This window comes from Camellia sinensis, unplaced genomic scaffold, assembly GCF_055761805.1.
Source record: "Camellia sinensis isolate YWXY unplaced genomic scaffold, ASM5576180v1 Unanchor12, whole genome shotgun sequence".
NCBI lineage: Eukaryota > Viridiplantae > Streptophyta > Magnoliopsida > Ericales > Theaceae > Camellia > Camellia sinensis.
Window position 1 is genome coordinate 4,362,551 of NW_028128998.1, and position 72,089 is coordinate 4,434,639.

Sequence of the window (72,089 nt, forward strand, 5' to 3'; positions counted from 1 at the left end):
TGATCTTACTTTTCAAGTTTTATGCATGTAATAAAAAGCAACTTTGATGTGTATCGAGAGTTGAAGAACTTTGTATTGAAATCAATGAAATTAAAGTTGTAGGCACTGAATTTTTTTCTTTTGGTCAAAAAGTGATCTAAGTTGTAAAAAGATTAATTTGGACAAAATCAACTTTTATTAAAACTTTTCAAAGCCATTTTCGATAAGGATCACCACTTGACACACATAGAATCTATCCCCGAGATGTACGAACCAGAATCCAGAAATGGAAAATTGCCTCTTGACTGAATAGCACTACTCAACACTGTAATTAGTTCTTCTCTTAGGGTAAGGATCACAACCGAACTTTCAGATGACGAAAAGACAAGGATGCCTTGATCAAACACATGGACATAGTTGATTTGGAGGTGTTTACGGCCGGACTTCAGTATGAAGTTAACTGGTATGTACTTTATAGTGAAATTGTACAGGAATATGCATATCAGTTGCGAGTTTGGTATCTGTTTTGGGGCAGAATTCAGTAGAGAGTGCAGTCATTCAGCTATGCTCATATCTGTTCTAGTGAAATCAAGCTGAGATGCTGTTTGTTTTCTCTTTTGCAAGGTGGTCTTGGAACCATTGCTTTAGAAGGCTCCAATATTTCTTGGGTGCATAGGACTTTTGTTGATGGACTTGTGTTGATAGCCTTTGTCAGGTTAGAGATTGAGTTCAAGGGCAATCAGTGTTTTCTTTGCCAGTGGCGAGGCAAAAGAGGGCCAAACAAGGCTCACCAGTTCAACTGATCCGACAGTCACCAGTTAGATCACCTTTGCCAACTCAGTAGATCCGTGATGGCACAGAGTTTGAAAGAAGTTGCGGCCATGATAGCGGCATTAAACTAGGGAACTGCTGTAGACACCCCATTTTTGACCGCCCTTAAGACTTAGGCACTATTGATGGTTTACTTGGTGGAGAAAGGTGTGCAGGGCAAAGGTTTAGTTTCTTCGGCAATGAGAGAGTCAAATGTCAACTTCATACCTCTTTTGGACCAAAATAATCTTGATCAAAAGATTTTAGACCTTAAAACCCTCTCTTTCAAAATGTTTTGAAAATAAAGTTCCTACAATGTTCCGACGCTCGCATTTCGTTAAATGTTGCGCTTTTCGGTAAACCAAGAAAGGACAAAGTGGAATTGGATGAAAGAGAGATGAAATCTTTCAAAAATCTTTCAAAACACTATGTTTAGGGGTTTGGAGTTGAATAAAAGAGGAGAAAAGGGAAGAAATCCAGTTGTGGGGAGAAAATGGGCATGAACCATCAAGAGAGAGTCGAGCAGCCCTTGCTGAATCGGGCCTATTCATTTGCATACTTGGATTTCAGCTATGAGGCCACCACCGTTGGAAAGCTTACTTCCAGGGCTTCATTTTGTACTCAAGAATCTCCTATAACCAAGTCCGGACGGGGGAGAAATGGTTGGTTGAAGCAGGGCATCAATCCGGTTAGACCGAATCTACGCAGCTTCATCAAAACAGGCATAACTTTTTGCACAGTTGGAATTTTAATGCAAGGCTGACGCCATTGGAAAGCTAACTTCTGGGGCTTCATCATAGGGGATGGACGACCACCTTGGACCTTTTGACCTGGTCGGCCGACCAGGTTAAGTGGTCGGCTGACCACCTGAACTGGTCGGCTAGCTGTCTGCAGAGTTGCTTCCAGCTGTGCCAGCTGGAAGGCATTTGCTGCATCCTCCATACACGTGTATGGAGGATATTTATTCTTGGTTTTTTTAGCTTCCAAGAGAAGCTTTGGCCTCTCTTCTCTATAAAGGAAGGGTCTTCCTTCCTTTGCAAGGGTTTAGAAGTTGCTGGAGCATACATACACATATCTCCTTCTATATCTCTCTCTTTTAGGGTCAATAGAGCCTTGTTCTTGGCCCTTCACACACCATCTCACAACCACACACTTTCACCATTGCTTGGAGGTCCTTGGAGCTTGTTTGCAGAGCTTGAGGAGCTGGTTTCTTGGTCCAGAGCTTGCTGTCTTGCTGTGCTACAAGGGTAACACACTAGTTCCCTCTTTTGGTCCTTATTTTGTTTCATATCTTAGCTCTATTTGCAAGCATATTTGGGCTTTTCATAAACTGAAAAAAGTCTTATTTTGAGCTCCTCTTGAAGTTTGTTTAAGGTCATTTTTCTGTTGGGGGTCATCTACCCCCTTTCATGCTTGTTTTCACCTTGTTTTGAGCCATGCATCTAGGCCTTTGAAGTGAGCTTTGTTTGGCCCTCTAGCCATTGAAATCCAGTGGATTTTCAGTGGCTGGCATACTGTTTTGAGTCCCAAAATCAGAGAGGGGTGACCCTCTCACCCCTTGTCTTGTTTACTAGCATTGTTGGCCTAACAAAAGGGCCTATATTTACACACTTCTTGAGCATGTTTCAGGCCATTTTTGGTGGGTTTTAGGACCTGCATAACCTCTGTCCAAAGGTGGTTTTTCCATATTAGGTGTCCCTCTTACATGTGTAGAGTAACCCTCTTCATGGCCTTTCAAAGGAGCCTATCATTCTTGCATGCACAGACCATGTTTCAATGGGTTTTTAGGGTTTATTTGGCATGTCATACCTCTAAATTTTTCTGGTTTGATAGCCTCTTTATTGCCTCACATACTTGTAGTGCAAATCCTCTTTACTAGCTTCTGTTGCATGTTATTTTGGTCCTTGATTCTAGCACTTTTTGGCCATGCCTTAAACTGATTTTGTACATGTTTTGGACTACCTTAGCTCTATTTTTATGCCTCATGGTCAAAAAATGCTTGCCATGCATACTTGTTGTGTAATAGCTTCGACTAGCTTTGAGTTTTGAGCACTCTTGCATGCCTAACTTGAAGTATCTGCATGTATTGGCATCATTGAGTATGACATTTCAGAGCTTATAGGGTTGCTATAATTCCATATTTTCCATGCTTTGAGTGCCCTTGAGAGTTGTGCTCGTATGCCCTATTCATGAGCCATTGCATGAGCTTCATCTTTGTGCATTCTGAGCCATCATTTTAGGCCATTTTACTACTGTCTTGGACCTGCCTAGGGTCTGTTTGAGGCTGGTTTTGCCATTTGTGCATTGCTTTGTGTACCTCTAGTGTAACGCACTTCACTAGTTTCGGTATTCGGGCCATCTAGCATGCATTGTGCGACATATTTGCATGATTCGGGACCATCTTGCATATCATTTCTGTCATGACCCGAACCCGCCCCTATGGGTTAAGGACATAACCGCCCAGTAATCCTGAGATTACCTATGGCCTTAAACCAAAACAGGCATAACTCATCAGAGTAAAGGGGCCAAACGGAAGCAATAATTAAAAACTTTGTCCATAGAGTCGTGCTTATATGCACTTTAAAACAAACCATACGCATATACATTAATAACCCTTAACAAAATACAGTATCATAAAATCCTTTACAGACAGGATCATCCAAGCTGAGTCAACCGATAACAAAACTATGTATAGATAGACACAAAGTCCTTGCCAACAAGACAAAATATAAATACATAACAAAATGGCAAGGATGGGTCTCGTGCGTGAGACGCAAGGCTAATTCTCCAAAACTCATGTTGTTCCTGGCAGACATCACTGGGGCTGGGTTTGGACTTCTCTTGGCTCACCTACAAACACATGAATGAGCATGAGCGATAGCCCAGTGAATAATATCAAATCAAATACAGAAGTTACATGACAATGTAGAACAATATGTTCCAAACGGCCTTGGGCCCAATTCATACTCCTATTTAACAGATATAACTATACGAAATTCAAATTAAGTGGCTGTAGTTCCAAACATTCTGGCCTTTGGCCCATTCAGGCTTTTATTCATGTCAAAACGGCCTTCGGCCCATTCATTTATGTCGAAATGGCCTTCGGCCCATTCATTTCTGTCAAAATGGCCTTCGGCCCATTCGTTTACGTCAAACGGCCTTCGGCCCATACATTCGTGTCAAAACGACCTTAGGTCCATTCATATACGTCAAAACGACCTTCGGTCCATTCATTTCTGTCAAAACGACCTTCGGTCCATTCGTTTACATCAAAACGGCCTTCGGCCCACTCATTCATGTCAAAACGACCTTAGGTCTATTTATTTCTATCAAAACGACCTTAGGTCCATTTATTCATATCGAAACGACCTTCGGTCCATTCACTCGTTCATGTCAGACTTTTGTCCATAATCCCAATTAGCAAATCGTAAAGCTTATAAGGGAATAAACAGTTAGACATTGTTAAGCTTTCAAATATCGATATTACTCACAGTGATCGGCTTGTGGATTCGCCCTGGAGCTTGACCCTACATATTTCATGAACACAAATGAGTCATTAACAATTCAACCCGTTCCTTAATTCACATATTCCTCTTTAGGCTTTATTCTTATCTCATTAACTCATTTACAATGCTTAACATATGCCTAAGAGTGCTTACAAGTGAAAGAGAATGGAAAACGAAACACAGAACGCATGAACAAAATTTCAGAAGACAGGGTCCCCGCTCGAGCGGACCCAAGAGACCTGCAAAAGTACTGGTTACCTCAAAATTACGCTCGAGCATGAATTAAGGAGCTCGAGCAGAAGGCCTGTCTACAAAAGCTCCCCGCTCGAGCGTGAAACATCCCGCTTGAGCGAACATCCAACTGCTGGGAGCACGATTTTCACGCTCGAGCAGCACTTCACCCGCTCGAGTGGACATCAAAAATCTGGGTTTTCCAGATTGAGTTCTTGAGCTCCAATTCGATTAGTCGAGTCAAGAGGTCCTGAGGCAAGGCGAGTAGCCGAGACCTTCGGGAACTCAAGACGAACACAAACAAGGATGATCACCGGGTGTTCAAGCGGTGACGTCCAAGTCTTGAGGACGGTCAAAAAATGGGGTGCCTACAACAGTGCGAATGCACAAGATAGTGCGATGCGCTAGACAGCGCAATGCGTTAGACAACGCGAGTGGACAAGACAGTGTGATTGCATAAGATAGTGCCATGCGCTAGACAGCGTGATGCGTTAGACAGCGTGAGTGCACAAGACAGTGTGATTGCTATGAAATGTGAAAATGCACAAGACAGTGCGAGAGAGATACAATGCACCAGAAAGTGCGAGGAAGGTGCACAAAAGAAGTGCGATAAAATGCATCTTCTGTGCAAGTAAGGGGGCATTTTTTATGCAACATGGAAAGCATATTCTATGCAATATTGAAAGCAAAGCATATTCTATGCGGAATCGAAAGCAAGCATATTCTATGCATGAATCATAACGATGCGTGGCACACATGCAACAGAAGTGTATATAAAAGTGCACATTCTATGCAATAGAGGGGCATTAAACATGTACTCTAGTGCCTCCGATTTATCTCTCAAAGGGCTTTGCAACACACTCAGCTCGAAAAGAGTACACCCTGTTTATATTGGCAAGAGATAACATCTGCATGTTAAAACCACATGTGCTGCTTGGCCTGCCATTCTAGCTTGAAGCAGGCTTAAACTTGGGGCCAAGATACACTCATACTCCAGAGAAAGGCGAGGCCTGACAAGATGCACCTGGAATGCAGTCTCGGAATTTGCTGATGTTGAAACATGCTAAGATGCTCCAAATTTTCCCTCTTTTCTCTTGCTTTATAGCCCGGAACCTATATAGCTTCAGATGGCTCCTTGTTCTACTATTCTCTCATGACCTGGGTTGAACCCTTGTGGTTTATGAAAGAAAGAAACTTGTTTTGCACAAATGTGGAGAATGGCACGGTACTCGGAGCACAAAACGATTTTTTTGAAATTAAGAAATGAGTTCTCAACCAGGTATTGAGCCGACAACTGAACACAGCGCATAACGACTCAACAAAGAAAAACAAGAGGTAAACAACCTAAACACATCGAGAAACACTTGAAACGACTCAAAACAAGAATCGAGATAAAACAAAAGACACGACACTCAGACGTGCACAGGGAGCCTGTTTCTCCGGGTATTGTTTCCCATCCTTTCTCATTTGTGATCCTCACATCACTTGGCTCTCAAGCTCTGTTTTTCTGAAAAAGCCCTTTTCTTTACTTTTTCTCTCAGTGCACATCTCTCTATTCTTCAATCTCTCATTTTTTATCCCTCCCCTGGGTGGTTGATGGATAAACAAGAAATTGCGGGCTCTTGCCCCTAGCATGATGTTAGAATCTCTTTCTTTCGCTAACAGCCAGTGAGTTCCTCCCACAGAGGGGTTGCACTAAGATGGGGTGTGTGGCAAATTTGCAGCTGACATCGGTTGATGATGCTTTGCTGGGGAGTTTAGACATGATCAGATCTGTCCAGATAAGGAAGTGGAATATCTTGATCCATTCTAGTTCGTGCTTCATACTTGGCTTGATACCTCATTGCTTTGAGGATGTGAGAGCTTTTTGCCCTTTTGCAGTCAGCTTCAATGGTGCCCTTTTCTGGCAAATACTGTAGCAACCCACATTTCATGTCCTAGTCATGTTGCATGCATTTATATGTTTTGCCATGTTAAGTTGCTGCAACAATCCATATTCGTGTTGTAGTCATGATCATGTTCACTTACACAACTTTGTCTTGCTAAGTTTGCATCCATGAATCTTGTCTTGCCTTGTTTTGATGCCTTTGTGAAGTGTCTAAGTGTTGCTCGCATGAATTGCTCTTTCCTTGATGTGAAGCCTAGGTCACGCCTTGCCTAAGTTATGTTAGCCGATGTTATGCCAAGCCTAGGTTACGTTATGCCTAGATCATTCCAAGCCGAGGTCATCTTCAGTTTAGAAGTATCTTGAAACCCCTTCGTTTGACCTCCACCTTTGCTTTGACATATTGGCCGAGATGTCATTATCTAGGCCGAGGTGTGAATCACCAAGGCCGAGATGTGTATTATCTAGGCCGAGATGTTACCTTTGCACCTGAGCGACCTTGTCCTGGAGTGGTATGACCTAGACCGAGGTGTGGCACATCTAGGCCAAGGTGTGGCACAGCTTAGTCAAGAGTTGTCCTTCCTAGCCGAGGTCATTGTTACCTTAGTTGCCGAAGCCTTGTCCTTAGCCGATGTCACCACTGCCGGAGTGCCGTACCGAGTAGCTTGTTAGATACGCTTTGTTAGAGTCTTGTCTTGTCAATCTATCACCTTTTTTAGGAGAACCAACTAGCCGTTGCCACGTGTCCGAGCTGAGAGTTAAGTCAGCCGATAGAGAGAGAGAACCCATCATTTTGTTGTATACTTGTTTTGAAGAGGAGAGAGAAGCTCTAGGAGAGGAAGAAGAGTTCTTGAGAGAGAGTGGATTTCCAAGCTTGATCCCTAGAGATCGGACCGTTAGATCCGTGTTCTAAGGTTAGATTCTTGATCTGCTCATGTTGTTCTCTATGTTTATGTCATTGCATTCCATGATTGGATAAGATTTGTAAGCCATGCATTGCTTTGAAGTTCGGTTTTAGAAAGAGAAAATGGCATTCATGTGTTCTTCAAGAAAAGATATGTTTTGATCCGAGGGCTCATGCCTAGATCCATGTTTTTGTGTTTGTTCTTGCATGACTTTCAAGTATGGGTACCCAGGTCCATGTTTTCGAACTCATGGCATGAAATCCCAGATTTTTGTAACAAGTTACGATCTTGCATTCATCTTTCTCATGATCATGTTCATCATGTTCTTCATGTTCTTCAAAGGGAAACCCAGGTTTTCCCGACTTTGCTTTTGAATGAGGCCACCGGGACCACACCTCGGCAAGGAGGTGTAGGACCTCGGCTTAGACCTGGTTGGTACCCAGCATGTCTTCCTGGCATGTGAAACAGTGTTGTGACTTCTAGCATGTCTTCCCGAGATCATTTGCATGCATGTAAGATTTGATTTAAGATGTATGTTCAGTATGCTTTGCCATGTGTTTGTAGGACTTGGACCTTTGCCTTGATCCCGACGTCCCAAGAACTAGTGTGAGTGGTATTTTTAATAAAGTTATACTCTTAAGGTTTTGATAAAGCTTTGCCTTGTTTTGATAAAAGTATTTGTTAAGCATGAATGATATCCCTATTTTATGTATCAAGTATAAGCTTTGTTTTGAATGACAAGTAATCAAGTATAAGCTTCGTTTTGATGACCTTCTCGGATAGTCCCTTGTGCTGGAGGACTCTAAACTTTCGCAGTACCAAGTATAAAAGGATACGGTCCTTTCTTGGAGAGACTATCGTGTTAAAGCGGGCTACGGGCCTAAGTAACACGAGCTCCATGGTGTTAAAGCGGGCTACGGGCCTAAGTAACACGAGCTCCATGATGTTAAAGCGGGCTACGGGCCTAAGTAACACGAGCTCCATGATGTTAAAGCGGGCTACGGGCCTAAGTAACACAAGTCCCTCGTGCTGGAAGGTTACGCCAAGGTTATGTTTTAAGATTTGACGCATGTTAAGTATGTAAGTTTTACAAGATCAAGTTTGATGAACAAGATTTATCTCATGTTTTGTACAAGCTATGATACGTATGGTTTTGACAAGATATATTATGTATTGTTTTGACAAGAACCTCGGGAAATCATTCATTTAACCACTTTATTACTTATACCATTCACTGAGTATCCAAGCTCACCCTCCCTATGTATATATGTAGGTAACAAGCAAGAAGTCGGCTACGCCGAGATGTGTGTTTTGTATGCATGTTATGTCGGCTTTGAGGATGTCAGCAACCTGAAGATTATGTATTCTTGATTTGTATTTCATGTGTTATATTTATGTCGGCTTGAGAAGCCTTTTGCCAGATGTAATATGTACTTTTGTATTCAAGTTGTAAAGCTATGTAAAGGTGTATGCCATTCCATTTGACTTATGCACTGCTCTTATGGACCACTTGTATTTTAGATTATTGCTTCCGCACTTGTAAGCCCCGTAAATTATACTCTGTTTGTGTGTAAATTTTGGAAGTTGGCCTTCGGTAATCACGGATTACTGGCCATCACGGCACCAAACTACTAGGGGCGGTTTGGCGTCGTGACAAATACGGTGCCCTTTCCGGCAAGTAGAGTGCCCTTCTGGCAAGTGCGTTGATAAAGGGGAAAAGACAGAACACCTGACTCAACTGTGCCCCTAGTTCATCATTCTGACCATTTCTTGTTTTTGGCTTTCTACTAAAACAATTTTGACCAAAATGAGAGTTAGATTAACATGCTTGTTCAATTTTCTGATTTGAAATCATGGAAGTTAGGCTATAAGCACTGAAAATTTTCCTTTTTTGGGTCCAAGAAATGGTCCAGTTTTGGAAAAATAGGATAATTTTCAAGAGAATCAGTCAACCTCAATAAAAATTCTCAAAAACCGTTTTGGCAAACAGCCACTGCTCAACGAGCACATAACTTACTCTTGAGATGCACAACCTCAGATCGGAAGGAAAATTGCCCCTTGTCTGAAAGACACTGCATGGCAACGGAAAGTTGCCCCTTATTTGAATGGCACCGCAGCGCATTGAATGGCAACGGAAAGTTGCCCCTTGTTTGAATGGCACCACAGTGCATTGTAATCAGTCCTCAGAGTGACAAACACAACCAAACTCTTGGATACAGATAAGGCAAAGATGATCAAAACCATTACATGGACATAATCAATTTGGAAGTGTTTGTGGCTGGACTTCAGGATGAAGTTGCCTACGTATCCCAAACATGGGAATCAAGCCTTACGTAGTTCCGGTTAAGGGACACTCCGGTATTAACCTCTCCTTTTACGCTCTAACTTTTGCCAAGGCCGCCCTTTTGGGTTTTCAACCTTGCGAGCTATCTTTTTCTTCAATTCTTTTCATTTCTTTTCTTTTTCATCTTTTCTTTTCATTTTTCGCATTTTTCTCTTTTTTCTTGCTCTAACTTTTTCCTGGGTCGCCCTTCCGGGTTTTCGGCCCAGCGAGCCTCTCAAGGGTAAAAGTGTAGGTTTGTCCATGTCAAATAGTTTTGAGATCTCGAAGCCGTCTAAATCCAAAAGAATGGCTGCTGTTTACGGATGATGTCGGAGTCCATCCAATGGGGGGCTGAATTTTCCCCTAGTGTTGTGGATAGGAACTCGGTTATCCTTCAACAACAAACTTTTTTCTTTCTTCCCTTCTAGGATTTGGCATTCTTGCCGATCTTCGTTGATTTGCGGAATGATCCATCTTCGGCTCGTCGAGCACAATCTGACATCTTTTTCCCCTAGCTCGAGGGGTGTTCTTGATCTAGCTTCACAAGCTTCTTTTGATGAGATCTGATCTTCTTGATCTTTTCTTGCCCCTAGTTCATGGGCTTCTTTAAATCTGGCCACGCAGGCCTCATATTATGGTTGACCTTTGAACTTTCCGAGTCCGAGTTCGAGGTTTGAAAGCAAGGGGTTGAGTCTCGAGGATGAGAGCGATCCTAAGCTGCACAATCTCAAGAGTGATTCCACACAGGTCTTCGCAAGACAGCGCAAAACATTTTTTGAAATCTTTTCAGAAAGCGACTAATTGCTTGCGCGGAAGACGATGTAGAACCAATCTGGATCAAGCCAGGATCCTTCGCAATACTCACACTAACAAGCATGATCTCATTCATTAATGGCTTAGCACGCCTCTCTTTCTCTCATATGATCAAATTTTGCAAAACTTGAGGAATTCCTTCCTCTTCTTTTTCATCACAATGTTTGAAAAGTTTTGGAAAACTTAGGTCAATACAATGAGTTCGAGGCACAGAAAAGTAGGCAAAAAGTACTGCCGTTTCATTCAAGTTTGCTGGCTCAAAGTAAGAACAAGCACAAAAGCATGAAAACCACAGCTGTTTCAATTAGATCTTCTGGTGTAACTGGCTCCATGGCAGAAACAGACTCAAAAAGAAAGCAAAGAGACAAACACAAAACAAAATAGTGACATCTGAGGTAACATCTCCGGAATCACCCGACTCTAACAAAACTGGACTGACTCGATACAGCAAGACAGACCCAACTGACTCAGTATGAAAAGACTGACTCTATACAACGAGACAGACTCTAAATGACATAATAAAACTGACTCAATACCCGAGTCAGAAAGTACAAAAACCAACATTCACAAATGCTCAAAATAGTGCGTGCCATACGCCACATCTGGAGTAAACTAAGCGCCGCCCGCAAGTGGTTCATCCCCTGATCACATAACGACACAGGTCCAGAGTACCTGAGGGATATTAGACCCTTCTGGAGCTATGGTTCCAAGACTACTTCGCAAGAGAGAAAACAGACGGCACCTCAACCTGATTTCACCAAAACAGATATGAGCAAAGCTGAATGACCGTGCGCTCTACTGAATTCTGCCCAAAATTTTGCCTGTAAACTGATATCCTCAGGTAAAACTGATTCCACCAAGTACTGATGCCCGCGGGCCTGATACTCAGACTTGCAAACTGATATATGCATTCCCTATAGAGACACACTCTAAAAGCACATAGCAAGCAAGTAAGAGCCAAAACACCCCTATGTTGGGGTAGGGTTTTCCTGTCCTATTTTGTCAGGAGCTAGGGTTTCACTACGCACGCAGCGGTTTCAAACAACCTAATCGGGTAAGCAACCTGTCCTAGTTTGGAATAGTCACTATGGATTCCGATATGCACTAGGTCGAATGGTCAAAAAGGGTGCCCCGGTGAAAACCGGGGTTTGTGTTCCCATCGTGGCAGAGCCTGTAACCGGTCGGCCTTATGGCACGCAGCCTTCGGCAAACTGTTCAGGAATAGCAGATGGCAAACACGGTGTCTTAGGCGCACCAATGCAAATGTAATGCAAAGAAACACATAAGTGTAATCAAAACAAGATATCATGAGTTCGAGTCAAGTTCTCTAACTTCCCAGCAGAGTCGCCAGAAACTGTAGACGCACCCATGGGCCTCATGCTACAGTTCGGACTCAAATAGTCACGGTTCTGAATCTAGTCTCGCAAAGTGCAATGCAAGACCGATAAATCACCAAAGAGTCCAAATCCGGTAAATCGTTTTGGAAAACAGATTTTTAAGAAAGAAGTGCCAAACATGGACTACTTTGCCAGATATAGAGTCACCACCTAAATATTTTATTTTTTGGGGAATTTAAGAAACCCTGACTCGTGCCTAAGGCCACGCGTCCATCATCACCAAAGTTGCCTCGGCTCGGGAACTTGGGTACGATTGGGGAAGGTCAGCTATGAGCTCCCCGCTCGCCCAATCAAAGACCGGCCACTACTAAACATGATATCTCGTTTTTGAAAACACATGCGTTCTTATTCCGATTAATTAGCTAGAATTACTATGTGATGCGCGCAGCAAAATAAGTATAGACTAGATCGCCTAATTTAGAACAAAGCATCGCATATCCGTTTGATTGGAAAATGATTTGAAGTTTGCTACTCGTAAGTAGGCTAAAACACGGATTTCAATGAATTATCCCAATTCAAGCAATTCAACCTTCACCCACAGGCATTCGGGCAGTTATATCACCTAAGCAATTAGCCTCATGGCAAGCATGCTGTCATGTTAACATTCACACTCATGCGAGATGCTAAAGCATAAACACTTACAGTTTACCCCGAGTCAAAACAAGAAACTAGTTAGTAATCATGCATGATCCTAGTTCATGTTAAGATGGCTAATGCAACGCATGCAAAATGCAACTAAGATAGGCTCGGCTATCCTAAGAATGGCATATGAGGTGTGACAATCCAATACATGTATTCAATTTGGAATTGAAATACAATGCAGTTAGCATGATGCGCCGAGCCCGGTGCATGCAATACAGATGAATGATGCAAACATGCTATCATAAGTATGCTAATTGAAACATGCCCTAAAACTAACCATCATAAGCGGTTAAGTAAAAAGGAGAAAGAAATGGTGGTTGGAAGACATGCATCACACACACGCACGCTTATTACAAAATTGCCCTTTCTCGGAGGGTCCGAATGAATAATACAAATTAATTAACTGACAAGCTAATTAAATATTACAGACCCTTAATCAATTAAACAAATTAATTAAATTACTGAAAGTAGTAAAACAACCTCGGGAAGAGGGACGAATGCATGCACGCTCGGCTCCGCTCGGAAATCCACCGCCATGTCACATGTTGCCTCTGTTTACACTGCTCTACACCTCTGAAGATTGCACAAGTCCTAAGGCTGCTTCTGGACCACCTTCTGAGCACTGTGGAAGGCCACCGACCAAGAGGAATAGTCACCAGCCATGGAAAAGTGGTCATCGACCAATTGTATAGCTCTCGGCCAGAAATGAATAGCCGGCCGGCATTGAATGTGGTCGGTCGGCAACTATTCCTGCAGAATCCTATTTTACAGCAGCAGAGGGCAAACAGAGCATGGCAATGCATTTTCAAAGCAATGTGTGCACGACCACCCTCCTTACCATGTTATGAACTCAAGGGAGGATGGTCCTTGACCCTCGGGCCACCAATCACGCATTTCCATGCATGATGGCCAAAGAGTCAAGTGTGCAACTCAATATGGAATGAAATGCACCAAACACATAAAGGGCCTCAACCTCTATCATGATTGATCAAGAGGCAAGAGATGCACACACAATGAAATGCAACCTAGGCAAGCAAGCAAGCATGCAAATAATTCAAGTATGCAACAAATCTAATGCAACATGAGCATGTTAACATGCAATATGCAATAGGCATACAACCTAAACATGTGGACATGTATAGCATGCAACAACATGCAAAATGAAACAAGCATGAAACAACATGGTAAGATGGACTTACACTAACATGGGTAGCTCTCAAGCATGCCAAAATCAATGGCCAATAGTGTTGAAATGATGAAATCAAAGCAACAAGACATATACAAGCATGCACAATGCAAAGGCTCCAAGCCAAGGGCACAAGATACAACTCTCCAAGAGCATGGCAAGGATGAAACATGAGGCACAATGGCATACACTCCAGCTCTAAAATAGCATACAAAATGACTCCGAAATGATGCAACAACTCATACAATGCATGTTGATAGGCTCAAGTACTGAAACTAGTGAAGCACATTACACTAGAGGTATGCAAAGCAATGCTCAAATGATGAAACCAACCCCAAGCAAACCTGATGCAGGCCAAAATCAGTGGCAAAATGTGTTGGGATGGTGGCTCGGAATGCATTCAAATGAAGCTCATGCAATGGTCGGTAAATGAGGCATACAAGCACAACTCTCAATAGCACTTAAACCATGGAAAACATGGGAGTATGTCACAAGTATAAGCTCTGAAATATCATACCCAATGATGCCAAAACATGTAAATAGCTCAAGTCAAGCATGCAAGGGACCCCGAAACTCAAAGCTATGCAAGGCTATTACACAACAAGTATGCATGGAAAGCATTTTTCAACCATGAGGCCATAAAATAGAGCTTAGGCAGCCTAAATCATGAACAAAATCAGTTTAAGGCATGGCCAAAAAGTGCTAGAATCATAGGCTAAAAGGGCATGCAATACAAGCTAGTGAAGGGGGTTTACGCTACAAGTATATGAGGCAATCAAGAGGCCACCAAACCAACAAAATTCAGAGGTATGACATGTCAAATAAAGCCTAAAAACCCACTGAAACATGGTCCATGCATGCAAGAATGATAGGCTCCTTTGATAGGCTATAAAGAGGGTTGTTCTACACATGCAAGATGGACACTTAAAATGGAAAAAAAGGCCCTAGAAAGAGCCTATGAAGGTCTTCAAACGCACTAAAAACAAATAGGGGCTCCTTTGTAAGGCCAAAAATGCCAACAAACAAGACAACAAGGAGAGGGGATGGCCCTCTCCTACTTTGGACCTCAAAACACCATCCCCACCACTGAAATCCCTCTAGATTTCTATGGTGAGAAGGCCAATATAAGGTGGTCCCGAAGCTCACAAAAAAGGCACAAAAAAGAGGCCAAACAAGGTGTAAGAGGGGGTAAACAACCCCAAACATAAAAGTGACTTTAAACAAAGATCAAAAGCATGCAAAAATTAGATATTTTATTAGTTATACACTAAGCTCAAAACAGCATGCAAGACAAGCTAAATCTTGTGCAAAAATGGGGAATCAAAGAGAAAAAAGGAGTGTTACCCTTGTAGCCAAGAACTCCAGCAGCTCTAGACCCAAAAACCGGACCCTTAGCCTCTGAAAATGGCCTCTAAGATGCTTAGACCGAAGGTGGAAGGGTTAGGCTAAGAGTTGTAGTGCAATGGGGCCAAGAACCTTACACTTTTGAGCTAAAATGGAGGAGATATAGAGAGAGATATATGTGTATGGAGCCTTGGCCAAAAATCTGAACCTTTGCTAATGAGGAAGTGGGTTTCTCTTATAGAAGAACAAAGGTCCAAGCTTCTCTTAGAAGCTTGAGCAAAAGGGCTAAGCTTCTCTTAGAAGCTAAAGCAAAAAAGGGTCAAGCTTCTTGAGGAAGCTAGAGCAAAGGGGTCAAGCTTCCTCAAGAAGCTAAAAAAATGGTTCAGAAGGTCAAGCTTCCCCAAGAAGCTAAAACAAGGGTTCAAAAGGTCCAATCTTCCTCAAGAAGCTAAAACAAAGGTTCAAAAGGGTCAAGCCTCCCCAAGAAAAGGTCTCGGCCAGAAAAAGTGGCCGATTGATCAAAACAATGGCCGACCGACCAAAAACAATGCCAACCAGCTAACACGTTTGGCCGGTAGGAAGAAAATAGGGCCGGTGGCCTCAGGCCATGGCCAGTGAGCCCTTAGAAGCAATCACACAAGTGTTTGGTCTACAACTAAGCACAAAATAAACAAGTCGAGAGGTCTCGAGACAAGGCGCGCGGCCGAAACCTCTGAGAACTCAAGACGAGCACGAACATGGATAATCATCGAGTGTTCAAATGATGACGTCCAAGTCTTGAGGACGGTCAAAAATGTGTATCCTATTTCCATCTAGCCTTAGCGACCTAGGTCTAACCTAGTTCGAAAGACTGCCAGAAGGCAGTATAGCCTCATGGGCACAGTTGCCAGAAGCGTTCATGACCACGTTCAGAACAAATACCAAGACGCCAGTGGAGATCAACCAGCTACTCTCCATTGACATAGGTGAAAAAGAAAAATTAAGGTCTTACAACAATCGGTATTGTACAGTACAAGCAAGGTCTGCCAGTGGGTCATAGGTTGAGAAATGACAATGACGCCACCTCTTACTATGAAAGCCCTGATGGAAAGAGTGCACCAACACATCTTGGTAGAGGAAGATGGGATTCACACCTAAACGGAGTCTGACATAATAGCGAGGACGGACGAAACACCCTCAGCAAAAGTTAACACAGTCGACAAGAAGGACCAACCAAGTAAAAAATCTTTGCCCAACTGGGGGGCAAAATGGGTTGGTAAGATTGACCAACTCTTTCTAACAAGTCTTTGCCCGACTGGGGGCCAATAAAAAAGGTTGGCAACTTTGACCAACACTTCTTTTATTCTTCAGCCGAGATAAGGATCTGAGCTAAAGAAGATTGACAGGATTAGCCAAGCTTTTAGCTCTCTTCAGCCGAGATAAGGATCTGGGCTGAAGAAGATTGGCAAGATTAGCCAAACTTTTAGCTCTCTTCAGCCGAGATAAGGATCTAGCTGAAGAAGATTGGCTAGATTAGCCAAACTTTTAGCTGTCTTTAGCTGAGATATGGATCTGGCTGAAGAAGATTGGCTGGATTAGCCAAACTTTTAACTCTCTTTAGCCGAGATAAGGATCTGGGCTGAAGAAGATTGGCTAGATTAGCCAAGCTCTTTTCAGCCGAGATAAGGATCTAGGCTGAAGATGATTGGCAGGATTAGCCAAACTTTTAGCTCTCTTCAGCCGAGATAAGGATCTAGGCTGAAGAAAGGTTGGCAGGAATAACCAACATTTAGCTCTTTTTCAGCCGAGGTAAGGATCTAGGCTGAAGAAAGTTGGTAGGTATGACCAACATTTAGTTCTCTTTAGTCGAGATAAGGTTCTGGGCCGAAGAAAGTTGGCAGGGCCAACACATAGGAAGGTTAGCAGATTACAAAGCTCTTGGACCGAGATAGCTGTCTCGATCAAAAAAGTTCAAGTCATGCCAATTAAAGTTGAAAGACAAACACAAGAAGGATATGATCTGTACAAAAAGATTGGAAAATAACAGATTTCATTCCATTCCATTTGAAAAAATGAGCATTACAGTAGTAGGGGCAGGTCTCAGAAGCACGAAGAGTGAGAGAAGATGAACAGTGGAGTGTTTGGTTCAAAAAGAAGGGTTTTTGTTTAAAACACAAAAATGGGCGGGACTGTTCAAAACTTTCGAGGTACAACGACGACTGTGACAGTTGTACTTGACCAGTGGAAACGAGCCACGTGTCCAGGGTAATAGATAACGATTCAGACGTGCTTGGGAAGCGGAACGATGTGCAGAGTAGCTGATATGACGTTTCTGGACCAGCCAAATCGGTAACTCGGTAGAAGGTGAGCTCGGTTGGCTTGAATGTTTTAGCTCGGCTAGAGAAGAATAATCCCAAATCATGCTTTGTAGATGGAATTAAGGGGCAAATGAGAGGGTGATTTATAAATAAATATTGTCCAAGCTATGATCCTTTAGTCTCTGTTATGGGTCGGACTAAAGGCCGATGTATGGGCTTCGAGTAGCTTAGTCCCATGTTGTATGAAAGTTGGACAGAGGTACTTTGGACCGAGCTACCTGAATAAGTGGGCTTGGTGGTTAGCCGAGGTATTAGTGAGAAAGGAGGCCGGGCTTGGTATAGCCTGGTCGAATGCTATCTACGTCATTACTTGAGTGTATGGCCGAGGTAATATAGCTCGGTTAGGTCGTAACAACCTAAATAAAGGAGGTAACTATCTTACTTGGTTGGTGGAAAGCAGAGTGTTATTATGATAGACACTCTTCATTGAGCTTGAGACTCCTAGGAGGACTCTGCTAAAGAGAGTAGAGTCCTACTAAGATTGTGCAACCATCTCACTTGGTTGGTAGTGAGTAGGGTGAATGATTCCTAGGAGGACTCTTTTAAGGAAGAGTTGAAATCCTACTAGAATTGTGCCAAGCAAAATCTATAAAATCTCATGACCAGACCTATGTAGAGGTATCCCAATTCTTACTCTAGAATACATAGAGCTTTTGTGTCTATTGTCTATTTGCTGACTTAGGCATCGGAGGGGTTTCCGGCACACACCCGTCGGTTAGCTCACGTTTGTGTTTTTAGGTAGTAAAGTGACGACGTTTGGAGGAGTGCAAACTTGATCAACATGATTATACGAGAAAAATATTTCTGTGCTCATACAATGGGATACCCACAATCACCAATACCAGATGTCAGCAGATCTACCACCGCCACATTCAAATTCAATCCTTCCGACTCAAACCTTCAAATGCCCATCATATCCAACCTCATGAATTGACTTGATGATGATGATGCAAGAGGGATTTTCTGCCCGTTGAAGCTTCCATTCTCGTATTTGACATCATTCATGAAACATAATGGAGATTGAAAATAGGGAAAAGGTGGATTGGATTCTACATAACCCAATAGGCAGTTATCCTGAACTATAAGAGAATACAAACCTGGAGTCGAGTTCGATGAGGATGTGCTAGAGGTGAGCTTCTGGTCAGGAAACAAAGTCTAGCCAACAAGTAAGGAGTCAGTTGGGTGATCAAATGACTGCCAAACCGTTACATCATTTCTGTCAAAGAGAACAAGGTTTCCGGATTCGGTGAAATTCAAGCCAATAACAAACTTTCCTGATGTGTTGGTAGACCATACGAAAGTGCCATCAGCATCCCGCAATATCAAATCTCCATTTCCAGTGAGTTATAAGGTGGCATTAATTTGAACAGGATGATCCCAATTGGCAGACCAAACTAGTTGCGGGTCATTTATCATGGACGCATAGTTGAAATAATTCTTCCATGAGAAGATTACAACACCAAAGAGGCATGCATTAATGTCAGGGCAATAAAAGCCACACATCAAACATGAGTCAGTGGATCCATTGAAGATGGGTGTCAATTTTAAGATAACTTCGCTGGAATTAATTAAAATTGAGGGGTTGTTGATCCAAGAAGTAGATAAGTTCGCTATTGGACATGGAGTTGGAGTTGGAGTTGGAGATGGAGATGGAGATGGAGGTTGGGCATTGTTCAAAGGTGCATAGGTTATGAAAAAGGTGATAGCAGTAGTAAGATAATAATAAATAGAGCAACACAAAAAAGATGGCCTATCCCTTAGCTGTTTCTTCTTCATCATCAGTTGGTTTTAGTTTTGGTTTTTGCAAATGCAAAAGGGGAAGACGGTTGAAGAAGAAAGGTGAGATGCAAACTCCAGATTTTGTGTCCAAAAAAAAAAAAAATGGAGTACACAAGCTAATCTTTAGCATAATAATAGATTGAAATCAATGATCTAGATTTGAACTCATAATCTTAAGATTATTAAGTTAAGTTTTAACATTGAATTAATGATCACCTATACAATATAAATAATAAACAACTATAAATTTTTAAATGAATCAGTGATCAACAATCTATTATTATAATATTAGAGCATATAACAGATTGAAATCTTTTTTATATCGCCTAACACGTTTTTGTTTTTGTTTTTTTTATTTTTGTTTTTGTTTCATGGGTAAAAACAAATTTTGTTGGCTATATCTATGCACACAATTTTTTTCCCTGCGGAGCCATTAAGGCACCATGGAGCCCCCATTTTCATTTTTATTTTATTTTTTATTATATATACATATATTTTGTTAAAAAAATAAAAATTCCCCTCCTAGCCTTTTAGTTTATCAAAGAAAAGATGTATCAAAACATGTTTTGGTGTCATTTTTTCAAACTAATAATTTTATGATATATTTTTTTATCATATTTTGTATTTCATTTTAAATGGTTATCATCATTTTATTGATTTAATGAGTTCTACCACATAGATAGGTTATCATATTGTGTGGCACGGATAGAGAAATTACAATGACATTTAATTATCTTGACTTTGCAATTTTGTATATTAAAAGCAAAATTGTATTAAAATTTACGTTTAAATCAATGTTAAATGATTTCAAATTTTAAAATAGCATCAAATTTTGATTATAGTAAAGTTAAAAAATTAAATTAAATTTCTTTTTTTCATATTTTGTTAAGGCAAAATAATGGGGAAATTCTATTTCCACACACTACTCCCTCTCTTTCCACACACTTAAATGATTTTTTTATTACATTTTTGTCTTAAAATTAAATTACCAAAATATCTGCCACGCCCTCAAAATAAACCCATAATAACCATAACATTAACATGCATTTATAAAAGAAAACGAACCATTTGAGTTATTCATCAGAGTATTCTTATTGAAAGACATCACATGTAACATCCTGCAACATCAAAATAAATGCCCTAAGGGCTTACATCTTTCCAAGCTAACACTTGGACACAAAAAGGATCAGTACTAACTCATTTACAAGTTAAGCCCTAGGCTTGAATGTTTACATGAAATCTCAAAAATAACAAAAAAAATAAAACATATAACTAAAGACAAGTCTTCAAAATCCCACACATCAAATCCTTCCAGGCTAAGTCCGTGGAGGTAGCTTATCACCTGAACCTGAAAATGATGTTCCCATAAAGGGTGAGCCACAGCCCAATAGAAAAATACTAAACCAAATATAAGCATTGAATAAAGCTATAGCATTCAATAGGTGGTTAACCAAGATAATCAATTTTATCATTAAACAGTCTCATGACACTAATGTCTAAGACACATTTCACTTTCCATTATTATCAACATGGCTCAGAACCTGGCCAAACTTACAACAGTGAATTATATATCATATTCACATTACTTCCAATATCAACAAAACAAATGAGACTCATGCTCATATCGAAACACTTCATACTTCCCATTTGATACACATTTTAGTGCTGTATCAATAATCATGTAAAAACACTTCAATAGAATAAGCACACATAAAAATGGTGCTAATGGAGTCCATCCCCTATCTCCTCTCAAACAAAATCCGGTTTAGAGGTCCATCCCCTATCTTCCCCTAAACCGTGGACTACATCCCCTATCTCCTCCCACACAAAACAATATATGCAAATGCAATGCTCAATCAATACACGTATTTTCTGTATTAATGCAATAGTCAAAATTAATGACTTAACCAATGTGATTAGTTTCAGTTATTCCTAATCCACATGCAATGTCTACAACAATCACGACTATCCTCCACCGATAGCCCAAAACAGTTATTTCTAGACTGGAAATAAATATAACAACAATTCAATAGGCGAGTGGTTTAAATTATCCAACTACACCATTTAATCAATGAATTCCTCAATTTCATGCATTTCCCCAATTTCCTTAAATTAATTATACAAATTAATTTATTAATACAACTAGGGTTTTCCCCAAAATTACCAAAGTACTCCCAACATATCAAAATACCAAAACTTAGAACAAAACTTATAGAATGGAGTAGGAAATCCCTACCTTGAAGTGAAGAACTCGAATGGATAAGATGAAGATGAAGACCCAAATTCCAAAGTGCTCCAAACCACCAAACGTTCACATTAAATGGAAGCCCTCGACTCACTCTATCTTTTTAACAAAGGACTTAGGGTAGAAATACACTCAAAGTAGATCAAACCTAAGAGAGAAGGTGTGTAGGGAGAGGGAGAAGACGGTTCTAGGGTTTTAAAATCAAAAAGGAGATGAAAAATGATCCAGAAAGTCGGATCTCGGATTTTTATACCAGTCGCCCCGCTCGAGCGTGGAAACCCCCCGCTCGAGCGCCACTCACAGACTCCCGCTCGAGCGGCCAAACTCCCGCTCTAGCGGCGAATGCACACTCCCAGAAGTTTTTGCAGACAGGTCCCCGCTCGAGCGCCCAACTCCCCGCTCGAGCGTCACTCACGACTTCCCGCTCGAGCATCCAATCCCCCGCTCGAGCGGCCAACACTACACAGGAGATACTGGATGGGTGTATTCCCCGCTCGAGCGTCCAAACCTCCGCTCGAGCGGATAAGCCAAAATCTGGGCAACTAGACTTGGTTCCTAAGCTCAACCAACCCGCTCCAAATCTTCCCAACACAACCCAAGACTGAAAATAAGAAAATAATGAATGACAACAACAATTATACAATGACAGAGTCTACGGAACCTAAGTCCGGATACAATAATCAAATGGGAAAAGACCGGGGTCGCTATAACCTCCCCCCCTTAAAAGAATTTCGTCCCCGAAATTAAGCATAAGTTTGTAAATAAAAACAAGTTTTTCTCAATTCTCAAAGATATTGTATAACAACAATAAACATCTTGACCCAATACTGGTCACTTCATCTCTTTATCAAAGGGTATCTCACAATATATATAAAACAACATATATTTCAACCTGTATCATTATTATGGATTATTCCTTTTAATGTTAACAATTCCCATATCATATTCAATCGCATGATATAAACAACATATTCAACGATGTACTCAATAGATGCAATGTTACACTAAACTTCTACAATGAAACAAGTTTCAAGATACACCCATTTATCAAAACATACTCAACGTTTTACAACTTAAGACACATGTAAAGCTCTTAAGTTTAACAATATTACAAAATCTAAATACTAGATTATAAATCGACAAACATGTCCGGGTATTTTTCGCGGACCTCCAACTCACGTTCCCAAGTGGCTTCCTCCACTCCGTGATGTTTCCACAAAACTTTGACCAAAGGGATGGTTTTGCCTCGCAAAACTTGATCCCGCCCATCCAAGACCCGAACCGGTCTCTCCTCATACGAAACATCCTCATCAACCACTAAATCGGTCCAATCCAACACATGTGATGGATCCGGCTCATACTTCCGAAGCATACTCACATGAAACACGTCATGTACTCCGGACAACTGCGGTGGCAAAGATAGACGATAGGCAGCCTCGCCAATCCTCTCAAGGATCTCAAAAGGACCAATGAATCGAGGGGACAACTTCCCGCTCTTCCCAAACCTCATCAATCCCCGTCTTGGTGATATCTTCAAAAAGACATGATCACTCACCTCAAACACCAAAGGTCTCCTCCTACGGTCGGCATAAGATTTCTGACGACTCTGGGCTGTAACAAGCCTCTTGCGGATAAGCTCAACCTTCTCCGTCGTTTCCCTCACTAACTCCGGACCCAACAGAGGTGCATCACCCACCTCGGCCCAACAAACAGGAGACCTACACGGTCGGCCGTATAAGGCCTCAAACGGTGCCATACCGATACTAGACTGGAAGCTGTTGTTGTAGGCAAACTCCACTAATGGCAAGTGCCTCTCCCATGACCCGCTAAAGTCAAGAACACAACCCCGAAGCATATCTTCAAGGATCTGAATAGTACGCTCGGACTGCCCATCAGTCTGAGGATGATAAGCTGTGCTAAAGGTCAACTTAGTACCTAAGGCGCTCTGCAAGCTCTGCCATAATCTGGCAGTAAAACGAGGGTCCCTATCGGAGACGATCGTCACTGGAACCCCGTGCAACCTCACTATGTCCCGAATATACAAGTCGGCAAGACGATCTACTGAATCTCTAACGCGCATAGGAATGAAGTGCGCCGACTTAGTCAACCGGTCTACAACCACCCAAATAGCATCACTGCCCCGCTGAGTCCTCGGAAGACCTACAACGAAGTCCATAGTGACATGCTCCCACTTCCACTCGCCAATAGGCAAGGGTTGCAACAAACCCGCTGGCCTCTGATGTTCGGCCTTCACTTGCTGACAAGTAAGGCACTTAGACACGAAAGCTGCCACATCTCTCTTCATACCACGCCACCAAAACTGGCGACCCAAATCCCGATATATCTTAGTACCTCCCGGATGCACCGCAAGGCGTGAATGATGAAACTCTCGGAGTACCTCCTCTCGATGAGACTCCGGCACAAACAGACGGTCTCGGTATCTCACACTCAGGTCGGGATACACCGTCAAACCTTTCTCAACCTTCCCACCAGAAATCTTCTCACGGAGGGATTCTACCTCAAGGTCGCCCCTCTGAGCCTCTAACACTCGAGTCACAAGTGTAGGTTGCGCAACAACAGAAAACAAGGCCGCAGCCTCAACGGATTCGCCCAGAAGCAAATCAAACTCTCCAAGTGCACCTAACATCTCCCACTCTCGGATGGCTATACTAGCTATGTCACCAACAGGTTTCCTGCTAAGGGCGTCGGCCACCACATTGGCCTTTCCCGGATGATAATGCAATTCAAAGTCATAATCCTCAATAAATTCCATCCACCTCCTCTGCCTCAAGTTCAAGTCTTTCTGTGTGAACAGATATTTTAGACTCTTATGATCCGAGAATACCTCGAACCTCTCACCGTAAAGATAATGTCTCCAAATCTTCAAGGCAAATATCACAGCTGCTAACTCTAAATCATGCGTAGGGTAATTTTTCTCGTGAAGTTTTAACTGACGTGAGCCATAGGCAACCACTTTCCCCTCTTGCATCAACACACAACCAAGACCCTCTCGTGAGGCGTCACAATAGACTGCATAACCCAACCCTCTCTCCGGAATAATCAAGACCGGAGCAGTGGTCAGTCTAACTTTCAACTCCTGGAACGACTTTTCACAAGTCTCACTCCAAACAAATTTGACTCCCTTCCGAGTCAATCTAGTCAAAGGCAAAGCTAATCTGGAGAAATCTCTTACAAACCGGCGATAATACCCAGCTAATCCCAGAAAACTGCGGATCTCAAACACACTCTTAGGCTGTACCCAATCTTGCACTGCCTCTGTCTTGGATGTATCAACAGACACCCCTTCCCTGGAAACTACATGGCCTAAGAACTTCACCTCCTCTAGCCAGAACTCACACTTCCCAAACTTAGCATAAAGCTTATGGGCTCTAAGTAAATCAAGCACCACCCTCAAGTGTTCCTCGTGCTCTTCCTCTGAAGGTGAATAGATAAGGATGTCGTCCACGAAGACGACTACAAAACGATCTAGAAATTCCCGGAATATCCGGTTCATCAAATCCATAAAAACTGCCGGTGCATTGGTGAGCCCAAATGGCATCACCAGAAACTCATAGTGGCCATACCGTGTACGGAATGCCGTCTTCGAAATATTCTCCTCCCTGACTCTCAACTGATGATAACCCGATCTCAAGTCTATCTTCGAGAAACAACGGGAACCCTTCAACTGATCGAACAGATCATCTATACGAGGCATAGGGTACTTATTCTTAACCGTAGCCCGATTCAATTTCCGGTAATCTATGCAAAGTCTCAAAGCACCACCTTTCTTTTTAACAAAGAGGGTCGGTGCTCCCCACGGCGAAACACTAGGACGTATAAAACCCTTGTCTAGTAACTCCTGGAGCTGAATCTTCAACTCAACTAACTCAGCTGGGGCAAAACGATAAGGTGCCATAGAAATCGGCGCCGTGCCGGGCACTAGGTCAATAGAGAACTCAATCTCCCGATGCGGTGGCAAACCAATAAGATCCTCGGGAAAGACGTCCGAGTACTCACAAACCACCCTTGGCAACACAATCTGAGATTCATCATCCTCACTAATCGAAAGGTTAGCAAGTAGACCACTAAGCTCACTCCGTCCTCGCGGAACATACCCCGGTGGCAACACATTTCCAACCCGGTCCCCTAGAAAATGAAAATACTCTCCGCTCACGGTACAACAAGTGACCCTCTGGCGGTAGCAATCAATAACTGCCCGGTATGACGATAACCAGTCCATACCCAAAATAACATCAAAACCCCTCATAGGCATAACTACAAAGGAAAATGGGATTCTATGGTAATCAACCTCTATATCACAACTCCTAACACCTTGTTTCAAAATCAACTCACCCCCAAGAGGTGACACTACAAAAATAGGAGATGCTAACTGTGCTAACTCCAACTCCAAAACAGATGCAAATGCAGCAGACACAAAGGAATGAGATGCACCCGTATCAATCAAAACATTAGCAACCGAGTTGCAAAACAAGAAAGTACCTCTCACAACAGATGGAGCCGGTACAAGATCCTGCGCGGTAACAGCATACACGCGCCCAGATGACCTCTGATCAACCTGCTCACCCCTAGGAGCATAAGATTGCTGCACCGACTGAGACGATGAAGCCCCCTGATTGGCCCTCGAGGCCTGACCCGACTGAGCTGGTTGTTGACCCTGAATCTGCCTCAAACCAGATGCACCAGGTGTGCCACCCAACTGCGGGCAATACCTCTTCATATGCCCTGGCTGACCACACTGATAACACGAGAGTGGCTGGCCTCTACCCTGACTCTGGCTCTGAGATCGAGCCGAAGATGATGCTGCTCTCTGCACTCCTCCCCTCTGAGGACAAACTGGAGACTTGTGGCCCAGCTGGCCACATTTGAAGCAGGTAATGTCTCCTTGACTGCCTTTCCCCGAACTAGCACTCGGCACAGGAAAAGTCGATCTTGAAAAGCTACTCTAAGATTGTTGGGGATTAAAACCCTTCTGTCTCCTACCATCACTCTGACCATCCTGACTCCTCCTGGAGCCCTTCTGTCCTTCCTCCTCCTCCTGCATCATGATTTCCATGTGGGCTGCAGCATCAACCAAACGCCCATAATCCCGAATCATAGTTCCCCCAACTCTCAGCTTGAGGCCACGCCTCAACTTCCTCTCAAACTCAATACAACGGCGTTCCTCAGACGCCACCAATTCAGGTGTAAACCTGGACAAACTAGTAAATGCAGCCTCAAACTGGGCCACTGAAGAACTCGACTGCTTAAGCTGGCAGAACTGGTCTCTCAACTTCTCCCTAACTGCTGGAGATAAGAACTTCTCCTGGAAAGCATTCACAAAAGCCTCCCATGTACCTCCTATACGCCCCTTAGTGAACTTCCACCACTGACCCGCATCCCCCTTCAACTGGAATGCTGCCAAGGTCACCTTCAACCCCTCGTCTTCGATGCCAAGCATCCCAAACGTCTTTGTTGTCTGTTCGAGCCATTCATCTGCCTTAAGCGGCTCTTTAGGATCACCCACAAATTCATCCGGATTAGACTGGAAAAACTCCCTCTTCAGAAAGGAAGGTCCTGCATCTGCAGCAACATCCCGAGCTTGATTCTCAGCTCTGAGAATGCCTACTGACTCCCTGAATGCCCCTGCTATCTCTCGGGCTAGAGCACCCATAGCCTGCTGGCCTACTGGCTCGGCCACATTGGCCTGGCCAATTCCTTCCTGAACTACCGGAATCTCCTCTGGCACAGGCACCTCCTTCCTACTCGGCCTACCACACCTACCGCGTCCTCGCCCTCGTCCTGACATCCTATTAAAGGAAACAAAGACATTAGCACATTAATAAATGTGCCGAAGCTAAACACTCGCGTCCTAATGCATTGGACAACAATAATTCATTCCACGTAAGCACATAATCACATAAGCACCTACGAATTTCATTCCTGGATAATGATAGTCCCAATGCGTTACTATAGTTCCGGTTGGAAGCAGCAGTGATCAAGTGCCTTTCCAACAAGACTACTAGAAACTCAAAAGTCCAATCAACATCCTAGAAACTACATTCCATACCCACATAATCACATAAACATGTTATCACGTCAGCATATAATATTACTTTAAGTCTCTATCAACGAGACGAACCCCATGTGATACTAATCACTTCCCACGTACCCAAAATATTCAAACCCGGTACGCTCTGATACCAAGTTGTCACGCCCTCAAAATAAACCCATAATAACCATAACATTAACATGCATTTATAAAAGAAAACGAACCATTTGAGTTATTCATCAGAGTATTCTTATTGAAAGACATCACATGTAACATCCTGCAACATCAAAATAAATGCCCTAAGGACTTACATCTTTCCAAGCTAACACTTGGACACAAAAAGGATGAGTACTAACTCATTTACAAGTTAAGCCCTAGGCTTGAATGTTTACATGAAATCTCAAAAATAACAAAAAAAATAAAACATATAACTAAAGACAAGTCTTCAAAATCCCACATATCAAATCCTTCCAGGCTAAGTCCGTGGAGGTAGCTTATCACCTGAACCTGAAAATGATGTTCCCATAAAGGGTGAGCCACAGCCCAATAGAAAAATACTAAACCAAATATAAGCATTGAATAAAGCTATAGCATTCAATAGGTGGTTAACCAAGATAATCAATTTTATCATTAAACAGTCTCATGACACTAATGTCTAAGACACATTTCACTTTCCATTATTATCAACATGGCTCAGAACCTGGCCAAACTTACAACAGTGAATTATATATCATATTCACATTACTTCCAATATCAACAAAACAAATGAGACTCATGCTCATATCGAAACACTTCATACTTCCCATTTGATACACATTTTAGTGCTGTATCAATAATCATGTAAAAACACTTCAATAGAATAAGCACACATAAAAATGGTGCTAATGGAGTCCATCCCCTATCTCCTCTCAAACAAAATCCGGTTTAGAGGTCCATCCCCTATCTTCCCCTAAACCGTGGACTACATCCCCTATCTCCTCCCACACAAAACAATATATGCAAATGCAATGCTCAATCAATACACGTATTTTCTGTATTAATGCAATAGTCAAAATTAATGACTTAACCAATGTGATTAGTTTCAGTTATTCCTAATCCACATGCAATGTCTACAACAATCACGACTATCCTCCACCGATAGCCCAAAACAGTTATTTCTAGACTGGAAATAAATATAACAACAATTCAATAGGCGAGTGGTTTAAATTATCCAACTACACCATTTAATCAATGAATTCCTCAATTTCATGCATTTCCCCAATTTCCTTAAATTAATTATACAAATTAATTTATTAATACAACTAGGGTTTTCCCCAAAATTACCAAAGTACTCCCAACATATCAAAATACCAAAACTTAGAACAAAACTTATAGAATGGAGTAGGAAATCCCTACCTTGAAGTGAAGAACTCGAATGGATAAGATGAAGATGAAGACCCAAATTCCAAAGTGCTCCAAACCACCAAACGTTCACATTAAATGGAAGCCCTCGACTCACTCTATCTTTTTAACAAAGGACTTAGCGTAGAAATACACTCAAAGTAGATCAAACCTAAAAGAGAAGGTGTGTAGGGAGAGGGAGAAGACGGTTCTAGGGTTTTAAAATCAAAAAGGAGATGAAAAATGATCCAGAAAGTCGGATCTCGGATTTTTATACCAGTCGCCACGCTCGAGCGTGGAAACCCCTCGCTCGAGCGCCACTCACAGACTCCCGCTCGAGCGGCCAAACTCCCGCTCTAGCGGCGAATGCACACTCCCAGAAGTTTTTGCAGACAGGTCCCCGCTCGAGCGCCCAACTCCCCGCTCGAGCGTCACTCACGACTTCCCGCTCGAGCGTCCAATCCCCCGCTCGAGCGGCCAACACTACACAGGAGATACTGGATGGGTGTATTCCCCGCTCGAGCGTCCAAACCTCCGCTCGAGCGGATAAGCCAAAATCTGGGCAACTAGACTTGGTTCCTAAGCTCAACCAACCCGCTCCAAATCTTCCCAACACAACCCAAGACTCAAAATAAGAAAATAATGAATGACAACAACAATTATACAATGACAGAGTCTACAGAACCTAAGTCCGGATACAATAATCAAATGGGAAAAGACCGGGGTCGCTATAATATCCCTTTCCCAAAACCCTAACTCTAAATCTCTCAAACTATCTTTGTGAATCTGTGATCCATCTCATAATTTATTATTATTATTATCTTATTTTTCTCATTCAATCTCACTTTTTTCTTTTTTGACTTTGTGCCTCATCATTTCTAGCTAACAAACATATTCTGGTAGCAGCCTTTTTGTTTTCGGTTTACTCCGTGGCGTATTTCACTCTGAGAATTATCTAAACTGTTGCAAAAATTTTACCTTTCATTGCTTTGCTAGTTTTTCATTTTTAATTTAATTTTTTTTTAATTTTATCTTTCACCTCCAATCACTATTTTGTTCCTGTTAGTCATATCCTTTAATACAATTGAATCTTCCTTTCAAAACCCAGATGATGCCATAACTAAATATTTGACATTTGGTAATCCCAATTCTTGTTTTGAGAAGTTTGAGAACTTGCTTCCTCATGGTCTCATTGATGGGCAATTGGAACAAAAAGAAGAAAAATCAAAGCAACAATTTTGATTCTTGAATGATTATGCAGATTTCAATTTGTTTCAACTGTAAGAGGTATTGCCAATTTGCATAGATGTAAACAAAAACAATGTTTATGTCATCTGCAGATGATGAAACTCAATACTAGTTAGCTGGAAAAAATAAAAGCAGTGGTGGCTTGTTAGGGTTAGGGTTTGGAGGATGAAGATGGTAAGGGTATTTTTGGTATGTGAGGATGTGTATTGAGTGAAAGTTGATAATTTAAATTCATTTAGTGTGTGTATTGAGAAAAGATGTGAAAAGAGAGGAAATAGTGTGTGGAAATGGAATTTCCCACAATAATGTTTATTTTTCATGAAGAAACTCATTGTATAATCTTACACTTATAACCCTTATATTTTGACTCAAATTTCACTTTTGTTCGTATAGTTTTAAATTGAATAATTTTGCCCATGCACTTTATATCCAGTTACAATTTAGTCATTCCGTCCACATCTTCATTTATGTGTACACTTTAAGAAACTGGCAAGTGTTTAAAAAATCATTAGTTTTAACCTCCAAATTTTCTAACAGTAATATATATGATTTATTGTATAGAATTTATCCCAACATAACAAACCAGATGACGGCAATGGAGTGAGTAGCAGAGCACTGCGAACGACTTCTAGATTTTTCCATAAAGGATTTTGAATACCATGACACCATGCCCTTGCTTCTCAATAAAACCCTTTTTTTTATAACTTATTTAAACTATTGTTTTCTAACTTATTTAAACTACTTTTGTCTCATAAGTTATATGTAGAAATTGTACCAAACACTCTTATAAAAACTTTCACCATAAAAGAGAGAGAGCTATAAACAGCACCATAAGCTGCACCAATCAGCGGGATTCATAAACAAAAAATTCGTGATTTCATGTCACAATGTTCCACCAATCTTAACAAGTTCAGATGGTGAGTGCTGCCTTAGAAGAGAGTTCCTCCAATGGCCAATATCCTCATCATCCTTGCCAAAGTTTCCTTTTGAAGTCATATCAGTTAGTGACTTTGAGCTCAATCCCAAGAGAATCTCATGGGCATTCCCAGAAATTTTTGATCTAAATAATCCTCCTCTCACCTTCATCAATTCCTTTCTTCTTCCTTGAAAAAGAAAAACACATACAGAAACTATTTATGATACATAGACTAGGGAAAAAATGCTCCAAGGATGGATACCAGTTTGATTATAAATCTGATTGTTGACTTAAACTGCACTTTATATTGCCTTCATTGAGATCATCTATGTTAGTATATATAAAGCGTTTTCCACTTGAATTTTAATTGGACACTTCACTTAAACAAAATAGAGCAGCCTTGCAAGAGCAGTTACTTAAACAAGTTGCTTGTAACTACTCTTCATGTCTGTGTATTCATAGTATTTGACCTGTCAGCCTTGACAGTGAAGTAGGTAACATTGTTCAGCTCTATGAGCTTGTGATATTTTGTAGCTTTTCAGGACAAGGGAGTAATTTCAAAACATCCAAGATTATGATGCTTATCATATATCTGCTTAAAATAGGGCTAGTGCAATCCACACTTGCCACGCTATGGTACCATATCTATTGCAAATTAGTAGTGGTTCAAAGGGTATGCAACTTAGACACTCGATTGGGCACTCTGAGTAGAAGAGGGCCCTAATTACTATACATTCACTACACGTATTGTATATATACATAAAAGACCTTTTAGTCAAAATAATTCTCAAAAAATCTCTCTGGAAACAAATAAAAATGATTAAATATTAAATTATCAAACAAGAATACCACTTCATAAGTTATCTTAGACTATCGGTCAAAGCATAAAGATAGAAATACAAAAAGGACATTCACATTACACCTCTTGCATTCTCTTACTCAAGACAAAAAAAAGAAGAAAAAAAAATTGAGTCCTTAAGTATCTTGACTGCAAAGTTTAGGAACATTGTTATGAATTTTAAATAAAATTTATAATAAAAAATTTCCTAGTATAAAAAAATTATAAAAGGCACCAATTACATTTTTCTGCCTTGCCCTCAAATAGGCTTGCCTAAGGAACTCAGGTATCCGTTCCCAAATGGTCTGATTTTGGTCAACACTAATTATAAAGAGAGCAAAACTTCCACTAGGAAGCATAGCATAATTCGTGATGTACTTCCAAAAATAAAGATATATTTGGAATACGATTTGGGGGGTCAATGGCTTAGGGAAGTGTCTTCCATAACAAATTATCTGCTTTGGAGCAAGAGGACTCCCAAGAGGCTCGCAGTTTCATTCCACAGACAAACTGTGAGCCAATGAATCCTCAAAGAAGGACGAGTGCCAATCTACACTTCATTGGAATTAATGAAAGTTGAGGGGCTGTTGATCCATGTAGTGAACAGTTTAACGACTGAATGCTCAACAGGTTGCACATTGATAAAATGTGCAGAATCGATGCAAAATGCAATAGCAAGGAAAATAGCAACACAGCTTTTAGTTTATCCATTTGCTATTATAGATCAGAAGGTTCCAGGAAAGCAAGGGGAAAAGCATGTCAAGTAGAATGTGAATTTTTTTTGTTCATCATGTCACACTTTTTTTTGTTTTCCCAGTCAACCTCAAGGTGAGAAAAAAAAAAAAAAGAAGCACATTCGGCAGACTAACAGACATACAAAATGTTTTCTTTCCAAGCAATTCAAGAACATTTCCCATCAACCAAATTAATTAGTCATAAAATGTCTCTGAATTTGTCCAAAATATAAGCTAGATTTGTTCCTTCTTCAAACGTAATTTACTATTTATTCACACATCTTTTAGAGAATAAAGTTTGAATGGTAACCCACTAATTGATGTTCTCTTGTTTTACTTGAATCATGAGAAACTCACATGCTCTCACAAAATATCTATCTTCTTCCCTTTCGCTAAAAAACTTGAGAATGTTTGAATTAAAACTATGGGAAATCTAATACTGCTCAATACATTCATGAAGTTCTATATGTTCGGTGGCAATGATGATGGAAGAACTTGAAGAAAGATAAAAAGGAAGAATATTGAAAGAACTGAAATTTTATCAGTGGAAGAAGACACTTCCTAAAACACCATTAATCTTGGAATTGTGGGGTGTGATTTGCACAAATAAAAATCTTAGATTATAGTTCACTAAATATTGGGCTTCAGAGGATCTGGGTGTGTGATCATGCAATTTTACTGTGGCCTTTGACCAAATTAAGCAGAAATAACCACAACCAGCTTGTAAGATTTACTAGTGAAATTTGTACCAGACTTCTAATTAAGAATGGTGTGAACAGGGAATTTTACAAAGCCTTCATGACATGTTTGGACAGCTTCTTCCCTTGTATTGCACTGTTTATAGAGTAAATCGAAATCCTAAAACATTCAGTCTAAGAAAGAAAAAAGAAAAAAGGGAGAGAAAGAAATAGAAAAAATTTAAACAATCAACTGTAATTTGTTCGTAGTCTACTTTCTTTACCTTGGTCCTAATAAAGCTAATTGGAAATAAAGGAGTAGCAGCACCAATGTCATCCTCTTGGTGACTAGCAACTGTGATTGCTCTTGGTACCATAGCGATTGTGAAGCTATAATCCAAATTGCTTCCAACATCTACAGAACCCTCCAAGACCTTAACCGCCACCGACATGGAAGGCCTAATGGAAAAATCATTTTGTAGACACTACACAACAACCCTCATCATCTCCACAACTTCTGCTCTATGTGTCAGCATGTCATCATTGTATTTATCTACAATATCCAGAAGCCGTTTCTCTTCTGCTTTCCTCTTAAACATACCTAGTAAATGCATATCTTCCTGAGGATGAAACTTATCCAAATTTTTGCGCCCACATAACATTTCGAAGACCACCACACCAAAGCTATAGACATCTACTTTCTCAGTGATAATTGAGCTCATCCATTCGGGAGCCAAATAACCTAGTGTTCCCCTCATCATTGTTACAATTTGGCTTTGGTCCTTATCAATTAGTTTTGACAATCCAAAATCAGAAATTTTCGCATTGAAGTATTCGTCTAAGATGATGTTTTGGTGTTTGATATCCAAGTGAAAACATAGTATGAACTGAAGGAAGCTGTACAAGTTCCTTCACTACAAGTTCACAAACAAATCAACAATAATTCAACATACTTGAAAGAAACTTTACAAACAACAATCAACAAACTTAATGAAGCTGTTTTCGGTCCTGTTCGAAGAGTTGATTCATAATCAATTGACCTATTTTTCACCTTCTGCTTTGTTGTGTTTTGAAGAATTGTATATAGTTTTGCCGCGAGTCAAGATTTTGATTGAAGATTGTTCCAGCAGAAGCAAGATGGGGCTTCTCATGCAAACCAAATCGATTTCCAATACTGTTTACGAACTTACAGCTGATTTATCGACTTTGCTAGATATTTTTCCTGCGAAGGATATGTATTTGAATGAAGATGTTGGAGAATTAGTTTCTCTTATTAGAAAAAAATATTCGATGATGAAGACAATTTTAGATCCTTCTAATGATAATCTCATGAGTGAAGTACTGAAAATGCTTGAAGGGGTTCCCAAATAAGATCTTCCCAATGGACATCTCAAGTTTCCCCCAAATCAACACAACTCACTAGCTGCTCGACGTGAACACCTTCGTCAGGAATTTCCTCTATCTTATTTCTCTCTTTCTCTCTGTTACGTATATATGGAAGGGCAAGATTGTCCAAAAAGAAAAAAAAAATCTTTTTGTGTCCATCAACTATGGGCCTCTAGGTGAGGAGGTTTATGAAGGAAAAATTTATCGACTGCCATTTTCATCAAAGAAGGCCAAATAGAGAGGGGTTTTCCAAAAAAAAAAAAACATAATATTGTGGTGTCAATTAATGAGTGAAAATGTGACACCACATAATCTTGACGACATGATGTACCCTATCTAAAATAGGCTTTCGGGTATAATATTGATTACCGTTACAAATAAAAGTGAAGATGTCTTTAACACATCGACTAGAGGTTCTAAATATATTGCAAAATTGCATTAATCTTGAGAAAGAAACTAATCAAGTCACAAAATATAGTACACCCTGGCTTTTCAAGATCACTTTAATATTTGAATTTTGAAATGGAAGTTTTAAACTATAAGGGGTCCAAAATGAACAGTAATAATAATATCACTTAGAGAGGCAAAGCTATGTCAATGAGTCAATAATCTGGGTTGACCAGAGAGTGGATAGCCAGGTGAGGGCAGAGCAAGTGATCGAAAAAAAGGAAATAGCAATGCAATAAAAAATAGGTAGTGTATTCCCTCAATCTTGAAAACATTCTCTTTTAAACCTTGGGAATTGAGCCTTATTTATCGGTTTTTCCTTGATATCAGAAAATACCAAGTGACCAAATAGTGCGGTGACACATGTCGCATGATATTGCATCCTGAACCTCCAGGCCTTGGTAGACACATGTCCTTTGGCATGTACTTTTTGTTTGGCACAAAGACTCAGCAAGTGCCATTGTACTATCTGTTTGGCACGAGCCTCAACATATACCTCTTTGGTACGAACCTCAGCAGATGTCCTAGTTTCTGCGACACTTGCCTTCTCAGTTATGTTCCTAAGACATGTACTCTTAAGACTTACGACCTGTTATCAGCCATACTGATGTCTACCTCAGCAACTCCTCTACCCTTAGCCACCTAACCACAAACTCCCTAGTTTCCCAAAGCATGGGCCACAGCAAGGGTCGTGCCTCGTACCAAGCCCAAGGGGGCTTCCTTAATCCTGCCTGTACAACCGAGATAGGTCCCTAACCTGGGTATATGGAAAGGGAGTCTCTTATTTTCGAGCTACCCTGCTCCCATCTTCACGAGGTTGCCATGGTGTACTAGCATCCTTGGTGCCTGTTATCAGCTCCAACTAGTAAGCGCTAGGCCCTGCTATCAACGCCAAACTATATGTGCTTCGGGCCTGCTATCAACCCTTGGCTATTAGTGCCTTGGTGCTTGTTATCAGCACCAAGTGTCTATGCGTTATCTTGTATGGAGGAGGCCTATCTCGAAGGTCGTTGTGCCTCAGAAGATAGTTGCAAAGGTTGGAGTTGCCACGCTCCCCTTCCCTTAACATGGACAAAGGCGGCGCCATTATAAAATGGACAACGCTAAGGTAGGGTCTACCTCAGCAACTAAACCTCTACATGTAACGCCCCGAAATAATTAACAATATCAAACCATCTGTGACATTAATAAATAACATTAGATTTTGAATATACATCTATTCATTCATGTGATTCCGTTGTATAAAAATAACACATACAATTATACATTCATAAGTCCTACCATGAATTTATAGCATGTGCCATAATAAGAGACTTAAATCAAAAGATAAACAGATAATTAAATGCCCTAAAGGCTACAACTTTCCAAGATGATGCTTGGTTACAACAAAAGTGAGTCCAAGCTCAATACATTTAAAGCCCTAGGCTTGTACAAAAATAAATAGAACAAATAAACAAAAGAAGCCTTCAGCTCCAAGTCCTCCCAAGTCATGTTTTTGGCGAAGTGATATCATCAACACTTGAAAAATGGGCTTTCCCACATAGGGTGACCCAAAGCCTAGTAGAGATACTACAACACAATATATGAATTTTTACAAAGCTATAAGGTGAATGCATATGCAATGCTCGTGCCAAAACATTTTACATCTCTTTCCAAAACCATGCAATGCCATGTTTATATCAAAATTATGAAATAATTTCATTTACAATAGAAAATAGGGCAATGAATCACAACTCTGGAAATCTCTAGGTACGTGTCTGCAAGTAGGCTATACAAGTACTACCAATTGTCATTTTTACCGGTATTAACCGGAAGGCTTGACACTTAATCGCATGGGTTTCTGGACTTTCACCAAGGACACATGGGTCAACATAATAGTATAACTACACCCCCTACCCACATTCACCATAGTATTCACTCTTTTTTCCCAAAACAATAAACATTTTCAAAGTATTAAATATGCAACAATACTAAATGCAAATGGATAAGAAATTAGTTTCAATTTACTTAATTCTCATACAATTTTTACAATAATCATAGCTATCCTCCACTGATAGCCCAAAACAGGAATCTCTAAACAAATAAATAAATTTCTAATAAAAATATACTTTCCAAAATTTCAAGATGGGAGTGATAATACATATCCAACTCCGCCATCCTCATTAACATCCATCCAATTTCACAAAACCATCATCAACTCCATTCTCTTTACAAAAATCAACATTTAAGATTTTAGGGCAAAACCCCATTTTTTTTATAAATCAATTCCAAGAATAAAATCCATTATTTCATCACATTCTAACTATATTTCCAATCCCACAACCATTTTCAATAATCTATTTGAAAACCCCTCTTTTGAATTTTAATCCCAAATCCTAGATTTGTCTAAAAATCTCCAAATCACATAGTTGTTTTAAAAAGACAAATAACTAAGCTAAAAATCATATAAAAGTGTAGAAAAGTCCCTCCCTCGAGTTCGAGAATCAACCAAAGAGAAGTCAAAAATCAACGATAGTGAAAAGTAGAAATTTTTCGATTAATACGTAGCCCAACTTCGCTCCACACAAAAGCCTTAAGGAGTAGGGTAGGAGATGTGTGTAGCTAGATTTAAAAAGGTGAAAATGGCGTCTGGAGCAGTTTGGGAGATGAAAGAGATGAAAAATAGATATTTTCGTGTTACACAGGTTTATATAGGCTGAAGGCCATCGTAGACGCGAACTAGAGCTCGTGGGCGTGAGCTACCCAACTAGCTCCATCGCGGGGGCAACCCACATGGTTGCAAGTGTGACCGTGTCATTCGCGCCCCCCCTGCGGCCTGCTCACGGCCCACGCACTTTTGCCGCATACATGGACCTGAAGGTGCATTTTGATGGCGGCCTACCGCGGCCTTCCGCGGGCGCGACCAGCTAAATCAAAAAAATGCTGTAGTCTGTTCCTATGAGCAATGTAGGGCTTCTCATGCTCACCCAGCAGAAAGTAAAGTACAAAACAGAAAGAGACAGAGGTAAAAACACAATAGCAACGATACAAAACTGTCGGTCAAAACCCGGAACGTTATACGGCAAATAGCACCTCAACAAGTTCTCTTGGACTTTGCTCACGACCCATTTGGCCCAATTGGGTCAGATCTGGTTCAATCCTCTGGTTGACTCACTTCTCCTGAGTTTTGACCCGAATTCATTTAATGATATTAATTTGCCTGATTGAGGTGACTTCAATAATTAGGTTAGCATTAAGATTGCATGTGCTTTTGATTTGTACTTTAATCACATATAATAATAACAACAATGCTAGGTATCATGAAAAGTCTTTCATGAAAATAATCATGAAAGATTTATGACCTTTGGATTACACTTAGAATAAAGCACCACACACTAATCAAGGTAATCTAAGGGTCACAAATCTTTCATGATCATTTTCATGAAAAAAATTTCATGACCCCTAACATTTCTCTAATAATAAAAAAAAATTAAAACCAAACATCACATTACTACTGTCAAAAAAAAGAATCATAGAAAGGCTACGTGTGGTAATAGGTTGAATTAGTCAATAAATTACTAAAAGATTAAAATCATATAAAAAATTTAAAAATTCATTTTCATTCTTTTTACTTTTTGTACATTTAAAAAAACAAAAAACAAAATAGTTATTCTCAAACATTTTAATTTTTTTACTTTATATTTTAATTAAAAAATTATTAAAAAACTATTTCTCAAACCAACCCTAAGTCAGAAGTCAACCCTGGTCATGAGTCGACCATGCATGATGCAGAGATGCACATTACCAACTAATCTTTTTAAATTTTTATTAATTTTTCTTTTAATGTTGACCCATTGATTAACAAGAAGTCATGGCAACAAAACTTTTTCCGACTATGCAGTTTCTAGGATAATGCCTATCTCTACTTGCTTGTGTAATTTTTTATCCGTGTTATACATGAATTTTGTTTGAAATTTGATTCCTGTTTTTGTGTAAATTATGTGGATCTCTTGGGACATTTAAAAATATATATAATAAGTCACATAAATTTGACATAAACAAATAATTATGTTTTTTTAAAACTTAAGGGATGTGTCCCTAATAAAATTACACGACAATGTCTATATAAGACATTAAAGTTCTTTAATTTTCAACATATTAATTTGGGTTTCATCTCTTGTTTATTTGATTATTTTCATATATATTTCTGATCATAAACGGTTTATTAATCTTTTTAATGTGCCCAAACGTCGGCAAGACTAATAGTAATTTGAGTTGTATCTTAGTTGTCTAGTGTCTGTTAATACATTCACGTAAGTAGATAATAACGACTTTGGAAAAGTGATTATGTGTTTCTCATAATCACAAGTCAAGATTTATTTACTTTACTTTTGATTTACATATTTACGATATAGTTATTGATTTTTTCATAGTAATATTTATGGTTTATTGTATAAAATTTCCCTCAACATTTTGTAGCAAAGCATAGATGACAGCAATGAAGTGAGTAGCAGGCAGCACTGGCCAACTGGTGGAATTAACAAGAAGTACACCCTCTTAATTTTGTCCATTCACAAAGGATTTCCAATACCATGACACCTTCCCCTTGCTTCTTCATAATAATAATAATAATAATAATTTTTTTTTTTAAACCCAACTTATTTAAGCTATGTTTGTCTTATAAGTTGCAAGTAAAAACTGTACCAAACAAACATAAACTTTCAACATAAAACAGAGACAGCTATAAATAGTGCCATAAACTACACCAAATAGCGTCGTTCATAAACTAGAAATCAGTGATTTCTGGACACAATGTTCCACCAATCTTACCAAGTTCAAATGGTGAGTGTTGCCTATTCTCTCGACTTGTTCAGCCAAGAAAAAGACTTCTTGACATGGCCTAAGCCATCAAGATGCTTCACTGCAGCTTTATTGCCATTGCCTAGAAGAGAGTTCCTTCAAAGGCCAGTATCCATATCATCCTTGCCAAAGTTTCCTTTTGAAGTTATATCAGTCAGTGACTTTGAGCTCAATCCCAAGAGAATCTCATGGCCATTCCTGCCACTTTTTTATCTAAATAATCCTTCTCAGGTTCATCACTTCCTCTTTTCTTTCTTGAAAAAGGAAAACACAGACATAAACTATATATGATACATAGACTGGGCAACAAAAAAAAAAAAAAAAAAAAAAAGAAAAATGCTCCAAGGCTGGATACCAGTTTGATTACAAATCTGATTGTTGACTCTGCATTTTATATTGACCTTCATTGAGATCATCTCTGTTAGTATATATAGAGCATTTTCCACTTGGATTTTTATTGCACACTTCAAAACAGAGCAGCCTGGGAAGAGCAGTTACTTAAACATGTTGCTTGAACTACTCATCGTGTTTGTGTATTCATAGTATTTGACCTGACATGGATGGATCTAGGGAGGGCAAAGGGGAGCGGTTGCACTCCCCAAAATTGTAAAAACTATGTATATTATATGGGTAATAGTAGGTAACATTGTTTAGCGCTATGAGCTTGTGACATTGTGAAGCTTTACAGGATAAGGGAGTAATTTCAGAACATCCAAGATTATGGTGCTTATCATTTATCTTCATCAAATAGGGCAAGTGCAATCCACACTGGCCACGCTATCATACCATATCTACTGCAAACTAGTGGTGGTTCAAGGGGTAGGCAACTTAGGCACCCAATTAGGCACTCTAAGTATATATTCACTACACAATATATATACATAAAAGACCTTAGAGGATTTGGGTGAGTGAACATGCAATTTTACCAAGACATTTCACTAAATTAAGCAGAAATACAACTCTTAGATAAGTTTTGTACAAATTTCAAACCACAACTAGATTGTAAGATTTACTAGTAAAATTTGTACAAGACTTAAGTTAGAATGGTGTGAACAGGGAATTTTACAAAGCCTTCATGGCATGTTTTGACAGTTTTCTTCCCTTGTAATGTAATGTTTGTAAATCGAAATCCTAAACTTATCAGTCCAAGAAAAAGAAACAGAAAAACAAAAGCAAAAAAATGAGAGAGAAAAAGAAAAACTTTAAACTATCAACTCAAATTTGTTTGTAGTCTACTTTCTTTACCTTGGTCCTAATAAAGCTGATGCAAATAAAGAAGTAGCAGCACCAATGTGATCCTCTTGGTTACTAGCAACTGTGATTGCCTTGGTGCAACAGGAGTTGTAAAGCTATAATCCAAATTTCTTCGAACATCTATAGAACCTTTCAAGACCTTCACCACCACCGACATAGAAGGCCTCCTGGAAAAATCACTTTGTAGACACCACACAGAAACCCTCATCATCTCCACAACTTCTGCTCTATGTGTTTGCATGTCATCATTGTATTTATCAACGATATCCAAAAGTCGTTCCTCTTAAACAGACCTAGTAGATGCATATCTTTCTCAGGTTGAGATCTATCCAAATTTTTGCGCCCACACAACATTCCCAAGACCACGACACCAAAGCTATAGACATCTACTTTTTCAGTGATAATTGAGCTCAACCATTCGGGAGCCAAATAGCCTGGTGTTCCCCTCATCATTGTTACAACTTGGCTTTGGTCCTTATCAATTAGTTTTGACAATCCAAAATTAGAAATTTTCGCATTGAAGAGTTCATCTAAGAGGTTGTTTTGGGGTTTGATATCCTGGTGAAATATCTTTTGCCTACATTCCTCATGGAGATAGGTTAGTCCCTTCGCTATATCCATAGTGATCTTCCTTCTGGATTGCCACCCAAGAGTGAGCTCATGGTGCCTTTGGAAGATCCATGTATCCAAGGATCCATTGGACATGTACTCGTAAACTAGAAGCCAATATGATTTTTCAACACAAAATCCAATTAATCTCACCAAATTGACATGGTGAATGTTGCCTATTGTCTCAACTTCAACAAAGAATGACTTCTTAACTTGGCTAAAACCATTGAGACGCTTCACTGCTATGTTAGTGCCTTCAATCAATGTCTCTTGAAACACTGACCCAAATCCTCCTTCTCCAAGCTTTTTATCGAAATTGCTTGTCATGGTTCTCAACTCTTCGTAGGAGAATCTAGTAGGCATCCCAAATACTTGATCGACAAAGAACTCATCAAATCCTTCGAATTCTTGTTTGTTTGTGAAAAAGAAAAAGCAATAGGCAACCATAAAAAATACACCAAAGAAAGCTCCAAGACTGGATCCCAATATGATTTTGACATGCCTTGATTTCTTTTGACGAGAATCTGTTGGCGAAGAAGGATTAAGATACTGTGTATCCTGAGATTTGTGCACTTTAAGAAATACAGTAATGTTATCAACTGCTCCATCATTTTTTATAAGCGATAAGACTTCAGATAGTAATAAACAACCTTTCTTTGAATCATATCCCACATGATACGCAAAGAAAGCGGCTTTGCACGAACAATTTTTCAAGCAACTCATCTTATAATCCTCTAGCTCTGTTTTTCCATCCAAGTAGTAAATGTTGTTGTATGAGAATGTGTATTTTGAGTTGAAGTCACTACAAGAAAAGTGGGCTTAAAAGACGGAACTTTTTGCGACGGCACAACTTACCGTCGCAAAAAATGTGACTTTTTGAGACGGCACAGTTTATCGTCGCAAAAAATGTGACCTTTTGAGACGGCACAACTCGCCGTCGCAAAAAATGTGAGTTTTTGAGATGGCACAGCTTGCCGTCGCAAAAAAATGTGACTTTTTGAGACGGCACAGCTTGCCGTCGCAAAAAAAAAATGTGACTTTTTGAGACGGCACAACTTGCCGTCGCAAAAAATAGAGTATTTGCGACGGCATAAAACGCTGTCGCAAAAAAATAGAGTATTTGCGATGGCAGAAATTGCTGTCGCAAAAAATAGAGTTTTTGCGATGGTACCAGCGGCAGTTGCAAAAAAAAAAAGAAGAGTTTTTTGCAACCGTAATAGGTACCATTGCTCAAAAAAAAAAAAAAAAAATATACATATATATATATTGTGGCTTTGAGACGGCTTCATATATATATAGTCACAAAATGGTTTAAATAAATGCAACGGTATTTTTTTGTCACAAAAACTAAAAAAAATAATAAATAAAAAAATGACGTCATCTTACTCTTTTGAACATTTATCTTATCACCCATTTTTTCATCTTCCTATCTCTCTGTCTCTGTCTCTCTTCTCTATCTCTCTATCTCTCTCTCTCTCACTTATCACTCTTCACTCTTCTCTGTCTGTCTATCTCCCTGTTTTTCTCTGTGTCTTTGTCTGTCTTCTTTTTCTCTTTCTCACTCATCACTCTTCTTTGTCTATCTGTCTCTCTCTTTCTCTTTGTGTCTCTCGTCCATCTCTTTTCTGTCTATCTCTCTCATCTCTATTCTCTCTCTCTTCTAACTCTCTCGCTCATCTCTCTTTGTCTCTCTCTCACTTATCTATTTTCACTCTTTTTTTCTCTCTCTCTCTCTCTTTGTCTATATCTTTTCACCCATTTTTTCATCTTCCTCTCTCTCTCTTCTTTTTCTCTCTCTCACTCATCACTCTTTTCTTTTTATCTATCTCTCTCTCTCTCTCTCTCTGTGTCTTTCACTCATCTATCTCTTCTCTCATCTCTTTTCTCTCTCTGTCTCTTTCGCTCATCTCTCTTCTCTCTATCTCTCTCATCTCTCATCTCTCTCTGTCTCTCTCGCTCATCTCTCTTGTCTCTATCTCTCTCTTTGTCTCTCTCGTTCATCTCTCTTCTCTTTATGTCTCTCTCGCTCATCTCTCTTCTCTCTATCTCTTTCTCTCTATCTCTCTCTTTGTCTCTCTCATTCATCTCTCTTCTCTCTATGTCTCTCTCGCTCATCTCTCTTCTCTCTATCTCTTTCTCTCTCTCTCTCGTTCATCTCTCTTCTCTCTCTGTCTCTTTTTCTGTCTCTCACTCTCTATCTCTTTATCTTTCTCTCTCTCTCTCTCTCCCACTGTGTTCGTGTTGCTCACTCTCTTCCTTTTGTCTTCTCTATTTACTGAGCTCCCTCTCGATTTATCTATCCACTACAGGAAAATGCACTTTTAGCGACTACTTTGTCTCTCTCTTGCTCGCTCATCACTTTGTCTCTGTCTCTCTCTCTGTCTCTCTCTCTCTCTCTCTCTCTCTCTCTCTGTCTCTCACTCATCTCTCGCTCTCTCTTTTACCATCCATCTCCTTTACCACCTTCACCACTACTGCAAACGCCATTCCACTACCACCATTACTACCACTATTGCCACTTCACCTCTACGACTACCATTATTACTACTACCATTGCCACCACTCCACTACCACCACTACCACTACTGCCACTACTATTACCATTACCTTTCCTTCACCCCTACCACTCCATCTACTCTACCACTACCACAACTTCACCACTAATCTCCTTCGCCATCGCCATCGCCATCGCCATCGCCATCGCCATCGCCACTACCACCGTTATCATCTCTTATCCACCACTTTCACCACTACTGCCGCTCCCTCTCCTCTACCACAAAAAATTAGTTCATGATTTTTAATAACCAAAAAAAATGGACCGCAGAAAAATATTTTTCATTGACCATAGAAAATTAACTTTTATTTTAGCGGAAAATATTTTTCATTAAAATATTACTCTTACTTCTACCAAATAAAAAATAATAATATTTTTTTCATTAAAATAAAAATGAAACAAATAAATTTTCAATCTTAGTAACTAAAAAAAAAAGAATTTTTTTATTAAAAAAATTCATTAACTACAAAAAAATATATATTTTAACAAAAACTAAAATTTTTTTAGTACAGCAACCCCTATCACAAAAAAAAAAAAGAATTAAATGACATTATTTTATTATTTAAATTTTATTTCTGATCTTAAAAAAATAAATAAATATATATTTCTTTAATTTTTTATTCCCGCCCTTTTTTTTTTCATTCCCGCTCCATTTTTTTCCATTCCCCACCCACCCAAAAAATCCCCAATCTCAAACTCAAAAATCCCTTATCTCTTCTTACCCCCCTCTCTCTCTCGATCGACGACAAGCGGCGGAGACAACCGGTGACTCCACCACCGTTCCTAGCCTGAATGACTTCCCGGACCTCATCCTCCTCCTTATCCTCTCATTTCCCCCCACTCTTGATGCCATTCGAACCACCTATCTCTCTCACAAATGGCGAAACCTCTGGTTCTCTCTCTCCTCTCTCAACTTCGACTACCCTCTCTTCCCTCCCTCCGACTTTCCCTCCGACACCCGTCGTCTCTTCACCAACTTCGTTGACCAAGCGCTAATCTTTCGCCAACCCCTCTCTCCCCTCCTCATGCTTTGCTTCCAGTTTGACTTCCGCGAATATCTCTATTTCTCTCACAGCGCAGCTGAGCTTGATATTGACTTCTCTATCAATGGAGACTACCCACAATTTGGTCATTGTTTGCTTATATGTTTTCGATTTCTCTGCCCTAAGAAATAGCTGTGTTAGGGTTTTGAAACTCTGTGATGGTAACCAAATTTTACGGGGTAATTTGTCTGCCATGCAATTCGCATCAATTCAATCAGTGTATCTCGATCAGGTTTTCCTGACAGACAAGGTGGTTTCAGATTGAATTAGGGATGTTCGAATTCGGGTGGTTTCAGATTTGTACTCCGAATCTCCATTCGATTAGTATTGTTTGTTTTGAGATGGGAAGGTATTCTTTCAAGCAGACCCCGACTTTGGTTTAAGGGACGAAGGGAGGCCTTACAAGTATTGGAGTAAGGTTGCGAGGTCATTCGGTGGTGTCAAGCATTTTGTAGTGTAAAATTGGTGGTTTAAAGTGAGTGCCTTTGTCCCTCTTCTCAGAAATTTTACTTGACACAGGCATAAATACAAGTACATTTTGATATGCATTACATTTGAGACTAACTTGATAACAAGAAAAGGGGAAATTTGGTTTTTTCTTAGAATAATAATTTGTGACTGTTACAACTGAAATGGTTTGAGGATGAGGTCCGGTAATTATTCGGCCTATTGCTTGTTTTCATCTTCGCTTATCTTTGACTATGGCAACCCCATAGACACAATGTGATAATATTATCAACCAAGGGATTTGTAACAAAGTATGCTTTTAACTTGATTTGCTCAATTCAGATGAAAGTGTCTTTTACAGGTGCAAAATTTTGCGAAAATGTTCAGTCTATTGCAAACTGGATGAATGAGTTCCAGCCGATGAAGCTTAATATTGTTAGAATTGGGTATAGTAGTGGGCACGATCCTTCATTATGCTAGTACTAAACTTTGTAATTGGTTAATGGATATTTTTTATGATGCAGGCGTTACTGGACTAGTTTAGTTTGTGTGAACTGCATTGGTTTGTCCTGTTGTTCTTTCTGGGAAAGAGTGAGATCAGCATGTTGTTTCAAGTGTGAGATTGTTTTTAGTCTACATTAAAATCTTTGTAAAATGTAACCTTTGTTTTTTTGCTGCAACTTGCAAGCCCCCATAGGGAGTCTCTTACTGGTCATTATTTGGTCAGTTACTTTCTTTTGTCATGTTGTAGTCACATTGAAATCCATCAAAGATAGGATACCTGCTACTGAAAAAAACAAAATCGTTAATTTAAACTTGAACAGCTTGATAGATAAGTATTTATTACTAATATTATCTCCTTTTCCTCTATTTTCTGGTTAATATTATCTCTTTTTCCTCTATTTTCTGGTTACATCTTCATATTTTGGCTTGTTACTCTTCACCGTTTTGGTAGTTCTTACTCATATTGCAATCACTTTATCCCATAATATTGACGTCAAGTGTGGAGTCATGTATGGATAACCTTTTTATATCTTTAAATCTTATCTCTCAAAACATGCCATAAAAAAGCTTCAAATTTTCCGGACTCTAGGTAGTTGCAAAATACCCTTCTTTTGTTCAAATTCTCCATGTACTAATACCCGTGAACTTTATGATACTAGGGGTATCAATGATATTCACACTTGGGTGTTCCATTTACTCCAACTATCTGCATGTGTCTTTTAATTATTATGATTCTTATTATTTGTTTGATAAAGACAATATATTTGCTTTATTATATCATCTCTTTCAATCACATTTGGGAATGGCACCTCAAAGAGGTAGTTTGTATTTTTCTCTTCCTTTGTTGCTCATTCTGTCTTAGAAAAGTGAAATTTATATTTCACATTAAAAGTAAAGATAGATACTTGTGAAATGCTATCCATATGGTACTTCACTGAAGTTTCTAATCATTTCAGCTTCCATGAAATGCTATCCATACTCCTGTGTTTTTTTTTTAAAAAAAATATTTATTATTATTATTTTTTTGGAGTTGTTTCATTTGATTTGTGTTGACTGTGAGACAAGTATGTCTTAGACAATGACTTGCAAGTGAGAACTTTTCTTAACGAACATGGGTTCGAAAAAATCAAAACCAAAGGGTTACAAGGTGTCAAAAGAGCATGTCTTACACACCACTATACCTGGTATGTATTACTATTGTCCCCATGTCATTTAGTAATCTATTTGACGACAATAAGGAAATTTCTTAATGTGCTGAATCAGGATGTGTTGATTGCAATTGAATGGAAAATATATTCTTATGGGAAAGGTTTTTAAAACCGCGGATCGTCTTTGCGGTGTCCTTGGATGAGATGTTTGGTGGAGAGATATCTGTTTCCATGGTATTTCCTCTTTTTTTTGCTATTGTTATCTAAAAAAATATGATATATCCTTCTGAAATTTTTAAGTGGTTTTGTTTCTTCAATTTAAATTTTCATTTAAACTAGATATGGACTCACTGATTGATGTTTAAGGCCATTTAAATTTGAAATTATCATTGCGTTCATTAGAGACATTACAAATTGATCCCATCAAACGTGTTGTTGGGGGTTAAAATCTTCCTTGCTTGTTCCTAGGTCTTTTATTTCATTTTTTTTAATTGTCATCTTATTTAAAGGTTGTATATTTGAAGTGCGTTTGAAGTGATGCAATTTTCTCTTTTCCTGTTCCTTTTCTACTAATTGTAATAGAAAAAAAGAAAAAAGGAAAAAAGAAAGTGCTTTGTATATCAATGTTTTGAAGATCAATGGCATAAAATTTTCATTTACGTGTTTTCAGGGTGGAACTAGAGGACAATTATGTGAAGAAAGCACTTCAAAGTCATCTTCACCAAATCTCAAGAGCTCAGGCACTAGGAAAGAGGCAATTAAACACAGAATTTGCTATTACAATGACACGAAACCATCTTCACTAAACCTCAAAATGAACTTGAAAGTTTGGCCTTTGTAACTTGGCTTTTAGTTTCTTCCAACATATATATTTTTTCTTCTCTAGCTTGTTCTTATCGTCTCAATTTTCTTACTACTTTCTCACAAACAATTCATCTTAACCAAATGCACGTGTGAAATTAAATTTTCTTTCATTCTTCATCATATTTTTCACTCTATTCAAACAGACCCTAAACAAATTATTGAAATCAGACAATAAATTTACATGTTTTCATAATTTAGGTAACAAGCAGATTGATAGAAAAGAAAGAGGAACAATAATTCTATGGACACAGAATCACGGAACATAATGGTGAAGTGAACCTTTTCCGTGGCGTGTGTCTGATGTATATGACTATAGTATTCTGTAATCCATTTTGTAATTAGTTATGTGCGTTGAAAAAAAAAAGACAAGAAGGGCCTTAATCAAGAACTTGTTTTAACATTGTGATAATATAATAGGTAAAAAATAGTTAGACAAAATGGATAAAGTCCGATTCAATTGCAATAAAAAAAACCTTAACATTTATGAATTGTGTCATATTTTATTTATCAGCAGGTTATAATTGACCAAAACCATTGATTACCCTTTTTCTTGGTATCTCATTGTTGAATGCTCTAGGAATATGAATATACTAATTAGTCTTGCCATGTGATGACTTCAAATTTTTGTGCCCATTTTTTTCACCAAAAGAATATTGAATTTGTGTATTAAAAATTTGTTTGATTTGAATTCTTGTGATCTTAGGATCCCTAGGTCTTCAGAGCCCATCAACTCTATATAGATGTTTGAATCATTAGGCAAGTTTTAGATAAATTGATATAAGTAATTGAAGCATTAAATTGAAGGGTTATCTTTCCCAAGTGATTGATACCTCAAATTTTATTGCAAACCACAAAAGTAAAAATGTTTAAATATAGTCAGTCCTTAAAATATGCCTTATGTTTCATTTTGGTTTACAATATTTCAATTATGTCAATTTAATTGATCTAAATGGTTCCAACTCTGTTTCTATCCAAATTTTATCTAAATTTCAACCAAAGTACCTCTTTTCAGTTATAAAATTTGAAAGGAAGGAGGTGTTTGGAACATTTAAACACAAATTAGATAAGTTGTGGACTAAATTCTTTATGTAGCCGAAGTAAAAAAGGGTAAACGATGTCTTTCATTACATTTTTTTTTTTTTTTTTTGTGTTGAATTCTTTAACTTCTCATAAATTAATCTGTTCTTCTTATATATACTCTAGTTCTTTTCTGGTTTGTGAGATTGTATGTTGGAAACTTGGAATATACATTTGAATTTACCATAATTGATTACCTTATATATAACATTTTTTTGTTCCTCTAGCATGATGAACTTGAATCAGCAAAAGCTGAGATGATAGAAGTGAGACAAGAAAATGCAAGATTAGAGATGATGTTAGAACAAATAGAGAAGGATTAGCATGATGAACTTTTGTTTTTGTTATCTACGAAAAATGATGAGAAAAACATTTAATTTTGGTTTATGTTATTTTGAATTATGAACAAAATCATGTATTGAAACATTATATATGTATTATGGAACATTATGTAGTGGAATAATTTTGTTGATGTGTAATTATGAATGGAAGAATATTTTATTATGGAGAAATTGTTATTTTTATACAGGAATTTTTATATTATTATGTAATTATTATGGAGAAATTTTAATATTTTTAATAATTTTATGGCAGGATGTTTTTTTCTTTTTTGTAACGGCACTACACCGTCGCAAAAAACAGAAAATTTTAATATTTTTATTGATTTTGTTGCAAGCTTTACTTTTTGTGACGGCACTAAACTGTCGAAAAAAATAGAAATTTTATTATTTTTTTAATACTTTTTGCGACGGTAGTACACTGTCGCAAAAATAGAAAATTTCATATTTTTAATATTTTTTGCGACGGCACCACACCGTCGCAAAAATAGTGTTCTTGCTGTTGCAAAAAAAAGACTATTAGCGACAGCATTTTTTGCTGTCTCAAATAATATTTTTAGCGACGGTGGAATAGTGCCGTCGCAAAAAGTCAACAAATTTCAGACATTATTAGCGACTGCAAAGTGCCGTCGCAAAAGGCAAAAATACCATCGCAAAACATGCCGTCGCAAAAACTCTTTTGCAACGCCCCCAGTTGGGACTCCTCTCTTGCCGTCGCAAAAAGTTATTTGCCGTCACAAAAAGTTTTTTGTGACGGCATTAAGAGTATTAGCGACGGTATTTTCACATCACAAAAAGCTGAAATTTTAGTAGTGAGTTGAAGTAACTAGTATTCTTAAGCTCCAAAAGGGTGTGATATTGCGAATGGTCGCAAGAAATGGGTATAACAAGGGAACATCCGAGGTTGGGTTGCGTATAATTTGTTAGCTTGAAAGTGCTGCTGCCAGTGGCTTTCTCAAGACAACTGCACTGTCCATTTGAAGAACAAATACCGTAATTGCCACACGGCATGGGATACCCACACTCACCGCTACGAGTTTGTGATGCCAGCAGATCTGCCACCATAGTCCAATTCGAGTCTACTAACTGATACACATTCAAATGCCCATCCAGTTCCAACCGCATGAACTAAGGTGATGATGTTGATGCAGCAGTGATTAGCTGCCTGTTGAAGCTTCCATTCTCGAATTTGACATAATTTATAAAAAAATAAATATGATTCAAAATAGGGCAAGGGTGGATTGGATTCCACATAAGCCAATAAACTGTAATCCTGAACTGTAAGAGAATACAAACCGCGACTCCAGTTGGATGCAGTGCTGGAGGTGAGCTTCTACCCAGGAACCAACGTCTGCACAATAAGTACCAAGTTTCCCAATTCGGTTAATTTCAAGTCGACTATGGACTTTCTTGAGGTATTGGTAGACCATACAAAAGTGCCATCGGAGTCCTCCAAGATCAAATCTCCATATTTAGTGAATTGTAAGGTGGAGTGAATTTAAACAGGTCGTTCCGATTAGCAGACCAAACTAGTTCCGGTTCATTTATCGTGCCATAATCAACGCTGTCGAAGATTACAACACCAAAGAGGCATGAAGCATTAATTTCTTAAGTATGGCAATAGAAGCCACAGGCCAATTGTGGGGCTGAGCCATCGAATAATCGGTCAAGGGCAGGTGCCAGTTGTAAGTCATCAAATTGGGTGTAAATTGAGGGTCGTTGATCCAAGAAGTAGATAACTTCGCTGTTGGAGATGGAGATGAAGATGGAGATAAAGATAGAGGCTGGGCATTGTTGAAGGGTGAAGAGGCTGTGAAAAAGGTGATAATAGCAACAGCAGGAGCAGCAACATAATAATAAATAGTACAGCCACAACAACAACAACAACAACACAGGCCCATTGGTGGTGGTCTATGTCTATACATTTAGAACTCAAAGGGAAGAAGAAGAAGAAGATAGAATAAAGGTGAGGTGTGAAGTGAAATCCAGAGATTTCGTGACAATGAAAAAGTGCATTTGACATCACCCTTATTACAACCACTCTTAGGCCCTGTTTGATTAGCGGTATTCACAGCAAAGACATTAATAATCTCATGAATTAATATATGATTAGTTATTCAATTATATTAGTAAGATAATTATTTTTTATGTATTCATTTTTTTTTCTTGCCTGAGAATATGATCCCTCTCCTTTTAATATTAAAAATTTGTCAATTTCATGAGATTGAATGCTCATCATATATACAATTCGATTAACATATAACCAAATATGAAAATGTGAGTCCATAAACTAACAATTCCAATCTTACACTATAATTCTACTAATCAAACAAATCCTTAAATCACTATTTCAAGAATTATTATTAGAAATATCACTGGAGAGAATCTTGGGTCCTTATCTTTCAAATGTTTTTCACGTTCCCACACCTTTGTTTGGTCAAAAAAAAATGCGCACACAATAAGTTTTGTTTACATACACAAACGATTTTAAAAATCGAAATCCTTTTGGTTTGTGTATTTTAAGTGTAAGATTACTATAAAAATATGCAATATTGTTACAAAACGTATAATTTTATTTTTGATAAATTTATTATAAAAATTCGCAACATAGCTAAAAAAATATGTAACCAGATATATATAATTTCGTGTACTTTGTAATCTCATGGAATAAATTCAAAAAATTAAGTAATTTTTTAGAATTTCATGAAAATGACCCTCCTAAATTATATAGTTGAAAAGAATGCCAGCTGTATGGGAAATCCCAAATAAGACACTTCTTTTTTCTTCTTTTTTTTTTTGGTCTTTAGTGATATTTTCTCAAAATTATGTCAATTTTTTCCCCCTTGTGTAGAAGAATCTAAAAAATAAATAAAAAAGCCAAAATAAGCACACAAAAAAATCTACTATTTTTTGCTATTATCATTATCACTATTCTTCATTTTTTGAAATTTTTCTGTGACAATTCTCTGAATTTTTCTATGATCATAACACAAAAAATTCTCATTCACTCTGATTTTTCTCTGTGAATCGAAAGTTCTCTATGCTCAAAATTTCTCTGTACTAAAAATTTCTTTGTGAAAATGTTAAGGGACCTCAACTATTATGAAAATTTTGCATGTCTTTGATTTTATAAAATCTTAATATCAGGAACCACTACAAGAAAAAACACCTTTGGCGACTAAATTTTTAGTCGCCAAAGGTCCTATTTTAGTCGCCAAATGTCAAAATTTCACTTTTCCCGACTAAAAAGTTTAGTCGCCCGTGTTGTCGCCTATAAACGGTCGCGAATGCCTTTGGCGACTAAAACACTGTTAGTCGCCAATATATATGTCTTCAGCGACTAAAGATTTCGTCGCCAATAGTCAATTTCTTTATTGGAAATTATACCTTTGCCGACTAAACTGTTAGTCGCCAATAGTTCATTTTTATTTTATTATTTATACCTTTAGTGACCATTCATTTTAGTCGCTGAAAGTATTTTCAGGAAAAAATTTTTTTTTGCCTCCGCTGTTGCTCCCAACAGGTTTCGAACTTGCGCCAAACCCTTTGCACACGCCAAACCCTTTGCACAACACTCCCTCCACTATGCCAGTACATCATCTCATGATCATATATGCAATATATATTATTTATATACTATATTAACCGCAATTAATACAAAATAATATTTATAAATATAATTTTTTTAATTCAATATAATTTTTGTCAAAAAATAAATCATTTTCTAAAAAAAAAATTAGGCGACTTTTGGCGACTAAAACCATTTTTCAGTCGCTAATTGTATTATTTTGGGCTACTAATTATTTATTTGTCGCTAAAAAAAAAGTCCTCAAATAAAAATCAGCACTTTTGGCGACTAAACAAAAATTTCGTCGCCAAAACCACTACTTTGGGCGACTAAAATGGATTTTCGTTGGCAAAACCCCCACTTTCAGCGACTAAATTGTTTTTAGTCGGCAAAACTGCTATAATCAGCGACTAAACCTGTTTTTTGTCGCCAAAACCATAACTTTTCGCTACTAAAGTATTTTAGTCGCCAAAAACTGTGACTTTTGGCTACGAAACAAACTTTAGTCGCTAAAAACCCTATATTCGGCGACTAAACTTCATTTTAGTCGCTAAAACCCTGCTTTTCGGCGACTATACTCTTTTAGTCGCTAAAACCCTGCTTTTCGGCGACTAATTCCATTTTAGTCGCCATTTCATGCACTTTCAGCGACGAATTTTTTTTTTTTAGTCGCCGTTTGTGTTTTTTGTTGTAGTGAACTTTAAACTAAAAACCTCAAAATAAATAAATTGAGTTGTTATGTGTATTTTTTTTAATATAAAAATTAAAAAAATTGTAAACTCAAATAACAAATTGTAGATTTGTTTTTAATTTTTTTAAAATATCTTTGCTTTCTTCGTGTGAAATATGGTTGTATTTTTTTTCTTTTTTAATTTATTGAATTTGTTTGTGTGTATTTTTGCAAACAATATCATGTATTATGAGTAAAACGAAAATGAGAGAGGTTAAAAATAAAAATACAGAAAGCATGAAATAGATAACAATGGATAAAATTCATGTGTGAAATTTGTTTCAAACTTGCAAAATAATAATGTAAATTTCATAAATTCGTGTCTAAATCTTGCCCATTCTAACTTCCACTTTACTCACTATTCTTTCATTTCCAATCTTTCTATATTGTCTATTGATTCATCTATTTTATATTTTTGTTAAAAAATTAGCATCACCTCAATATAGTTTGATTAGTTACAGATAGTGATGATGGCTAACGGAGAAAAAAAATAGAGACATAGATTAGTTACATATAGTGAAATAGGTATAGATAGATATTGGATTTTTCTATTTTACATGTATAAATAAAGAGGGCTACTATTTGCCCCCACCTAATTACTTTGACCCACCCATTTTTTTGAACCCCCCACTCAACAAAATGAAACCTTTCATTTTCTCTTTGAACCCCCATTTTAATACTAACTATACCCCTAACCCCAAACCCAAACCCAAACTCAAACCCAAACCCAAACCCAAACCCCAACTCTATGTTCTTTCTTTGTTTTCTTGCATTCCAATCAAGTATGAGTAAGAAACAGAGCAAGAGGAAATACCCATCAACAATGGCCACAATTAAAACCTAGGGTTGTTCAAAAATCCGTTTAACCGGTAATCCGGACCGAACTAGACCGAATCATACGGTTTGGTTCAGTTCTATTAAGAATTGGTTTGGTTTCGGATTAAGAAATATGAGAACCGTAAAAACGGTTCGGTTAATGGATTTTATGAAAAGACCGCGGTCCGAACCGAACCGAATCGAACCGAATTTTAAAAAATACACTACAAAAAAATTGATTTTTTGCAACGGTAAAATGCCGTCGCAAATACCCAAAACGCCGTCTCAAAAGATTTTTTGCGACTGTAAGTGGCCTTTTGCGACGGCACGTGGGGGGTCGCAATAGAGGGGGTTGCAAAAAGGCTTTAGCGACGGTATGACGCCGTCGCCTTTGGTTTGCGACGGCGAAGAAGCCTTTTTGCGACGGAAAAATGCCGTCGCCATTAACGCATGAAAATCTGACTTTTTTTGAGACGACACTGTTTTGCCGTCACTAAAAGGGGTATTTGCGACAGCACAAGTACCGTCGCTAAAGGGTTATTTGAGACAGCACTTGTTGCCGTCGCTAAAGTACTATTGGTGACGGCAAATTACACCGTCGCTAAAAGTCATCATTTTCAACCAAATGCCCTATCTTTTGCGACAGCATTACTGCCGTCGCAAAAAACCCCTATTTGAGACGGTGAGTAAGCTGCCGTCTCAAAAAAATAATAATAAAATAAAATAAAAAATAATTTATATATCATATTAGATAAATATATGTGCTTGTATATATGATATAATAAATTTTTTTTTTTTTTGCGTTTCTGATGATGAAATTTGGATTCCGTCCCTATATATACATTATCAAAATACTTTAAAATTGATGAGAAATAATGGAATATTGAAGAACTTTGGCGACAAGAGAACTTCCCAAAAAAAGTGATTTTTGTGTCTAACATTTTTGTTTGTTCACTCTTAAGCTACTATAAATACTATTTGCGATGACAGAATAACCGATGCAAAAGAAAACAAAGATTTAGTTAGTGTGCATTTTCTTTAAAAGGAAGATTTACATAAATTTAAGTATATAGTTAGTAAAACAAAAGAAAGTACATAATTAAATGAATGAATGAATGAATCTCAGGGTTCTGATTCTGAAGGAGGTTCTTTGTTATAATTCCATTCATGCCTTTTCCATTCAGGCAGTTGTTAGATTACAACCTACAGAACAAAAACAACAATTATATTTAAAATAAAATAAAAATAATTATAATAATATCTAGTGAAATTTTGAAAATCTTTTTTTCTTAGAAAATAAATAAGATACACTTTAGACTAAAGTTTTAAAATCAAATAATTCATTAAAAATGGAAGACAATGGACTACAAACCAAGCCGCTCGAATCTGGTTTTCCAACTGTAGTCTGACAAGCAAGCCTCCAATTTTTTGGATTCTGCAATTAGTTGTGTACAATTAGCACAAACATTAGACACGTTTTTTGCCGAACCAAGTAAACTAACACAAACATCATAGACTCATAGAATTAAAGGTTTTTTTTTATTTTATATATTTTTAGTGGTATATTTAGATGACTGCAAATGATTTGTTAAATACCCTTTTAAGTTTTTCCTTCTCTTTGTCTGTTCGAGGGTTTAGTAGCTCATTCCCTTCAACAACCTAACAAAGACAAAAAAATAAAAAATCTTTAGAATATAAAAAATAAAAAACCATCACAACACAAGTGATGCATTGTCACATTTCTTAACCTTCCACGTGAGATTGCACCAACAATTATGAAACTATACCCAAATGATGTCAGTGATAATAACATCATTTTTATAAGTAATAATGCTACATGCACAACTTTATAGAAACGTGCGCAAAAAAATCAATGTGTGTTTCAAATTCATCTTACTTGGCAACACATTTACTTTTTTGTGCTATTTTTTTTTTTTTAAGAATTATGATTAGGACTCTGCTTGGTTAGTAATAATAAATTCGAAATCAATAACTCACCTCTACAATGCATGTCCCACAAGTTCCTCCTTCTCCAAAATTTAGCAGAGGTCTGGACTGAAAATTCAAAACGCATAAACCATATTTCAGCTATTCATTAGCTCAAACACTGCACTTTCAGTGTATCACTTTGAATAAATTGACAAGCAAAATTGATATAATGAACTACAAAGACAAAATGGACACAAGAGGCAAATTATAGGAACAGTGGGTATAATTAATCATTTTTTTTTTCACTTTCAAAACAAAACGATTGAGCCTTTCTTCACTTTCAAAACTTGTTAATGTAGTTGCAGAATGTGAAAAGAGAGAGGGAGGCCTTACTTACATATGGTCCATACAATTCAATATTAGAATCCAACATAATGTCCCTAAGTTTCTGCCCACCACAAGCTACTCGAAAGTGCACATCCGGTGTTCCATCAGGAAGCAACACAGACTTCAAAAAACACAAAACTCATTAGCAAACTTCCATTGCACACCTACATAGCACATAAATTAATAGTTCCTCAAAAAAAGAAATTACATGTAGATACTAGAATTAAAAATGCAACATATGAACTTACACTGACAAATGCAAAATTGACAGCAGGTGGTTCCTCAGGTGGTTCCATGCCTCCATTAATTCCTGAGAGATAGATCCAACACATTTCAAATTCAACAACAATACGTACCTGGAAAAATTATTCGGAAAATTACTTAGAAAATGTGCGGAATACATCAGTTTAGATGTAGTTCATGTTACACAAATTTAAATTTACATTATACTCCTTCACTTTTGGGATACCTTTCGAGGTAAAAATTATTGGGTTTTGATTCTTCTTGTTCTTCTTATGTCGATCTTTAAATTGAAAAACAATATTCAGCTTTGAACAAAAACAGTTGCGTAATAGAATTATGGGTAATCTATTGAAATCCAGGCTGGTTTATTAGAGAGAACAAAAACAAATGAGAAGAATATACACACAAATACAATATATATATACTAGTGTATGCCCGTGCCTAAAGGCACGGTATAAATAATATTGAGATCGAAATATATTTGTAATTTATATACGTATCATGTTAAAACATGTGGAGTCTGTAACATTTTTTCTTCTTAAAGAACTTTTAATATGTTTGCTTGTACCATACCATCTACAGAATTCAAATGTAAATTAACAACTCTCCCTAGTCTTAATGCAAATTAAGGAATAAACATATAAAATTTATAATGATCATTAAAATTAAAATTATATAATAAAATTAAATTAAATTAACCAAACAATGCTCGTGCCTAATGTTCTGCAATTATAATAAAATAAAATTAACCAAACAATGCACAACAGCTAATATTCTACAACTCTAAAAAATTAAAATTGGATACCAAACAATGCACGCCAGCGCTCTACAATTCTAAAATAATTTAATTAAAACAAAACAACAAACAATGCACACCAACCAATCATCTGTAATTTAAGACCAAACAACAAACAATGCACACCAGTGCTTTCCAAATGTGAACGTAAGTTCAAATAGTCTTGTGGGGTGTATTCATTTTGAAGCCCAATCTCCATTAAAGCCTTGTAAATGGTCTCATACATCATTTTCATTGTTTTGTTCTGTACAATAAATGAGAGATAATTTCAAAATCAAAAATTGATCCTTCTGCAGTATATACAATGATAGGCAGATTAATAGAATTTTTTGATTTCCCATTGGAAATATTAATCCAATGAAAAAAAAAGCAACAAAGTTATCCATCTCTAAAGCTGCCTTTAAAATGAAGAAGTACAATGCTATGCGTTGAAGTCATAATTGGTTCCTACATGCCAAAATAAAATCCTTTGTGTAGCAGCACCTATTGGATTGCCTTCTGGCGACATCGGAATAACAATATAAGCTGCAAACCTCTCACGTGCTTTGATTTTCTCAGCAATTTTAAGTGCAATTTCCGTGGGAATCAAATTGTTCGCACCTACAGCAAGAAAATATGCTCACAGCCAATATTCAGTAAAGGAATTTCAAGCATAAAAGCTTAGGAAAGCATTTATTTATTGTCATATCAAAGGCCACTTCACTCTCAACAAAAACACGATGTAGCAAATCAAAAGAACTACCTAATCCTATTAAACCGTCTACCGTAAGTAAAGACACAGAAAAAATCCTCAACCAGTCTCCTTGTTTGCTACAACCAAGCAAGTTTTACTACCATCACATTGAAAGCTTATGCTGTTAGAGAAAGGAGTAACTTCATCAAGATGTATGGATAACTTCATTATTTGTATCCTTAACACTCCCACTCACATGTGGCCATGCTCTCTAAGATAAATTACACATTTTTAAATTTAACAAACCGCTGATTTGATCTCCTCGTCTTCCCTGAAAAGGTTTGATAAATCAACTTAACTTATATGATCAAATTCAAATGAAATTTCAGCTCAGGATCATTTATGGAAATTATAGAATTTGCATTTGGTTGTAATTTGATCGATTATTAAAGGGTGACATTACAAACAAACATGTGCTAGCTTGGTAAGGCATGGTTGCTAAGAAAAGGGCATTTTAGTCATGCGTGCGCGGGTTAAAGTACCTGTGCAGCATCCTTAAGTGGGCCCCAACATTCCACGCGGTTGTATTTCTTCAAACTGGAATGGAAATGAACTCGAACAAATGCATCCAATAATTCTTGATGTTCAGTGAAAGGCAAAGAATCTCCATGCATCACATCCTTAAGAACCTGCCAATGAAAGAAAACATGGGAGAAAAATCAATGAAAGAAAAGCAATTGAATCTGCTTGTTATTTCTGCAACATAAGATCCTTCAATGAGATTTTCATTTTCATCTAATACAACTTTTCAATCTTATCTCTTCTCCCGAACTGTAGCTGCTTCATGGCTCAAAAAAAAGAATACAACACCTTCCACATATTTAAGACATGGAAGGAGATCTTATAAATTAAAAAAAAAAATAGTTCCTTACTCGCTGCAAAAACATGTCTTCCATGACATCTTGGTACACATATGTCAAAACATCCCAATCACCTCCTCTTACCAATCTTTGTGAACCTTTTGGCCACTCCAAATATAACTGCCTTTGTTAAAAGCCCTCGGTCAAGACTGCAAGCAAGCACTATAGTCCCACCAACGAATAGAAACTTAGGCATGTTCCTCCTTGAGGGCTTCTCAGATGAATTCGAGGTTTCAACCTCTGATGAACCACTTGTGCTTTCCAAGGATCTCAGGAAGTCTGCACTAACTTTGGTGTTGACCTGAGCCATGAAAGCGCACCGTGAGAATGAAGCGCCAGATTCTCTCTCTCTCTGTTACGCGCGCAAGCCAGGGTCAATCTTCTGGACTTCGAGCTTTGCAATTTCCCAAGGTATACCCATCTCTTCGTGATGGAACAGTAACACCTCACATGCAGTCAGCTGACCATCCCCTTTCTATGATTCAACTAAGTAACATCCAAAAATACAGATCTTACTGAGAGGTTCAGTGACCAGAAATATTAAGTGTTTATATTTGAGGTAGTACAATTGTAATTTCTCATTTCAGAAAAACTCGATTTCTAAAGGGCTATACTTTAGGTAGTAGCATAAATACTGAAAAAGGCATATGTCAAACAATTAAGTCCTTTAATTAAAATGAAAAATTTAGTGAAATATGTATAGCAAGAGGCTGTAAGTACCTGCACGTATGTACCAACTTGAATAATATGAATCAACACGTCTTGGCTTGTTGCGCCGCAGGTCAGAGGGGCAGGGTACTCCCTGAAACATACCAAAAAAATATATATATAGAATAAAATAGTTAATTCCTGGGACTATATGCTGTTAGGAAGAAAATTGATCACAATAATAAAAAGGAGAATTCTATATATATAGTTTGTAAAAATTAAGTTTTTGAATGTGTTTCTCGAGCTGCCACTGGAAGCAATCTTCCTTGCATTTGTAAAATAATAGCACTTGGTGTGGGGAAAGGTAACTACAAGGGTATTAAAATTAACTACAAGGGTATTAAAATTTACTGTTATATCTCATATCCCCAACAAAATTAATTTTTTATGGGTGCATGATTTGACACTAATTATGTTATTTTCAAATTTCAACACTACGACACAACTGAAATTATTCAAGAACAATTTCTTTCACAGCCATACTACATTTTATTCAAAAACATATACACCAAGAAAATTAAAATATCAAATAATTCTTATCTTAAAAACAGATCAAAGAAACAACCACCATATGGAAGATTGCTAATTCCCATTGAGAGGAGAGATAAAATAAAATAATGGTCTGGTAATTTTCTAGCCTCATCGCAAAATTTTTAGAAAAATGTACAAAACGGATATGAGTATGATCTAAAGAGAAGGATAGTACATTGTTCTTTATACCTTTGTAACACAGTAATATGCTCGTTCAGATTCCCAAATTCGACGGCCTATAATGTATTCCCTATCACTACAAAAGAAGGGAAACTGTGCCAAAAAAGAAAGAAGGAAAAATAAAAAAGAAAACATTACAAAACATTAGAATTAAAGAGGATAAAAAAGAGAGTTCTCGCCCTACCTTGCGTACCCACCGAACTACCATGGTTCCCGTGTTGGGGCACTCTTCCAAAGTTTCAGCATGTATAAGCATGTCATCCCACTTCAATCGAAAATCATCATACCAAAATAAATCCCTTACCATCTCAGGAGTGGCATCCTCAAAGACTGTCCTGCTACGGTATTGCAGGGGCCCATTCTGGAAGAAGGAAAAAAAGCCATGAAGATTTTGATGTAATCAACCACAAGTAGTATGAAGAAACCAACATAAATAAACAAGTGAGTTACATTACATGACCTGCAACAATATAGCTAAGTAGGGGTAGTACGGAATGGAGTAGTGACTACCTGTTCACTCCCACAAACAAAGTGCCACTGGTTTCATTCTAGTATTAATTTAGTGAATCAAAAGAAAACAACATTGATAAAGAAAAACATTACCTCAGGATCTCTCCGCCAAGCTTGATAGCTCAAACTGGGTGTAGACCTATCCATCATCTGAATCCAAGAAGGGCCACCATCTTTCTCCTCCACAAGTCAACATAAATGCTCTAAATCATCTTTGGCCACAACAACAACAACAACAGCTGATTTTTCCTTTTCTAGATGTAATGAACTGACAAATTACAATCAAATAGTTAGAAAGCTTGTTAACATTAGAATTTTGAGCAACTTTAGATTGAAAATCCATGACACTAAAACACTTTTGAATCCCCAGTTTAAGTTTCTAACATCTGAGGGATTTTGAACAATTTTGACTGGACCAATTAATAAGTAAGCTTTAGCTTATTAAACGAAACGAAGCGAAATGGTGTGAATAATAATTTAGAAAATTTTCACACTAAAACACCTTAGTCCCTCTCATTATTTACACCTTATAAGCATAAACCAAGATTAATCCCATCTGTATCAATGGATTTCCAAAAATGGTGTAATCGTATATAATCAATGCAATCAAAACACAATAATTTACCTAACATTACTAAACAACAAATCATCCGAAAAACACCTCTTCGTAATTTCTGATTTCAAAATCAAAACAACAATTAAAAAAACAATCGAAAATAACATGTTTACAGCCTGAATGTTAGGATTACAAACCCAGAATAAACAATGGAAAATAGCTCTAAAACAAAACCCTAAAATAACGGAAAATAGCCATAAAACAAAACCCTAAAATAACCTGTTCACCTGACAGAGAGGATTGCAAACCCAGAATAAACATTGGAAAATAGCCCTAAAATAACAGAAAATAGCCGTAAAACAAAACTATAAAATAACCTATTCCCGACAGAGAGGACTGGAGAGGCAGAATAAGTTTTCGAGGACTGGAGAGGCAAACACAAACAGAGATAGAAGGGAGAGGTAGAAATCTTACCTTGCGAGCAGCGTAAGGGAGAGATACAGCCGAGTTCGAGAGGTAGAAGACTGGAGATCAGCGGAAGAGAGAGGGTAGGAAAGAAGAAGAACAGAGAGGGAGAGAGAGATAAAGAGGGAATGGGGATGAGAGTGGGTGAGAACAGAGAGGGAGAGAGATAAAGAGGGAAGAGGGAGAAGACGTAGGTAGGTGAAAGGTTGCAGGAGAGAAATATTTGTGCGGGAAATACATAGATTTGAGCCATTGATATATACCAGGGTTGATACAGACCATTAGATCAAAATGTATCTCTAAGACAAATTATACATTTTCAAAAAGCCTCTTGCCTTATTATATAGATATATATATTCATGATTATATATCCATGTGTTAGAATCTAATACCATGTTGAAAAATAATAATTTATTCTGTTTAGGACGCTAACAGAACATGATGGGTACTAAAAAACAATAAGAAAACTCAATATGATGTGTGAAAATAAGATAAATTAAGGGTTTATGGGGGTGTACGACTCGAAGGTCAACAATAGAAAAATTCAATATGACGTTTGTGTGAATAAGAAAAATTAAAAACTTTGTGGCGTTGTATGACTCAAAAGTCGTACAGAGCTCCTGAGAAACACAAATATCTTGAAAATTTTAACACAAATATCTTAACCACAACCAACCCCAGCCACACTATCCCCATCCCACCAATACCTCTTCTTCCCTCCCTAAGGCAGAGTTCTCATCCATAAGGCAGGGTAGAACCTCCATAGTTTAAACCTTGGTACTGAAACAAGCAGATTACATGAAACTCTTCTACAACTAAAATCTATATTGATTACATCTTCGTGTCAATGACTAGCCATTGCGAAAATTAATGAAAAGAATAGAGAACACATAAAGAGAAAGAAAGCAACTTTCACTTACTTTTCACAAGCACCCTTCCTAAACTTTTCAGCCTGACAAATTTTTGCACCTCTGTCATACCATGATTTGGTATAATTTGGATCTGACTTCCATTTCTTTTGATGTTTTAAACTCTAACAAGAAGAAAGATAACAAAAGTTTTCAATCTCCAGCCTTCACAAAACACCAAATGTAAATTTAACAATTCAAATTAAAAGAAAAAAAAAAAAAACACTAACAAAATTAATGTCCCCTATTTTTTGTGTTTTCAACACTATAAATTGAATGAATCAAGATATGAACAGGATATATAAGATATTGAATGAATCAACACTATATATATATATATATGGAGCAGTACCAGTATATATGTATATAGAAAGAACAAAGAGAGAGTGAAATTTCTACCTTGGCCCCTCCTAAGTATAATTTCTAATTCCACCCTTGATTCTGCCCTATGCGAAGGTATAGATGGAGTGTAGTAACTCTTCAATTCAATTCAGGTGCTCACAAGTTGTCATGACTTAAATTTTAAAATGTTAAGTGAAATCTAAATAACCTAGGCTTTAATTTTTTTATTATTAAAAACTCTAATTTTCATTCTTATTCATTTAATTCCATTACAAGAGTCAAATGTCAACTGAGGTAATATTTTATAACCTAATTCAATACTAAAAATTAAATGCATTAAGTAAAAATCAATTAAATCCATTTGATAAATATGAAAGATTATTAGTTCGACCGAATTATTAGTTCGACTTTCATTTATCCAACTAAATATTGAATTATCCATTTAGAGAGAGCATATACATATTTATCAAAAAAAAAAAGGGTATGGAAAGTGAAAAACAGAGCTAGATCTGAGCTAATCGAGCAATAGAATTTAAAAATTAAAAAAAAAATAAAAAATAAAAAAGGATTTTCAAACAAATGCTTATTCAATTTCTTGTAATTTTCTCAGCCAACCAAACAAAAGTAAGAAATTAGCTTCTCTCATTTCATTTCCTTTTCCTTTCTTTTCCCCTTACTTTTCCTTCCCCTTATAACAAATTCAAGATCCAAGTTTTTAGCAAAAGGAAAGCCACCAAAATTACAATTCATCATTATAACAAATGCACAATTATTCAATCACTCTAATTGCATAAAGCAAATGAGCCAAAACCCCCAATAATCTACTTCCCCAAGCGCCCCCCAACACACACACACACACACACACACACACACAAAAGCAAATTCAATACATTATCATCAAGAAGCCTAAACATGAATTCAAAACTGAAATAACCCTGTAAAACTCAACATAATCAAATACCACTTTAGTCTACAATTAAGAAACAAGCAAACCCACATATAAAATACCTTCTTCATCCGAGTCTTCGCCTCGGATTTCCGAGCTTTGTTGTCGACACGCCTCTTCTCTGCTTGACGAGCTCTCTTCGTAGCCGAATTGGCTTTCTTATTCGGAGCAGCCTCGCAAACAATCGAGTGACGAGTCGGCCTCACAACAGGGCTGCTCCGACGCCGCTCGCCGTCGATTGCGCGCACGCGTGAGAGAGAGAGAGAGAGAGAGAGAGAGAGAGAGAGAGAGAGGGGGGGTAAGAAGAGATTGGGGATTTTTTGTTGGAGGGGAATAAAAAATAAAATTTTTTTTTAGTCATAAAGGAAATTTAAATAATAAAATAATGTCTTTTAATTTTTTTTTCTTTTTTTTTTTTGCGACAGGGTTGCCGTCGTCAAAAAAAATTATTTTTTGTTAAAATATATATTTTTTTGTAGTTAATGATTTTTTTAAAAAAAATTTCTCTTTTTTTTAGTTACTAAGATTGAAAATTTATTTGTTTCACTTTTATTTTTATAGCGATCCCGGGTTTACCCTTGTTGTACTGTGATCCGGACATGTGTCCGTGGATGTTGATAGTTGGTTATTATCGTGTTTACATTCCTTTTTCCTCATATTTGAGTTATAGGATGTGTTAGGCAGGTTTGTTACAGGTTGGTTGTGTTCGGGAGCATAGTGTTGCTGCCCAGAATTTTGGACCTTCGCTCGAGCGAGGAGTTGGTCGCTCGAGCGAGAGTGGGTTCGTGTCTGGTGGGTCGAGCCAGAGTGGCTCGCTCGAGCGAACGGTTGCACCTGGTTCTGGACCTGAGAGCTGTCTTTCTTGGCTCGAGCGAGCTTTTCGTGGCTCGAGCGGTCTGGGTTTTTCTTCGCTCGATCGAGAACTTCTTGGCTCGAGCGAGTGTTTCTGTGTCTGGTCGCTCGAGCGACCAATCCTTCGCTCGAGCGAGCGTGTTTTATATCAGCGGACAGCAGCGTCTTAAACATCACTTTTTCACCTCTTTTCTTTGAGCAAAACCTAAATCCGAGTCTCTCTCTCTCTAAAATTGCACTCTCTCTAAGATTTGATCTCCCTAGAGTGTGAATCTAGCCTAGGGCCTTTGTTAAAAAGATAGAGGGTGTTGAGAGCTTCGATTTAATCTGAAAAAGTTTGGATTTGGAGCAAGTTGATCTTGGAGTCTTCATCTCCTTTGGGACTCCGAATTTGAGGTAGGGATATCCTACTCCTCTCTATGGGTTTTGTCTTTAAATTTTGGTATTTTGAGATGTTGGGCTTTGTTTGGTAATTTTGTGAAAGTTTGGGGCTTTTGTGCAATTTTACAAAAGTCGGGGTTTTATTCATAATAAACCTAGATGCATGTTTGGCATAGAGAAATGAAATAAATGTTGAATCATTGATGAAAATGGGACCTAAGGGTTGAAATGTTAATTATGGGAATTGACCTAATTACATTGTTTAATTAATTGGGATAATTAATTGAGAAGAATGAAGAAATGAAATGTTGATTGAATATCCATTTGTGCATTTATTTTCTGTTTAGAAATAACTGCTTTGGGCTATCGGTGGAGGATAGTCGTGATTGTTGTAGACAATGCATGATGATTAGGCAAACTGAAACTAATCAATGAAATGTGTCATGGAACTTGACGGTTGATAGAATACATTAATTATATGTATTGAGTGATTGTATATAGAACCTTTGTGTTTGTATACGTTATGTGTAGAGGAGGAGATAGGGGATGTACTCCGCGGTTTAGGGGAAGATAGGGGATGTACCTCTAAACCGGATAGGTATTGGGAGAAGATAGGGGATGAACTCCGTAGACAGAGCTCATATGCTTGTCTAGAGAAGTGAAGATAGAGCTCATATGCTTATCTTTGTGAAGTGTGGATACAGCTTGTATGCTTATCTGTGGATATTGTTGTTATACATATCTGTTGTAGAATGTGGATATAGCTTTATTGCTTATCTGTGGATATTGTTGTTATACATATCTGTTGTAGAATGTGGATATAGCTTTTATGCTTATCTGTGGATATTGTTGTTGTATATATCTGTTGAAAGTGTGGGTAGTGCTTATATGCCTATCCGTTGAAAAAGGGAAAATGAAAGGAAACTTGGACTCATAAGTCGTATGACATAAATATGTGATTTATGTGATTGTATCAGTGTTGGCCATCTATCAATTGCTAATATTTTAGTCATTGTTCATGGTTGGTTTAGTGTATTTCTACTGGGCTGTGGCTCACCCTATATGGGAACATCATTTTCAGGTACAGGTAGCATGCCACCTCCAAGGACATAGCTTGGGAGGCTAGAGGCGGACACAGTTTTGTCGTTTTACTTTTTGGTGTATTACATGTAACTTCAAGCCAAGGGCTTAATGTGTACGAGTTAGTACTCCTTTGTTGTAACCAAGTGTTGACTTGGAAAGCTGTAAGCCCGTAGGGCATTTTGTTTTGATGTTAACATGTAATACTAATGTAATGGAACTCTAATGAATAAAGGAATGTGGTTAGTTTATATATCAACGCATGTCTTAATTGTTGGGTTTAATGTTACAATTTTGAGGGCGTTACAACTTGGTATCAGAGCGTACCGGGTTCGAATACTTTGGGTACGTGGGAAGTGATTAGTATCACAATGGGTTTGTCTCGCTTGATAGAGACTTAGATGTAGTATCCTATGTTATGTGCTTAAATGCTAACATGCTTATGTGACTATGTGGGTATGGGATTTAATTTCTAGGATGTTGATTGGATCCTTGAGTTTCTGGAAGTCTTGTTGGAAAAGCACTTGATCAATGCTGTTTCTAACCGGAACTCTAGTAACGCCTCGGGACTATCATTATCCGGAAATGAAATTCGTAAGTGCTTATGTGTTTATGTGCTTATGTGGAGTGAATTACAGTTGTCCATGCATTAGGACGTGAGTGCTTAGTTTCGGCACATTTGTGAATGTGCTAACGTTCTGTGTTGCCTTTATTAGGATGTCAGGACGAGGAAGAGGAGCTAGGCGTGGTAGACCTGCGAGGCAGGAAGCACCGTTACAGGGTGAGATTCCGGCAGTGCAGGAGGGGGTTGGGCAGGCCACTGTGGCCGAGCCAGTAGGTCAGCAGGCCATGGGTGCTTTGGCCAGAGAGATAGCAGGAGCTTTGGGTATTCTTAGGGCTGAGAATCAAGCAGCTGAGGCAGGGCCTTCCTTCTTGAAGAGGGAGTTCTTTCGGTGTAATTCGGATGAGTTTATCGGGGATCCTAAAGAGTCGCTTAAGGCAGATGAATGGCTCGAACAGACAACGAAGACGTTTGAGATGCTTGGCATCGAGGACGGAGCACTGAAAGTGACCTTGGCATCCTTCCAGCTGAAGGGAGATGCGGGTCAATGGTGGAAGTACGAGAAGGCTCGTGTTGGTGGTACTTGGGAGGCATTTGTGAATGCTTTTCAGGAGAGGTTTTTATCAGCAGCAGCTAGGGAAAAGCTGAGGGATCAGTTTAGCCGGCTTAATCAGCAGGGCTTGTCAGTGGCCGAGTTTCAGGCTACTTTTACCAGTCTGTCTAGGTTTGCACCTGAACTGGTGGCGTCTGAGGAACGCCGTTGCTATGAGTTTGAGCGGAAGTTGAGGCGGGGCCTCAAGTTGAGAGTTGGTGGGTCTTATATCCGAGAGTATAGACACCTGGTAGATGCTGCAGCTCATATGGAGCTTATGATGCAGGAGGAGGATGAGGGCCAGAGAGGCTCCAAGAGGAGCCAGGATAGTCAGGGCGATGGCAGGAGGCAGAGGGGTTCTAACCCTCAGCAGTCGCAGGGTGGTGTTGCTAGATCGACCTTCCCAGTGCCGAGTGTGGGCTCAGGGAGAGGTGGTCAGGGGGATTTCACTTGTTACAAGTGTGGCCAGTTGGGTCACAAGGTTTCAGTTTGCCCGCAGAAGGGTGGGTGTCAGAAAGCTGCTTCTTCTTCAGCTAGACCGCAGAGTCAGAGTTTAGGCAGGGGGCAGCTTTTGACTTGTTATCAGTGTGGACAACCTGGGCACATGAAGAGGTTTTGCCCACAGTTGAGTGCCACTTCAGGAGCGTCTGGTTCTAGGCAGACGCATGGTTTTCAGCCAGCTCAGTCTGTGCAGGCCTCGAGGGCCAATCCGGGAGTTTCGTCATCCCAGTCTGTGCAGCAGTCTTTTGCTCCGAGAGGTGACCAGGTAGACCAGGGGCCTACGGGGCGCGTGTATGCTGTTACCGCGCAGGATTTAGTACCGGCTCCATCAGTAGTGAGAGGTACTTTTCTGTTTTGCAACTCAGTTGCTAATGTGTTGATAGACACGGGTGCATCTCATTCTTTTGTATCTGCTGCATTTGCATCTGTTTTGGAATTGGAGTTAGCACAGTTAGCATCTCCTATTTGTGTGGTATCACCTTTGGGTGGTGAGTTGATCCTGAAACAGGGTGTTAGAGGATGTGATATAGAGGTCGCCGACTATAGGCTTCCTTTTCCGTTTGTTGTCATGCCCATGAAGGGTTTTGATGTTATTTTGGGTATGGACTGGCTATCGTCATACCGGGCTATTATTGATTGCTACCGCCAGAGGGTCACGTTATGTACCTTGAGCGGGGAGTGGTTCCATTTCTTGGGAGACCGGGTTGGTAGTGTTTTGCCACCGGGGTATGATTCGCGAGGGCGAAGTGAGCTTAGTGGTTTACTTGCTAGCTTTGAGAGTAGTCAGTGTAATGAGACCCAAGTTGTGTTACCGAGGGTGGTTTGTGAGTATTCGGATGTCTTTCCCGAAGATCTTGTTAGTTTGCCACCTCACCGAGAGATAGAGTTCTCTATTGATTTAGTGCCCGGCACGGCGCCGATTTCTATGGCACCTTATCGTTTTGCTCCAGCAGAGTTGGTTGAGTTGAAAGTTCAGCTCCAGGAATTGCTAGATAAGGGTTTTGTTCGCCCTAGTGTTTCACCGTGGGGAGCGCCGGCCCTCTTTGTTAAAAAGAAAGATGGTGCCTTGAGATTGTGTATTGACTACCGGAAGTTGAATCGGGAATAAGTACCCTATGCCCCGTATAGATGATTTGTTTGACCAGTTGAAGGGTTCCCGTTGTTTCTCTAAGATAGACTTGAGATCGGGTTACCACCAGTTGAGGGTCAGGGATGAGGATATTCCGAAAACGGCATTCCGTACGCGGTATGGCCATTATGAGTTTCTGGTGATGCCATTTGGGCTTACCAATGCATCGGCAGTTTTTATGGACTTGATGAACCGGATTTTCCGGGAGTTCTTAGACCGATTTGTGGTTGTCTTCGTGGACGATATTCTTATCTATTCGTCTTCTGAGGAGGAGCACGAGGCACACTTGAGAGTGGTGCTTGAGTTGCTTAGAGCCCATAGACTGTATGCCAAGTTTGGGAAGTGTGAGTTTTGGCTGAGGGAAGTCAAATTCTTAGGCCACGTGGTATCCGGGGAAGGGGTGTCTGTTGATACATCCAAGGTTGAGGCAGTGCAAGATTGGGCACAGCCTAAGAGTGTGTTTGAAATCCGCAGTTTTCTGGGATTAGCTGGGTATTATCGTCGGTTTGTGAAAGATTTCTCCAGGTTAGCGTCACCGTTGACGAGACTGACTCGGAAGGGAGTCAAGTTTGTGTGGAGTGAGACTTGTGAAAAGTCGTTCCAAGAGTTGAAAGTTAGATTGACCACCGCTCCGGTGTTGATTATTCCGGAGAGAGGGTTGGGTTATGCTGTGTATTGTGATGCCTCACGAGAGGGTTTGGGTTGTGTGTTGATGCAAGAGGGGAAAGTGGTAGCTTATGGTTCACGTCAGCTGAAAATACACGAGAAGAATTACCCCACACACGACCTAGAGTTAGCAGCAGTGATCTTTGCCTTGAAAATCTGGAGGCACTACCTTTATGGTGAGAGGTTCGAGGTATTCTCGGATCATAAGAGTTTGAAATATCTGTTTACACAGAGGGACTTGAATCTGAGGCAGAGGAGATGGATGGAGTTCATCGAAGATTATGATTTTGAGTTGCATTATCATCCGGGAAAGGCCAATGTTGTGGCCGATGCCCTTAGTAGGAAGACCATTAGTGATGTAGCATGTATAGCCATCCGGGAATGGGAGATGTTGGGAGCACTTGGCGAGTTTGATTTGCTACTGGGCGAATCTGTCGAGGCTGCGGTCTTGTTTTCTGTTGTTGCGCAGCCTACACTTGTGATTAGAGTGTTAGAGGCACAGAGAGGTGACCTTGAGGTAGAATCCCTCCGAGAGAAGATCTCCAGTGGGAAAGTTGAGAAGGGTTTGACGGTGTATCCCGACCTGAGTGTGAGATACCGAAACCGTTTGTTTGTACCGGAGTCTTGCCGAGAGGAAGTACTCCGAGAGTTTCACCATTCGCGCCTTGCGGTGCATCCGGGAGGTACTAAAATGTATCAGGATTTGGGTCGCCAGTTTTGGTGGCGGGGTATGAAGAGAGATGTGGCTGTTTTCGTATCGAAGTGCCTTACTTGCCAGCAAGTGAAGGCCGAGCATCAGAGGCCAGCGGGTTTGTTGCAACCCTTGCCTATTGCCGAGTGGAAGTGGGAGCATGTCACTATGGACTTCGTTGTAGGTCTTCCGAGGACTCAGCGGGGTAGTGATGCTATTTGGGTGGTTGTAGACCGGTTGACTAAGTCGGCGCACTTTATTCCTATGCGCGTGAGAGATTCGGTAGATCATCTTGCCGACTTGTATATTCGGGACATAGTGAGATTGCACGGGGTCCCAGTGACGATCGTCTCAGATAGAGATCCTCGTTTTACTGCTAGGTTGTGGCAGAGTTTGCAGAGTGCCTTGGGCACTAAGTTGACCTTTAGTACGGCCTATCATCCTCAGACTGACGGGCAGTCCGAGCGTACTATCCAGATCCTCGAGGATATGCTTCGGGGTTGTGTCCTTGATTTCAGTGGGACGTGGGAGAGGCACTTGCCATTGGTAGAGTTTGCCTACAACAACAGTTTTCAGTCTAGCATCGGTATGGCACCGTTTGAGGCCTTGTATGGTCGACCGTGTAGGTCTCCAGTTTGTTGGGCCGAGGTGGGTGATGCACCTTTGTTGGGTC

At 38.8% G+C, this 72,089-nt stretch overlaps 2 protein-coding genes and 1 pseudogene across 11 annotated transcripts; all 3 read right to left on the minus strand.

Moving 5' to 3' along the window:
* Nucleotides 1-41,168: 41,168 nt before the first annotated feature.
* Nucleotides 41,169-50,879, minus strand: LOC145814643 (G-type lectin S-receptor-like serine/threonine-protein kinase SD2-5; annotated as a pseudogene).
* A 5,301-nt stretch (nucleotides 50,880-56,180) lies between these two features.
* Nucleotides 56,181-63,828, minus strand: LOC145814644 (photosynthetic NDH subunit of subcomplex B 3, chloroplastic-like). The gene is made up of 6 exons (XM_082911617.1): nucleotides 63,687-63,828; nucleotides 57,433-57,494; nucleotides 57,195-57,305; nucleotides 56,867-56,923; nucleotides 56,465-56,527; nucleotides 56,181-56,303 (listed from the first exon to the last, which is right to left on the minus strand). The coding sequence occupies exons 1-6, from the start codon at nucleotides 63,742-63,744 to the stop codon at nucleotides 56,181-56,183; spliced, it is 474 nt and encodes a 157-aa protein (XP_082767743.1). The 5' UTR covers nucleotides 63,745-63,828.
* LOC114278038 (uncharacterized) lies at nucleotides 58,356-63,123 on the minus strand. Of its 10 annotated transcripts, none has more exons than XR_014358035.1 (9): nucleotides 62,371-63,123; nucleotides 61,839-62,013; nucleotides 61,415-61,596; nucleotides 61,245-61,328; nucleotides 60,537-60,618; nucleotides 59,829-60,302; nucleotides 59,439-59,585; nucleotides 58,675-58,823; nucleotides 58,356-58,467 (listed from the first exon to the last, which is right to left on the minus strand). XR_014358035.1 is itself a non-coding variant. In XM_082911685.1 (9 exons), exons 2-6 carry the CDS (start codon nucleotides 61,893-61,895, stop codon nucleotides 60,292-60,294), a joined length of 411 nt encoding a protein of 136 aa, XP_082767811.1. In that variant the 5' UTR covers nucleotides 61,896-62,013; nucleotides 62,371-63,123; the 3' UTR covers nucleotides 58,356-58,467; nucleotides 58,675-58,823; nucleotides 59,439-59,585; nucleotides 59,829-60,291. The 10 variants fall into 10 exon arrangements, 7 of the variants coding, with proteins under 7 accessions (XP_082767811.1, XP_082767809.1, XP_082767808.1 ...); XR_014358033.1 differs by adding an exon at nucleotides 61,686-61,745 and having other exon boundaries at nucleotides 58,356-58,823; nucleotides 61,420-61,596; nucleotides 62,371-63,024; XM_082911685.1 differs by having other exon boundaries at nucleotides 61,420-61,596.
* Nucleotides 63,829-72,089: the final 8,261 nt, after the last annotated feature.

What these genes read in the sequence shown, in the direction of transcription:
- LOC114278038 (XM_082911685.1), bottom strand. Translation starts at nt 61,895, where the DNA reads ATGATGGATAGGTCTACACCCAGTTTGAGCTATCAAGCTTGGCGGAGA. An exon ending in CTTGGCGGAGAGATCCTGAG is followed by an intron (nt 61,597 to 61,838) that starts GTAATGTTTTTC and finishes TCCTTCTTCCAG; the next exon opens with AATGGGCCCCTGCAATACCG. An exon ending in TAGTTCGGTGGGTACGCAAG is followed by an intron (nt 61,329 to 61,419) that starts GTAGGGCGAGAA and finishes TTTTTGGCACAG; the next exon opens with TTTCCCTTCTTTTGTAGTGA.
- LOC145814644 (XM_082911617.1), bottom strand. Translation starts at nt 63,744, where the DNA reads ATGACAGAGGTGCAAAAATTTGTCAGGCTGAAAAGTTTAGGAAGGGTG. An exon ending in TTGAATTGTATGGACCATAT is followed by an intron (nt 56,924 to 57,194) that starts GTAAGTAAGGCC and finishes TTGAATTTTCAG; the next exon opens with TCCAGACCTCTGCTAAATTT. An exon ending in AGAAGGAAAAACTTAAAAGG is followed by an intron (nt 56,304 to 56,464) that starts GTATTTAACAAA and finishes AACTAATTGCAG; the next exon opens with AATCCAAAAAATTGGAGGCT.